The following is a 72,089-nucleotide window of genomic DNA, read 5'->3' as shown; positions in this document are numbered from 1 at the left end:
ATCTCTTGCCAACAGTCCATCTTCCAGGAAGTATAGCCCGTGGTCCCAGAATCCAAATCTCTCTCGTCAGCACCACCTTTGTAGCCAGTCATTCACCCGGAGTATTTTTCTTTCCCTTTCTATCCCTCTTCTGATTACTGGAAGGATGGATGAGAAAACTATCTGGGCCCCAAAGTTCTTGAGTTTCCTTCCCAAAGCGTCAAAGTCTGATGTGATTTCTTTGTAGCTTTGCTTGGTGGTATCATTTGTTCCCACATGGATGAGAAGAAAGGGATTCCTGTCAGTGGGCTTTATGAGTGCAGGCAACATTTCACTCACATCTCTAATCCGTCCTCCCAGGAGACAGCATACCTGGCGAGTCCACGGGTCTTCACAACATACTTGCGTTTCGATCCCACACAGCAAGGAGTCTCCCACTACTACTACTCTTCTCTTCTTGTAGCTGTAGGCCTTGGTTTCATCGCCTTTGCTTGACTGACCTTCAGCCTCTTGCTCACTCTCATGCCGGTTCCCCTGTAATTCTTCCTTTGCAGGCTGTCCTCCAGTCTCATCCTCAAGTATCTGGAAATCCCAAGTTCCACTGCCTTCACTGGTGCCGAGTGTCTTCTAGTACTTCTGCTCATAACTGTTACCCTTTTCCAAGGAGTATCCTCTAATTCATTTTTCCTCACCTCAGCAGTTTCTTCTTCTTCCTCAGCTTGCTGTTGCTCTTCTAGCTTCTGTTCTTCACCTTTGCTCCTGTAGTTCCACCATTCTGTCCAAGAACTCTTCATGTTCCCTTATTCCCTGGAGGGTCGACACTCACCAGTCCAGTCCTCTTACCTTTTCTTCCAGCAGCATGATCAACTTGCACTTGTTGCATGTGTAGGCCATGTTGTCCTCAGGCAAGAAAACAAACATGGCACACACCTTGCAGGTCACCACCACTGGAAAGTCTTGTCCTTCCATAGTCTCTTTTCCCTTTTTGTGTCTAGCTTCCTGGTTGTTCTAGAGTAGCCTGTGCCTGGTCCTCTACTCACTGCAGTCTAAAAACAGAGTCCCAATGGCATGGAAGTGTGTGTAACAAGACAAATTTTAAAAAAATGTTAGGGGCCTCCCTCTTGATCTCCCCCGCCGAACTCCCCTGGCCAACTCCTGTTTGCTCTGATCAGTCGCTCTCTGGGAACTAGCTTGCTTCTGTAGCCCCTAGACCAGCTGGAGCAGCTTCCTCTGCTCTGCTCAGCTGGGAGGCAGGAAACATACTGAAGCTTCCTGCCCATTCAGCTACTGGGAATACTCAGCCCCCCCCCAATTAACTGAAGCTCTCAGGGGCACCTGGTGAACTCACAGCCACTCAGCAGGAAATGGACAGCCCTCTGGGTTTCCTCAGCTTCCTCCAGCCCACTTACCTCTTTGCCTTTGTCTCCTTTGTCTCTTCTGCCACTGCAGCTCCCCTGACCAACTCCTGTTTGCTCCCCCTGTTCGCTCGCTCTGATCATTCTCTAGGAGCTTGCTTGCTTCTGTAGTCCCTAGACCAGCTGGAGCAGCTTCCTCTGCTCTGCTCAGCTGGGAGGCAAATATAACTTTGTTAATAAAATAATATTCAACCTTCTCTCTTTTTTTGAGCCATTCTGAAGTAGTCAGCATTAATGGTGATTTCCAATAAACTGTTAAACGTATTTGTGCAGTTGCTGTGTATTAATCAGAGAAAATATTACATTAGCACTGAAGAGGATTGTTGTCCATGCAGTTTCTAAATAGACTTATCGGAGAGAGAATCAGACCTAGGGAAGGACGAAAGTCCCTTACCTGTTCTCAAAGCTTGCTTCGCGGTGGGGGGGAGGCGCTTCGGTTCTCCCCCCGAAGTTCAGGCAAGGGGGGGGAGGCGCCCCGCCACGCCCGGCCAAAATTCAGGCCGGGGGGGGAGGCGCCCCATCCCTCGCCAGCGAAATTCAGGCCGGGTAGAAGCACCCCGTCTACCCGGCCTCGAAAAAAAAGTAACCCCCCCCACACACACACACCCATGATAGGCTACGTAACGATTTACCTAGCCTATCACGGCTAGATTTCCAAAGTCAGCCATGATAGGCTATGTAAATCGTCACGTAGCCTATCACGGGTGACTTTGGGGGAAAAAAAAAGCGCGTACGCAAATGGCGGCTCCCATGGGGACCGCCATTTGCGTTCCTTATTTTGACACGTCTAGTCTACGTAAAGATTTACGTAGACTACGGCGAAAATAAGGGCAACGCAAATAGCGTTCCCTTATTTTCGCCGTAGTCTACATAAATCTTTACGTAGACTAGACGTGCCAAAATAAGGAACACAAATGGCGGCGCCCATGGGCCGCCGCCATTTGCGTACGCGCTTTTTTTTCAAAGTCACCCGTGATAGGCTACGTGATGATTTACGTAGCCTATCACGGCTGACTTTGGAAATCTAGCCGTGATAGGCTACGTAAATCGTTACGTAGCCTATCATGGGTGTGTGTGTGTTTTTTTTAATTTACTTTTTTTTTGCAATGGCAGCGGCGGCAGCCAGTCGGGAGACCGGCCGCCGCCCCCACCCCTGCCAAACCGCCGCCAAACCGCCGCTGAACTGCCGCCGGGACCTGCCGCCAAGAGGGACATTTGGCCATGGTAAGTCCCATCCCGGGGGGGGGGCGCGGGGGGCCGGTGGAGAATTTCCCCACCAATTTTGGGGGGCCGAATGCATTGGCATTCGGCCTCCTGAAGATTCGGGGATAAATTCTCCACCATCCCTAATCAGACTTCCTTCCTTTCCCATGCAGATGTGCACTGAATGTTTTTTTAAAAAGAAATCTTTGTTTTTTTAAAGAAGTCTAAGATGAATATTAAAAAAATTCATCATGCCAACATACCATAGGTACTGTCACCTGTTTATTCACAGTTGACAATGCTTGATTGTGAAATGCATTACCACATGATGTATCACAAAGACAAGAAGGTACAGCAATGGAGTGTGACTTCATCCTTGGATAGTTGTCCATGTCCAATAGCTGCAACTGAAAACATAGGCTAATAAGCCTTTTTTTTTTTTGCTATGTTTCCAAACTGCCTGATAACAAGAGTGCTCTGGGTGGTGTACAAATTAAAAACATAAAATGAAATAGAAAGTAACAATAACCAGAGGGTACGTATGTTAATCTATTATAGAAAGAACAACAAAACATCTTGTGGAGCACTTATGCCACAATAGATTTGTTAGTCTTTAAGATGCAACAAGTCTCTTTGTTGTTTTTAAAGTAACAATAAAACAATGATAATCAAACAGGTCAAAAAAACAGGATATGATAAACCAAAAATAAAACCAGCAACAGGAGTGAGAACAAGATCTAAAAGCACTAAAAACAGTTCTTTAAATGCCTGAGAGAATAAAAAAAAAGTCTTCACCTGATGCCCGAAAGACCATAACATAGGTGTCAGGTGTGACTCTCTGGGGAGAGTGTTCCACAAATGGGAATTCACCACTGAAAACCCACCCAACTTGCTTCATTTGGTGGAACGCAGTTAGCAAAGGGCCTCTGATGAGGATCTTGGAATATGGATGGGTAAATATGGGAGGAGACGCTTCTTCAGGTAACCTTGCCCCAAACTATTATCTTAATCCCAAATAAATGAAAGAACTGAAACATCATGCCATTTCCCCTTTCCTCTCTCTCCAGTTTCTGTGGAACTCAGGTCACCTTCCAATGAACCTGTCAGTCCTCCCAAATGCTGAGAGGATGGCTGGGATGAAGAACAGGAGATAGAATGTGCAAAGAAGCTGGCACAAGTAACAGAAAACAATCCACAGAAACAGAGGGATACAAAAGCTGTGTGATATGGAGGACAGAGGGCTCCTTTACACCTGGCTTTTATACTGCAATTCAGATTGGTCCTTCATGGAAGTTTGCGGGCTCTTTACATGATGCAGTGACCCTGCTGTGACCCTCCTGCACTAAATGCCCTTTGTTCCGTTTTTAAATAGATCACAGATAATGAGCTATCAAATTACCCTGTTGTGTTCCGCTTGAGTTTCCTCCATCAAAAGAGTTAAAGCGGGAAGAAGAGGAGCGAGATCAATGAAAGAAAATGGAAGACTCAGATACGGGGAGGAGGATGAGGGAAGGGGAGTGGGGAAGGGGAGTGTGTGTAAAGGGAGTCAGTTGTGATCCTGCATTTAAAACGGAAGCAGAAAGCCCCATTTTAAATGCAGGATTTTAGGCTGGTGTAGAAATTCCCAGAGAGGGAAGAAAGCCAAAAGGAGGACAGGCATGCTGAGGATATAAGAGAAGAAGAGGCACATGTCGCTGCAACACACAATGAAGCTGATGGACATAAGAGGTGTGCTTAGTGGCTTCACACATTTATCTACACAAGTCAGATCATGTCTGGCCCAGACACCAGTACAAGAGTAGATTATAGATCATGTGTGATAAAAACTGCTGCATAAGAATACAAGTCCTATTGAATCAGACCAATTGTCCATCTAATCCAGCATTCTGTTACCCACAACGCCCAACCAGATGCCTCTGGGAAGGCCACAAGCAGGACATGAAGGCCATAGCCTTCTCCTGTGGTTGTTCCCCAGAAACAAGCACTGAGAAGCACGCTGACTCTGAAACCCATAGGCTACATAGAGCCATCATGACTGATTGCCACTGATATATTTTCCCTCTATTTTCATTCCATGCTTTCTTTGTAGTTCATATTGTACTATTTCCCCCCATGAACAGCAGTCTTGGTGTAGTCTCATTTTTTGTGACCTGGCTTCTAGTTACACAGTTTAAAAGTAATATTAACTCCATCTGTGTGCCCTTCAGAAATCTTCCAGTTGCAACTGTGACATTTTATGTAAGGGTGTTATACTTATGTTGTTTACAGTGTTGCTTATTGCTGCCTTTAATTTATTGCTATGATAGAAGCATGAACATGTACATTGTGGTGAAGAAAACACATTGATCTCTGGATTGTTTCTTGATCTGCTTCATAACTGATGCAGAATGTCTGAGAAATGTTTAGAGAATGATTCATGACTTATGTTCACTTAGCTCTGAAATTTATGTCCTCAACTGTAATATCTAAGTCATGCTGTGGCATCTGTGTGCTTCACTGATTACAGACTTCTTCCTTTCTGTAAAGTCCATTGTTCATTAATTTGTGTTTCCTTTCCTCAAGTATGCTGAGTTTTCAAATAATGTTGCCTAACATAACATGATTGGATTGCTGGTATTGCTTTCGTTTAGATAAAAATGCAAGATGGGGTTATTTCAAAATGGTATTTACAAAGCCCATCATTCTGTTCTACCCTTTACTAGTTTTTGCAGTTTTTCATTTTGCTGAAGACATAATGGAAGAACCATTGTTGTTTGAAGCATTTGTTGCGCACTAAAGTCTGCAGGAGGTAGAAGCAAGTTGACATGTCATTCTGTTTTCACAATGAGGACAGCTATGAAACCACAGATAACAGTGAAGAATTGCACTTACTGAACATTTTGAAACACGTAAGGCTTGATTCCTATTTGAGGTATGTGACAAAGGCAATTGGACATGTTTGTGACTCTGACCTTTTATCTCTTAGCTGTACTGTGATTTTCAGTATTACACTTGAATGTAAAATGCTAGGCTTCCTAATATGCTTTACTTAACTTTTAATTTCAATTTTGATACAATTTTACTTTAACAGTGCCTTATTTCACTTCGTCTCAGTAATTGCTTGGCATTAATAAGGCGCACTGCAATATTGTCAGAACTGGACAGTTTTATTTATAGAAAATAAAAGTACCTCACATATACACATACCTGACCTCAGTACAGTTTATTACAGAAAATGAGGACTCTATTCAAGAACAAGAGCATCAGTGCTCACTGATCTTTCATTTCAAAGCAGGTTTCTTCTCAAATTCATAAAACAAGATGTGAAAACTAAAAATGCAACACTGCCAGCATAATAAGGAATCTTTTTTCAGTTATGTAAATCTGGGTGGTTCTGCACTGAGCATTTACTCAGGAATAGTTGTGCTTTGTTCACTCATGTTTTTCAGAACATCTACATCAGCCTTCTCCAACCTGGTGCCCTTCAGATATTTTGGACTACGAGTCCCAGGATTCCTGACTATTGGCCATGCTGGCTGGTCAGGAACATCTGGGGTGCACCAGGTTAGGGAAGGCTGATCTATATGACATTGTCATCCAATTGTTGCTCTCTAGTATTTCCCTGCAGTTCTTTTGTCTTTTCTTATACCTCAACACCCCCCCCCCCAACTTTTGTGGAAATCATGGAACAGTAGCACAATCTACACATGTAGATCACTTACTTTTCTGTCTTTTTAAAGAGGCATCATTTTGAAATGTGCAGTGATATATTGGGGGGGTGAGCCTTTCATCACCATGCATCCACTTCAGCACAACTTCACTTCTACCTTTCCTGATGACACCATTTTATCAGCACATTAATTTTTGTAGTCAACCTTTGAATTTGTGCTAAAAATGGCTTTTTGCCAATTAACGTGTGTATATATATATATATATATATATATATATATATATATATTTAAACATTTGTACAATAGCACTTAAATGGCAAAGTGTGTTAGCACAAATTTTAAAAATTGATTAAGCGCGCACACGCGCACACACACACACACTGGCCATGTTTCCATGACAATGGAGGGAGAAGCTAATGGAGGAATACCAGATTTTTAAAAAGGAATCATCTTTGCTGTGAGCAGGGTTCCATGAGCAGATTCTCTGATCCAGTAAAAATTGCTTCACAGAACATACTTCCCGGTGGGGGTTGGAGTGAACGTCATCTGACTGGCAGGGGCTGCTCAACCAATTAGAGAGGCTTCCCCCCTCCTCCTCTTTCTCCTTTCCCCTGAAAGTCCAGATCCACCTGCATTTCAGGAGCAAGCTTCATTGAGCACAATGGGAGTACTTCCAAGTAGACACACATATGCTTACCTGGGAAAGAGGGGACAGGGGAGAACACAGAGATGGAAACCAGCCCCCATTTTAACCCACAGAACCTCACTGACCACAATGGGAGTTACTTCTGAGGAGACAGTAATAGGTTTGTTGTGGGAAAGAGATGGAAACCAGCCCCCATTTTAACACACAGGATCTCTATAAGTTTGTTGGTCTGATATGGAATTTTTACTAGCTCAGCAAACTTTAGCAATCCCACTTCATTGGGGTGGGTTGCCCACAATTGGGGGTTAACTTGAGCCCAAGCGGGGTGGTCAGTCCTGTCTGGGTCTGGGCTTTCCCCAGTGGTTAAAGCTGCGAGCAAAGGTGGAGTGTTGGCACCTGACAATTCAATTGAGATGCCATCTGGGGAACATCTTATAATTGCCTTTAATTTACACAACAAATCTTAGCCCAGTAGGTTTACAGGAGTGGTTAGAGACAATAAAATGCATGCTTTTCAGGCAGTGAACCAATTTTTTGTTTTGTTTTGTTTTGTTACTGGTACTTATTTGGAGTCCCCTGGACTGCAAGGAGGTCAAATCAGTCCATACTAAAGGAAATCAACCCTGAGTGCTCATTGGAAGGACAGATACTGAAGCTGAAGCTCAAATATTTGGGCCACCTAATGCGAAGAGAAAACTCTCTGGAAAAGACCCTGATGCTGGGAAAGACTGAAGGCAAAAGGAGAAGGGGATGGCAGAGGATGAGATGGCTAGATAGCATCACTGTTGCAATGAATATGAACTTGAGCACACTCTGGGAGAGAGCGCAGGACAGGAAGGCCTTGCGTGCTATGGTCCATGGGGTCACGAAGAGTCGGACATGACTGAATGACTGAACAACAACAACAACAACAACAACTGATTTGGAGACTGGGCAGGTTATAGGATTCTCTGAAATCCCTATAGCAAGAAGAGTAGTAGAAGAAGGAGGCAAAGAGAGAGCAGAGGAAGAGACAGTGGACGTAGTGGTGCCAGTGTCCACCAGGAAAAGCAGTTTTTTCCCCCTCACGGTTAGGTTGAGAAAAGGTTCAGAAACGATGACCGAGCCTCTGGCAGACCGTCACTGTGGAGCCATTTCTGGAACAGTGGAGGTGAATTGCCCCTGGGGCCAGAGGGAGGCATATGGGTTCAGCATCCCAGCAGGCGGTGGAGGCAGTGAACCGGTGCTTGGACTCCCACAGCAGACACCTGGCACTGCTCTTTCCGAATCCTCTTACGCTTCCAGTGTCTTGCAAGAGTGGCAAATGCCTGTTTTCCTCCCAGGCTGATTCTGTTTTTGGGAGGCAGATGGCGCAATTGTATGACCACAAGTTGGCATTATGATTTTAATTTAAATCTTTCTGTTTTCCTTCTCGCATTGGCTGTTCTCCCAAAACTGGTTGGCAGCAGTGAGGATCTGTTGTGCGGTCTGCCCCTTCCACTCCACGACTTTATCTTTTATCTGGCGGCTTAAGTCTTCCTTCAGTCCATTAACTTAGGAACTCAGGAGGAGGCACAGACGTTGGGATCTATGCCTGTGTATCTCTGAAAAGCTTCACAAAAAGACATTAAGGGCTTTTAGCTGGCCCTTGAATACAAGTTGAAATCTTACCCCAGCCAATGGTTGGTGGTACACACTCAGTAATGGCATTCAGAAATCTGTCTTGGTCTGCCCGGAGTGTGGCATGTAGAATTGTAAGGGACAATTAGGTTTTTTCCCCTTCCTCCATTGTTTCTGAGGGGGATTAAAGGCTGCCCCCTTTTTTCTGCAGATGGAGGGTTAGATTGAGCAGGGGTCCAGAGATCAAGAAGGTAAAGCGGGTACATAGATTTAGGAGGCTTGTATAGAGAAGAAGAAGGTTTAGTCTGAGAGACAGGCTGAGAGAGAGAGAATTGTTTTACCTGGGCTTCAAGTGTTTTAACGCTTTGTTTTGGCTAGCCGTTAAACTTTGATGTTGCCCTTTTTCTGACACGTCATCCCAGTCTAGGGGTGCATGAAAGTCCCTTACCTGTTCTCGAAGCTTTTTGCGGTGGGGGAGAGGCGCTTCGCTGCTCCCCCCGCGAAGTTCAGGCCGGGGGGGGGAGGCTTCCCGCCTCGCCCGGCCGAAATTCAGGCCGGAGGGGAGGCTTCCCGCCTCGCCTGGCCGAAATTCAGGCCGGGGAGGAGGCGCCTCTCCTCGCCTGGCCGCGAACTAAGAAGTTAAAAAAACAAAAACAAAACGCCCCCGTGATAGGCTACGTGACGATTAACGTAGCCTATCATGGCTAGATCTGCAAAGTCAGCCGTGATAGGCTATGTAAATCGTCACGCAGCATATCACAGGTGACTTTAAAAAAAAAAAAAAGCGCGTACTTTGCAAATCTAGCCGTGATAGGCTACGTTAATTGTCACGTAGCCTATCACGGGGGTGTTTTTTTTTTTTATTGGAATGGCGGCAGCGGCAGCCGGTCGAAAGACCGGCTGCTGCTCCCGCCCCAGACGAAGACCCACCGAACCGCCAGCCGGACCCGCCGCCGGGAGGGACATTCGCCAAAGGTAAGTCCCGTCCCGGGGGGCGGGGCGGGGGGGCAGAGAATTTCTCCCCGAAACTTGTTCGGGGGGCCGAACACGTTGGCGCTCGGCCCCCCGAAGTTTCGGGGAGAAATTCTCTGCCAACCCTACATCCCACAGGTACCAGTAATCCATCTGTCTCGGGTGAAAGGACTCAAGAAAACCTCTTAAATATTGCAATTTACTTTGATCAAAGGAGCCTTCATCAGGCTACTGCAATGCAGGCTTTTCATTAGGTATACCCATTCCACACATGACATAAATACACCGAGTGCTTTACACTTAACCCAGCTGGCAATTTCCTCGATTGGCTGTAGAGTTTCACCATCCTAGCAAGTGGAGAACCTGCAGGAAGTGATTTTGAACCAGACACCCCCATGGTGGTGGACCTTTTCAGCTTGTCACAGGCTGAGGAAAATACTTTCTCACAGCCTAGGACAATACTTCACTTTGTCTCAGACAACCAACAGAATTACAAATTTTCAAAAGCCTTTTACCAAAAAGGTGAGTTCAGATACACCCCTGAGAGGGATTTTCGAAGAGGAAACAACTCTTACCTCCCAGAAGCTGGTGTGGACAGCAGGGAGGCAACAACAGGAGATTTTTGAAAAGGATCTCTTGCCTCTTTGCATGCACTTGTTTCCCATTGCCACACTTCCCCAGTCCATTGCCGGTCTGGGAGTACCAGCCATCCTGCTGACTATGCCAAAACTGTGGGGGAAACTGTGGGGAAACAAAAGGGAATGAGAACCACGTACACCCGAAGGATGAGGCTGGCGGTCAATGTATCTGAAACCACATTTTATTACTCGAACATGTATACATGGGTAGCTCACAAAGGAACTACAATTTGGGAACAGGTTACATGGGTTTTTAAAGGAGAACAAAGTACACAGCAAAAATATGAAGAGAAAGACTTTAGCCAATTAAAAGCTTACGTATGTTCTCTATATCCAATCACATTAGGTTTGGGGGATGCTCACGTATGCATCAGTGCTCCCTAACCGTGAATACTCCCCTAAACACAGCTGGGGCACAATAATCTGCAAATTCCTCCTGCCAGGCAGTACCTTATCTCAGCGGGGAATGGGTTTTTGCCTACCCATCGCCCATGAGACAGGAGTTGGAGCCTGCTTTCTCTGTGTGCAGGAATGTTTATTCTACCCTCTTACCCAGTTCTTTGTGTCTTGTTTCTCTCAGCTACTCTGTTACAATATTCTCTGTATTTTTCCCTCTTGGAGACTTTGATTCAGGCCTGAGACTTTGGTTCAGGCCTTACACAGGCTTTTTCTCCCACAACCTCCCCATGTGCCTCTGACGCGTGTATCTGTTGCTATGGGACGTTGGCCCCTTTGATTGGCTATTACGTTCTGCCATGTACTTCTGGCCTATTTCCTCCTTTTCTACATTTGGGCTATCAAAAACATTTTCATCTTCATCCCTTTGGAATGATTTAACCTGAACTGGATGCTTCCCAGCTCCTGTTGGCTTTCCCCCAGGGTTTAGTTTAAAAGCTGCTCTGCCACCCTTTTATGTTTAGTGCCAGCAGTCTGGTTCCCTCCCTCTTGTACAGGCCCAGTTTGTCCCCAAACGTTCCCCAGTGCCTAACAAATCTAAGCCCCTCCTCCCTGCATCACTGTCTCATCCACACATCAAGGCACCTCAGCTTCTCCAGTCCAGCTCCCCTACACGTGCAACAGGTAGCATTTCCAAGAAAGCACCTTGGTGGTCCTGGATTTCAACCACCTACCTAGCAACGTAAATCAGGCTTGCAGGACCTCACAACTACATTTTCCCACATTGTTGGTACCAACACGGACCACAACTAGTGACTCTACCCCAGCTCTATCTACTAGGCTGTCTAGACGGTGCATGATATCCACAACCTTCACGCCAGACAGGCAATTCACCATGTGGTCTACACGTTCATCACAAACTCAGCTGTCTATGTGTCTACTGTTTGAATCTCCCACTACCACAAGCCCCCCTCCCCCCAGAGGCACATCCTCGGTGTGAGAGGATATTTGTTCATCTTCCGAGGAATGGGTCCCTTCTAAGGGATCATTTCCCTCTTCCTCAGAATGACGCCCTCCTTCTCCGTGACCCGCATTCTCTGTGACAGCAGAGGAGCTGTCACCCTGAGTGGGACACAGCTGATAGGTCCCTGAAGGTCTCATCCACCAACCTCTCTGCCTCTCTTAGCTTCTCCAGGTCAGCAACCTTGGCCTCAAGGGAATGAACCTGTTCCCTGAGAGCCAGGAGCTCATTACACCAAGCACATACCCACGACTTCCATCCAGCAGGTAGATAGCCATACATGTGGCACTCAGTGCAATACACTGGATAGCCCCTGCCCCCCCCCCCCGGTTGGGTTTCTACCTTCATAACTGGTGTTTTATTAAGGTGTGTTTTCCCTGGAAGACTTCGCTGTTTACTATGAGAAGGTGGGGAAATTATTTCCAGTTATTTATTTCCAGTTACTTACTGTGCATATGGAATAGGGAGGAAAGAGTCAACTTTCTCACACTGTCGCTAAACTCGCACAGTTGCTTCACTTGCTAAACTCGCACTTGCTAAACTTCACTTGCTAAACTCGCACAGTTGCTTCACTTGCTTATTTGCTAAGGCTTGGTCACTGGGGCTCCTCGCGCTTGGAGAGCCGGCTCCTGCACAAGCGTTCCTCCTTATATAGATAGGCCCAACTGCTGCTGCAGTGGATCTCACTGGTGGTCCATGTGGAACCACCAGGAGCGTGCCCTCGGATGACCTCAGTGACCGGGCAGGTTGGTAAAGGAGGAGGCGCTCTCTCACGTACCCTGGTCCCAAGTTGTTTAGGGCTTTGTACTAGAACCTTAAACCTGGCCCAGTAGCAAATAGGCAGCCAGTGCAGTTCCCTCAGCAAAGGAGTTGCATGCTGAAAAGGGGCAGCTCCCAACAAGAGCCGAGCTGCTCCACTCTGCACTAGCTCCAGCTTCCAGACCAGCCTCAAGGGCAGCCCCACATGGAGCGGAGCGCACTGCAGTAATCCAATCTTGAGATTACTAATGCCTGTACCATGGTGGCCAAGCTATCCCTGTCCAGGAGAGGCCCTAGCTGGTGAACCAGCCAAAGCTGGTAAAAGGCACTCCGAGCCACACCAGCCACTTGGGCCTCCAGCGACAATGATGGATCTAGGAGTACCCCCAGACTATGGACCTGATCTTTCAGAGGGAGTGCAACTCCATCCAGAACAGGCAATGAGTCTATCTCCCGGACCCAGGAACCACTCACCCACAGGGCTTCCGTCTTGCCAGGATTCAGCTTCAGTTTATTGGCCCACATCCAGCCCATTACTGAATCTAGGCACTGATCCAGGACTTGCACAGCCTCTCCTGATTCAGATGTCACAGGGAGACAGAGCTATGTGTCATCAGCATACTGATGGCATTTAGCTCCACATCTCCTAATGACTGCTCCCAGCTGCTGCAGATAGATGTTAAATGTCAATGAGGACAACATGGTACCCTGCAGCACCCCATAGCTCAATTGCCAAGGGGCCGAGGAAAAGTCACTCCCTGTTACTTTCTGAAATTGCCCCCACAAGTAGGACCAGAACCACTGTACCACAGTGCCTCTAATACCCATCCCACGGAGTCGATCCAGGAGGATACCATGGTCAATGGTATCAAAACCCAATGAGAGAGCGAGCAGAATTAATAAGTTTGCACTCCCCCTGTCCCTCTCTCAATAAAGGTCATCCATCAGGGTGACCAAGGCTGATTCAGTCCCATAACCAGATGAAAACCCAGACTGGAATGTATAATCAGTATCCTCCAAGAGTGCCTGCAGTTGCTCCCCACAACCCTCTCAAGTACCTTCCCTAAAAAAGTGGTATTTGCGGCTGGGTGGTAGTTGTCTAATACCATTGAGTGGGCTTCTTCAGGAGTGGCCAAACTACTGCCTCCTTAAGGACAGCAGGGACCACCTCTTCCTGTATGGAAGCATTTATCACTCCCTGGACCCACCCAGTCATACCCCCTTGGCTAGCTTTTATTAGCCAGGAGAAGCAGTGATTGAGAGAGCATGTGGTCTGTTGCATTGCTGCAAGCACCTTGTCCACATCATCAGGCTGCAGGAACTGGAATTGATCCCACAGAATTGGGCAGATTGTGGCATCAGACACCTTGACTGGAACTGCACTAACAACAGTATCAAGCTCACTGCAGAGACACACGATTTTGTCCTCAAAGTGCGATGCAAATAGGGCACAGCGGGTCCTTGATGGGGCTAGGACCCCATTTACTGGGGAAGGTGTTAACTGCCCCCAGACCACCTGGAAGAGCTCCGCTGGATGGCTACTTGAGGACACAATGGAGGCAGCAAAATAAGTCTTCTTTTTTTGGATTTTGTGCTCCAGAGTGTGCTCGGTCGTCTTCACTTTGAGTCTTGTGCCATTTGCTCTCTAACTAGGGATGGCGGAGAATTCCGCCACAGATTCCAGTGAGGCCAGATTCTAAAGAAATCTAAAGAATCTGCCCCCCTGGAATCCGTGGCGGAATTGGGGTGGTGGTGGCGGTTCTGGCGGCGGTGAATCCGGTGGCTGGCGGCAGCGGCAGTGGCTCTGGCGGCTGGTCTCCTGGCTGTCCGCAGCAGGTCTGCTGCCGCCGCCATTGCCATCCTTGCAGCCGTGATAGACTACGTAAGAATTTACATAGCCTATCACGGCTAACCTCAAAAAAACACCCCCCCCACAGCGTATGCAAATGGCGGTGGCTACAGCGGACGCCATTTATGTTCTCTATTTTTTGCCAATTTATCTTACGTAAACATTTACATAGGCTAGAATGGCGAAAAATAAAGGAACGCAAATAGCGTCCACTACGCTATTTGCGTTCCCCTTTTTTTCCTGCCGTTTTATCTTACGTAAATATTTACGTAAGATAAATCGGTGAAAAATAGGGAACGCAAATGGCGGCCGCTGTAGCCGCCGCCATTTGCGTACGCTGCTTTTTTGTGTTTTTTTGAGGTTAGCTGTGATAGGCTACGTAAATTCTTATGTAGCCTATCATGGCTGTCTGGCTGGACACAAATGGCGGCTGCTATGGCGGCGGCCATTTGTGTCCTCACCAGCCCATCCACAGCCGGAAATCCAGCTGCGGACGGCCCTGGCCGGCTGCTCCGCGGCCTGGCTGTGGAGCGGAGCTGGCCATCGAGGATTCCGGGGGGGAGGAGTGGATTGCCTCCCCCCCGTTGAGGATTCCGGGGGGAGGGACGGAGCGCCTCCCCCCCACCTTGAAAGATTCTGTGAAAAGGTGAGTTTCGTACATCCCTATCTCTAACCAACATCCAGCCATTTTCATTGACTGCATATCCTGAATATACAATTGTTTTCCAAACAACTAAGTGTTAAAACTGTAAAGAACCTGGATGTGGCATTACTTTCTAAACAGGCATGGGTTTCGATCATCTGGATGTCTTTCTCATTGTTGCTAGTAGTAGGTAGGTGTGAGTGGAGAATGAGAATGACTGGCTTTATTCACAGGAAGGCCTCTGGAATTGGAGAGGATGATGTGTGTGAAGAAGACAGCAATCAAGGTCTAATTTAAAGGAGAGATGGTCAAACAAAGGAGAGCATTAATATAAGGGCAGAAGATGTTGCAATAATAAAAGGAAGCGTTTTATGGTTGTTGAGGAAACCTTGGGAGATATTGAAGAGACATCCAATAGTTATCAATTTCCAAATGGCAACAATCAACCCAGGAACTGGACAAAATGGATTATAAACAAAATGCAACATTAAGCCTCTTTGATCCAGCAGTCCTCGAGCTTGTGGAAAAGTATAAAAACCCCTGGAACCCAGGAGAAGGGGGGCAAGAGTAGGCTTTGGATCTGATCATGCATGCATCAGTTTCTCTGTTCCACTACACATTACATGCAGCATAGCTGCATATGAGTAAGTATGGATGGGTAGATATTGGGAAGGGTGTCTACTGTATAGGGCATAGGTATATTTGACTGTAAAGTCAAATATTGGGGGCAGCATAGCCATCTTATGTCCACTGTCAATTTGGAAATAGAAGTTCAACTTCTGGTGTTTCAAATCCTTAACTTTCTAAATGTTGTGTGAGTATCTTAACTCTGCATCTATAAGATTTCATGTAGGGTCTCATGGTTTCACAGCCTGATCAACTGCGAAATCATGAGTTTTTATAATGAGTATGTCACACTCTCTTTACTTGCACTGCCTCTGCCAGCTTTGACCTGAAGGGAACCTCATTACCAGCTCATGCCCCTAAGACTACCACTCCATGGCTGGCCAAAGCAGAGTATTAAGGGGAGCATGAAGGTTCAAATAGGATGTGAAGACCTGCTGCATGACTACTCTAGCCTTAAGGAGAATGGCATCACATTCAACCATGCACTGTTCAACTTCAACACCAGAAAAAATTGGCTCCCGTTCCCTTCATCAAGAACTTCACTTCCTGCAACAGGCCCCAGCCAGCCACATAATGCCAGTGATGAAGGAGAGCATCATCCAAAGTTCATGGTCTGAGCATCACAGCTTCCATCTGGTTCAAAATAACAGATATTTTGAACACAAGGATGTTTCTCCTAAGTCTCCATGAACCTAAATCAAATCTATGGCACTACAGAACCATTGCCAGCAAGCTCTACCACAGGGCTATTGCTATTAAAAACCAATGTAAACATCTTATCTTCAATAATCTAATACACCTGAACAGAAGGTTGAGATACACTTTTTTATTTTTATTTTAAGACATAGGGCTGGATCAAGATCATCACTTCACAAGCAGAAGGAAGATGGATGGTGCGTGGGGGAGGGGAGAAGAGAAGAAGTGGAAGTCCCATTCTGCCAGTGGTATTCTTCCACTGGTGGAACAATGATTCTGGATCCAGCCCATAGGTGGCCATACTATAACCGAGCCCATAACCAGCCCATTCTATAACCAAGGTTATAGTAGTTGAACCTTGAACCTAAGCAAAAATTATATAACAATCAGTGCTTTTTTTCTGGAGAAAAAGATACCAGAACTCTTGGATTATGCTTCCTCGGGAGTAGATGGTGATTAAATTGTAATGAAGAGCATTAAAACAGTGGAAAAGATATATATATATATATTAGTGTGTGTGTGTGTGTGTTAAACAGCAACCCCCAAGAATGGTAACTCCTGTGTTGGTCACAGTCCTCAAAGCAGCCCACATGAGAAACCTAAGAGACCTGTGCTCCATGGTGGCAAGGTCAGCAGGAGGGTGGCCAAAGCAAATCCATCAGCTGGTGATGCTGACACAATGCCCATTAGAGGGGAAGCCCAATATACTGAGGTTTATAAAGGCCAGTTTTTTAACACTGGGAGAGAGTGCTGAGGACAAGTGAAGCTCCTTCCTGGCTATTTTGGGGAGTGGTGGATGTTAGTGGGAATGGCATACCTAGCTCTGTCTTGAGAGTGACTTCACAATTCTAGCACAAGAGATCTTACAAATGGTTTTCAAAGCAACAGAACGGTTGTGGCATAATGAAGTGCACCTCTCCATTCCAAACATCGTATTAACCATGTGTGTGACTATTATAATACAGGAATATATGAATAGAAGAACTGTTTTACTGGACCAGACTAAAGGCCCATTCTGATCTTCAACAAAAGCCCACAAGCGACAAGCCACATGTGAAGGCATCTGCTCTCGCCTCTTGTTTGCTCCCAGCCTTAAGGGGGAGGGATACCCTTTGCTGAGCAAAACACAGCTGTCAAACAGTAAGAAAATAACATTTCTGAATGGGAAAGCGGAAGCCCTATGTACCAGAGGAGTACCAGTTCTGGATCAGATGGCTGTGCTTATACTGAGGTCTTGCTATCATACCAATGTGCGAGCATGATGGGGAGGTTAGCAAAGTTACTGAAGCTGGGAAACAATGTTGAGATGTTTAAAGCTGGAGTGAATGACACGGGGAGAGTGATCTCAAGCAACTCGTGAATGACAACTTCACTCCCAACATCTGACTGAGGGGCGCTGAAGAGTCAGCTCCAGATAAATGTTGCCTGTCCACAGAAATATACTGACTTCCTTCAGTCTAAAGGCATCTTCAGCTGTGAGTACGGTTGACAAATCTGTCAATTTTGGTTTCTCATTTTTCCAGTCTTACCTCTGATTTGTCCCAAACTTTGAGAATTTTTCCCACCTTAAATTCAGTTTGTCCTGAACTTTGAGGATTTTTTTCCAATTTCCACAATAATTTCTGCACATATTGGTGCACATTTCTCCTAATACATGCATTTTGACATGCAATTTTGCCTATTATACACATTTTTGCAAGCACATTTTCTACTATGGTGCAAATTTGGACATTATTTTCACTAATATACTCATTTTTGCATAATATACTCACTTTCCCCTAGTGTGTGTGTGTGTGTGTGTGTGCGTGCGCGTGCGTGTGTGTGTGCATGTGCGTGTGCATGTGGGTGTGGGTGGGTGTATATATGTATACATGTATATATGCATTTTAAGAGATGGCCTCCATTGCAAAATTCAGAGGAGAGTCATTTTTTGAAGATAACAGTTTTGGTTCATGTATTGGTTCAAAAGTGTGAAATTAGGTAAGTTCTCATTACAATGTGGACCAAATGAATTTCTTCTCCATCTCTGACCATGAGCCATCATGATGAGTCACTTTTCTTGATAACCCAGAGCCTGTTATCACTTTTCTGATAACAGAGAGCCTCTGATCCTGTCGTAAGAAGACTGTGGGGGCAATGCCTGGCATGCCTCAGAACCACACTCACACAAATGCACCCTGAAGGAGCTCCATGGAAGCACAGCAGCTGTACCTTGAATCACCGTAACTTACAATGAAAGCAGGCTCTTACGAAATGCCAAGTCATATGGGGAAAAAGAGGTGGGGCACGTTTAAGTCCATATATTATGCATTATTAGCCAGCCAACAACTTTCAGATTATAAGGGAGACGTCATGCAGCACTAAAGATTAGTTTGGGAAACTCTTTACCCATTGTTAGGGTGACCACTTATGATTTGCCAAAAAGGAGGAAATGCATTGCTGACAAAAAGGGCAAAAAAAGAAACAGAGTTGCCCGTGCTAATTTATATACAGAGATGCACATTTAGAAATTACTATTATAATTTAAATAGAAATACAGTACATTTCACCATGGTACCACAGATTGTGACCTGGTGATGTGTGTTCCTACCTGTTCACTCTGCTGTCCAACTGTGGATGGGCAACAGTTCTTATCATTCTGTATCTTTAAACTGGAATTGGACAGAACAGCCCTTCAAATAGGGACTATTCTCTGAAAGCCCATCAAACAGAGGACTGTCCTCTATAGACGGGGACATATGGCGACCCTATGCTACAACCCTCCCCACTGTGGTGAGCAAGGCTAAAAGGAAACCCTAAATCTGAAACAGATTCCTTCCATAAAGAAAATTTATAGAAAAGCAGGAGACTGCTGCTGTTCTAGCCCATATAATGACATTCTCTGGGAAGTGGCTTGTATATACATAGAACTATTCTTTTTTCTTTGTAGTTTGGAGTCTTACAGCACAACTTGTTGGAAATGATTTAACAATCCCTTTTTCTTGCCCAGTGCTTGCCCAGAGGGGATCTCCATGACAACAGGAGGAGAAGTGAATTGAGGATCACCCCGATTTTGGCTGTCTAGCCATGGGGGGGGGAGTGGGAGAGGAGGCTGCTGTACGACACATAAGATGTGTCGTACGCGCAGCTCCGCTCTCCCTGCCCTGGAACACCCCCAGCCCCACCCCTTTCCAGCCGCTCCACGCTTCTCTTGCGAGCATGGAGGACGGGGCTTCTCTGCACTGCCTCTGAGGCAGCGCGGAAGTGGGAGAAGGTCGGTTCCCAGAAAATAGCATATCCTATGGCTGACTAGCCGCTGTCTAGCGGCCATAGGATTGCTCCCTCTGTGCTTTAAAATGTGCAATGAGGGGACAAGCCTCACTGACCACAAAGGGAGTTACTCCTGAGTAGACACTAATTGGTTTGTGCTGGAAAAACACCCCTTGATGAGGGTCATGGTGACAGGCGCACCCCTGGGCAGGGCCAGCGTACCCAAAGTAAATATGGGGTTGGGGCACACAGCAACTATAGCGTGGAGCACCCGACTCAAAGAAAAGAATTGGACTTAAAGTAGTCTCAGGAAATCTGGGTTTTCTGCAAAAAGCTCTGGAGTGACTGCGGGATGGTCACAACGTCATGTGCTCCAAACAACCTCCAAATGGAGCCAACCTGCAGCAAATTGACTGTGGAAACACACAAACACACACACTTCCAGTGACGGTAGCACTGGCAATGAAATTATTACCTTATATTAGGGAAGACAAAATAGAGCTGCAAGCTTATCTTAGGCCCTTGTGTTTAAAAGCTGAAAGTACAGGATGCTTTTTTAAATGACGCTACCATCAAATTGCGTTTGATCACAGTAGAACCAACATAACCCAAGTGAAGAATTACTCAAGATTCTCTTCAGAAGACTTGTGCTCAGCCATCATCATTTTATTTATTTATTCATTCATTCATTATTTCATTTCATTTCATTTCATTTCTATACCACAATAGTTGAAGCTCTCTGGACAGTTCACAAAAATTAAAACCAAAATGCACAATGTATCATCAGGTATGGAAAGACTTTTGGCTTCATCACACGAGGCTAAAATCCCGCATCCTTACCGAGGCTTCTGCTTCCGGGTTCTTTGCAGGATTAAGCTTGGCTCCTTTTCAAAGGCTGACATGTGCTGTTTTTAATTCTTGGCAAGTTCTATATGTTTCATTTTACAGTCTCTAAATGGCTCTGCTGTTATAGCACAATTATGGAAGTACACAGCCAGTAAAGCACTTCATCATGTTTCCTAGAGAAAAATTGCACTTTCTTCCCATTTTACAAAGGTGGGATAAAGTACATAAGTACAGGAGGGGACCTGGAGGTTGACGATGTTGTGTAAAGGACCCATGAGTAACCAATCTTGATTGCATGATATAAGCACGTGGAAAAACTCTTTGCAGACTGCTCCTAAGACCTTGCAGCTTCCATTGTGTGAAGAATTCCTGTTTACAGCACAGAAAGTACTTATGTCCCCATTCTGAAACTAGTCATCGATATTAGCATTTCAAAAAGGGGCTATCTGTACATTATTCAACCCCCCCACCTGTATTACCTAGTACAGCAGCAGATCTTGAAATGTTTTTCACACTTCTACTTTTTTAACATGGCCAGTAAATTGGAATAGAGAATGTGGGTGGAAGGAAAATCGCCAGTTTTCAAGTTTTGTGAAACTTCAGCCTTACTTACTGCTTTTCCTAATTCCCTTTTTGCAGATCTAGAACAGGTTGATTCTGATCTTGCACAACCTTAGGATGATAACACCTGTCAAATCTTTTTTACAGCAGCGGGCCAGGAAAACATCAGGAAATGAAATCTGTTCCAATATGTGTGTGTGTGTGTGTGTGTGTGTGTGTGCGCGTCCAGGGAGTGCGTGGGCCAGGAAAAAAGCAGGAAACAAAATCCATTCCCAAATAAATACTGATTTGGAAAGGACTGTGACACAATATCACATCCTGTTTCACAAAGACCTTGTGTGACTCACCTTGCAAAGCAGGAAGCGCCTGAGCTAAGGTGTGTGGATATATGTATGTATGTATGTATGTATGTATGTATAAAATGCTTCACCGAAGCAAGGAATTTCAAGGGAAAGGAACTGCTTAAAACAAAAGAAAAACATTCCTGTAGTCCTGGAATAGCCTGCGGCTCAGATGTCTTGGGCCCCAAAAGTACCGGATTTGGAAACTATGGACATCCCTAGAAACAGTATGGAGCTTTCACGTAATGAATCGTATCATAACTAGGACAACAGAAAGTCCTTTTGGGACAAGACCACACACACACACACACACACACTATTCTGAATGTTTTAAACCTGTTTTGTAAATTGTTTTTATATTATGTTTTATATTGTATGGTTAAGATTTTAATCTTTTGTAAACCACTTAGAGAGCTATGGCTATTGTTTGGTATAGAAATGTACATCATCATTTCAGGAACAAGAAACAAAGTAGCTTACAAAAATGGCAAAAAAAGAATAATAAAAACTGTATAGAGTCCTGCAGTACATGAGAACAATAATTATAACGTGTAAATAGACAACTCATATAAATCAATAAATCATATAAAATAAATATAATGACAACAGCACATAATAACCCAACAACTATGTATGGTTGTGCCCCAAAAGGGATTTACCATTCTGTTACTTATGATACAATGCCTTTTTTTGAAAGCTATACTGCCTGGTCAACAGGTCTTAAAATACCTTGGAGGGGGATGTCCCCAAATTGTATGCCTCCCATCCCTTTTCTTCACCAATCTCTGTCTTTGTTTTAAAAAATGTGTAGCCACAACTGGACATGGTGGCTCTGGTCAGTACAGGAATGCTGACAACTTCAAACGGTGTCAGCACAATTCCACAGACCAGTTGTAGTAACCATACAAAGCATTTTCTTGTCAGTGGAGTAACTTATAAGATTGTTCGAAGTAGGGCTGTGCACGGAGCTCCCAATTTGCTTTCAATGCTGATTTAGAACTTGTGAACTTCTGAATCAGCCCCACTTTGTTTCGGACCAATTCAGACCCAACCCGCTTCACTTCGGATTTAGATCCAAAGCGAGATTCAGATATCCAAATTATTTGGATTTTATGTTTTCCTATTGACTTGCATTGGAAAACAAAAATGGCCATACCTTTTTCAGTTTTTATAATAAATACCTGTCAGCTAGGGATGGGTGGATTCCCTACCTGCTTCTCCGCTGCGGAATCTGCCCTTGGGGGAAGCGATCCATCCCTCCCCCCAGAATCCTCACCTGCTGGCTCTGCTCCGCAGTGATTCCGCAGCTTCAGTATCTGTCTGACAGATATCTTCTGCTGTCAGCTTCAGTATCTGTCCTTCCAATGAGCACTCCGGGTTGATTTCCTTTAGGATTGACTGATTTGACCTCCTTGCAGTCCAGGGGACTCGTAAGAGTCTTCTCCAGCACCACAGTTCGAAGGCATCAATTCTTCGGCGCTCAGCCTTCCTTATAGTCCAGCTCTCACAGCCATACGTTGCTACTGGGAAAACCATAGCTTTGATTATGCGGACCTTTGTCGGCAAGGTGATGTCTCTGCTTCTTACTCTGCTGTCTTGGTTTGCCATAGCTTTCCTCCCAAGGAGCAAGCATCTTTTAATTTCCTATTCAGATTTACAGTGGATGACCTCAGGCTCTCTTTGGCTGAATGAAATACAGATTACCTGGGAAAACAGGCTGGCAGCCAGACTGGCAGAGTAGTTTTTGTGCTAAATGTGCTTTTTTCAACACAAACTCTCAAAACAAAGAGCTATAACTTTTCATTGGTTGCACAGAAGTACACGAAATCTGGACACCTGGCAGCCCCAATGCACGTGACACTGAACCTGCCAAAAGTCAGACAGTTTGTCCCAGTAGTTGTTGTGCTAGGCACAGGTAAAATGTGCTCTTCTCAGAAATGCAAACCAAAGATAATAAAGGAATAATCAGAGAAGTTAGGTGTGTAAGAGGTGATTAGGAGGAGGTCACACTATCCCTAATCTCTCCATGTGCGAGGAGCCCCAGTGACAAAGCATCTCAGCCCCAGGGACAAAGCATCAGAAAACAAGTGAGTTAAGCAACTGTGTGGGTTTAGCCACAGGGTGAGGAAGACAGGCGATGAACTCTTCCCTCCCTACTCATAGTGCTGTTGTTCAGTCGTTAAGTCGTGTCCGACTCTTCGTGACTCCATGGACCATAGCACGCCAGGCCTTCCTGTCCTGCGCTCTCTCCCGGAGTGTGCTCAAGTTCATATTCATTACATCGGTGATGCTATCTAGCCATCTCCTCTGCTGTCCCCTTCTCCTTTTGCCTTCAGTCTTTCCCAGCATCAGGGTCTTTTCCAGTGACTTTTCTCTTCTCATTAGGTGACCAAAATATTTCAGCTTCAGCTTCAGTATCTGTCCTTCCAATGAACAGTCAGGGTTGATTTCCTTTAGGATGAACTGATTTGACCTCCTTGCAGTGCAGCGGACTCATAAGAGTCTTCTCCAGCACCACAGTTCGAACGCATCAATTCTTCGGCGCTCACAGCCATACATTACTACTGGGAAAACCATAGCTTTGATTATACAAACCTTTGTTGGCAAGGTGATGTCTCTGCTTCTTACTATGCTGTCTAGGTTTGCCACAGCTTTCTCCCAAGGAGCAAGCATCTTTTAATTTCATGGCTACAGTCACCGTCTGCGGTGATCTTGGAGCCCAAGAAAGTAAAATCTGTCACTGCTTCCATTTCTTCCCCTTCCATATGCCAGGAAATGGCATCATTTCCTGGCATATGGAAATCATTTTTGAGATTGCACCCCAGTACTGCTTTTCCCACACTTTTATTGACTATGAGTGCTACTCCATTTCTTCTAAGGGATTCTTGCCCACAGTAGTAGATAAAATGGTCACCTGAATTAAATTCGCCCATGCTTGTCCATTTTAGTTCGCTGATTCCCAAGATGTCGATGTTCAATCTTGCCATTTCATGTTTGACCACGTCCAGCTTACCTTGTTTCATTGATCTTACATTCCAGGTTCTGAAACAATATTGTTCTTTACAGCATCGGACTTTCTTTTCACCACCAGACACATCCACAGCTGAGTGTCCTTTCGGCTTTGGCCCAGCGGCTTCACTCTTTCTGGCACTACTTGGAAATTCCCTATGTTCTTCCCCAGTAGTATATTGGACACCTTCCGACCTGAGGGGCTCATCTTCCGGCGTCATCTCTTTTAGCCTTGTGATACTTCCATGGGGTTTTCTTGGCAAGAATAATGGAGTGGGTTGCCATTTCCTTCTCCAGTGGACCACATTTTGTCAGAACTCTCCACCATGACCTGTCTCTCTTGGGTGGCCCTGCACGGCATAGCTTCTGGCTTCACTGAGTTACGCAAGCCCCTTCGCCACAACAAGGCAGTGATCCATGAAGGGGCTCATAGTATGTAACTGTAAATAAATAACTGTAAATAATTTCCCCATCTTCTCGTAGTAAACAACTAAGTTTTCCAGGGAAAACACACCCAAAGAAACAGTTATGAAGGTAGAAAGCCAGCAGCGGGGCGGGGGCTATCCAGTGTATTGCACTGAGTGCCACATGTACGACTGCCTGCCTGCTGGATGGAAATCATGGGTGTGTGCTTAATGTAATGAGCTTCTGGCTCTCATGGAACAAGTGTGTTCTGTTGAGGCCAAGGTTGCTGACCTGGACAAGCTAAGAGAGGTTGGTGGATGAGACCTTCAGGGACCTATCAGCTGTGTCCCACTCCCAGGGTGACAGTTCCTCTGCTGTCATGGACAATGCGGGTCTTGGGGAAGGATGGCATCATTCCAAGGAACAGGGAAATAATCCCTTAGACGGGATCCATTCCTTGGAAGACGAACAAATATCCTCTTACACTGAGGATGTGCCTCTGGATATAAACTCTACAGGAAGCACAGGGAAGGGCGTACTGGGGGAAGTGTTGCCCTGTCCTTCCTGTAGAGTTTAGAGGGCATAGTGTTGAGCAGACTAGAACAAATAAAAGGGGTAGGCCATTCCACAGAAATGCTGTTGGTGACAATACCTGGTTCCAAAATAAATGTAGTGTTAGGAACATGCTATCGTCCCCCAGACCATAATGCTCAGAGTGATCTTGAGATGTGGAGGCCTCCAAACAAGGAAGTATTGTAATAATGGGAGGCTTCAATTACCCCCACATTGACTGGGTAAATGCATGTTCCAGCCATGAGAAAGAGGTTAAATTTCTCAATGCCCTAAACTATTGTGCCCTAGAACAGTTGGCCATGGAACCGACCAGAGGGGAGGAGACCTTGGATTTAATCCTAAGTAGTGTCACCCAGGTGGGGCCGTGGTGGCTTAGTGGTTAAGACGCTGAACTGCAGACCGGAAGGTTGGCAGGACAGCAGTTCGAGACCCGAGTGCTGCATGGCGGAGTGAGCTCCCGTCTTCAGTCCCAGCTCCTGCCAACCTAGCAGCTCGAAAGCAAGAAATTGCAAGTAGATAAATAGGTACCGCTTCGGCAGGAAAGGTAACAGCATTCCGTACACCTCTGTGTTCAGTCATGCCAGCCACATGACCACGGAAGCATCTTCGGACAGCGCTGGCTCTTCGGCTTAGAAATAGAGATGAGCACCACACCCTAGAGTCGGACACGACTGGTTGGGGACACCTTTACCTTTTAGTGTCACCCAGAACCTAGTATGAGATGTAAAAGTTGTTGAACCAATTGGAAATAGTGACCACAGTGCCATCTGATTTCATATATATATTTAAGTGGAAACTTGCCCAGGAAGTCCAACACAATCACATTTGACTTCAAAAGAGGAAACTTCTCTAAAATGAGGGAACTGGTGAAAAGGAAGTTCAAAGGGGGAGTCAAGAGGATTAAATCCCTTCAGAATGCTTGGAGATTACTCAAAACCACAAAAATAGAAGCCCAGTTAAACTGTATACCACAGGTTAGGAAAGGTAGCACCAAGTCCAAGAGGTCGCCAGCATGGATAATGAGCCATGTTAAGGGAGCTATTAGAGAAAAGAGAGCTTCCTCCAGAAAATGGAAGTCTTGCCCAAGTGAGGAAAATAAAAGGGAGCAGAAGCTTGCACAAAGGCGATGCAAGCAGACAATAAGAGATGCAAAAAAGCATTCTGAAGTGCATATTGCTAACAACATCAAGGACAACAATAAAGAATTCCTTAACTATATCAGAAGCAGAAAGCCAGCCAAGGAGGCAGTTGGACTGAAGGAAGTCAAGAGATTGCCAAGAAGCTGAATGAATTCTTTTCATCCGTCTTCACTGCAGAAGAGATAGGACAGACACCTGTGCCCGAACTGATGTTTTCAGGAAGGGAGTCGGAGGAACTGAGGCAAACAGTGGCGACAAAAGATGTTCTCAACCTTATTGATAAATCGAAAGCAAATCACCAGCCCCAGATGGTATACATCCTAGAGTTCTCAAAGAACTGAAATATGAAATTGCTGATCTTCTAACCAAAATATGCAACATGTCCCTAAGATCAGCCTCTTTACCAGAGGACTAGAAGATGGCCAATGTAACACCAGTTTTCAAGAAGGGATCCAGGGGTGATCTGGGAGATTACAGGCCGGTTAGCTTAACATCTGTTCTGCGTAAATTGGTTGAAGGCATTATTAAAGATAAAATTAGTAAGTATATAGAAGGACAAGCCCTGCTGAAAAAGAAACAACATGGCTTCCACAGAGGTAAGTCCTGTCTCACTAACCTTTTAGAATTCTTTGAGAGTATCATAAACATGTAGACAGGGGTAATCCAGCAGACATTGTTTACTTGGACTTCCAAAAGGCTTTTGACAAAGTCCCTCACCAAAGACTCCTGAGCAAACTTAGCAGCCATAGAATAAGAGGACAGGTCCTCTTATGGATCAGTAACTGGTTAAACAACAGAAAGCAGAGAGTAGGAATAAATGGTAAATTCTCCCAATGGAGGGAAGTAAATATTCGGGTCCTGCAGGGATCTGTATTAGGACCAATACTTTTCAACTTGTTTATAAATGATCTGGAATTAGGAGTGAGCAGTGAAGTGGTCAAGTTTGTGGATTACACCAAATTATTTAGGGTGGTTAAAACAAACAGGGATTGTGAAGGGCTCCAAAAGGGCCTCTCCAAACTGGGAGAATGAGCATCCAAATGGCAAATGCGGTTCAGAGTAAAGTGTAAAATGATGCACATTGGAACAAAAAATCCGAAGTTCAAATAAAACCTGATGGGATCTGAGCTAGCAGTGACTGACCAGGAAAGAGATCTTGGGGTTGTGGTGGACAGCTCAGTGAAGATTTAACCCAGTGTGCAGCTGCTATAAAAAAGGCAAACTTCATGTTAGGCATAATTAGAAAAGGAATTGGGAATAAAACTTCCAATATCAAACTGCCCTTATACAAATCTATGGTGTGACCACACTTGGAATACTGTGTATGGTTCTGGTCACCACACCTAGGAAAAGATATTGTAGAGCTGGAAAAAGTGCAGGAATCTCGTCTGATCTCAGAAGCTAAACAGGGTCAGCCCTGGTTAGTACTTGGATGGGAGACTGCCTGGGATGGTCTTGTAGGACCCTTCCAACTCTATGAGTCTATGAGGAAAGTGCAACTAAAAGGATCAAGGGGCTGGAGGATCTCAGGAGTGTAAGAGAAGACATGATAGAGGTCTACAAAATTATGCATGGTGTGGAGAATGTGGATAGGGAGACATTTTCTCCCTCTCTCAAAATACTAGAACCCAGGGTCATCCCATGAAGCTGATTAGTGGGAGATTCCGGACATATAAAAGGAAGTACTTCTTCACACAGTTGAATAGTTAAACTATGGAATTTGCTACCACAGGATGTAGGGATGGCCACCAACTTGGATGGCTTTAAAAAGGGTTTAGACAAATTCCTGGAGGAAAAGGCTATCAATGGCTACTAGTCTTGATGGCTATGTGCTCCCTCCAGTACCAGAGGCAGTGAGCCTATATACACCAGTTGCTGGGGAACATGGGTAGGAGGGTGCTCTTGCATTCATGTCCTGCTTGTGGGTTCCTGATCGACAGCTGGTTGGCCACTGTGTGAACAGAATGCTGGACTAGATGGACCCTTGGTCTGATCCAGCATGGCTCTTCTTATGTTCTTATATTCTGATGTACTAATATGGGAAGGGTATTGCTTGCGGGCTTCCTAGAGACATCCAGATGGCCACTGTAGTAATAAGAAGTTGGACTAGATAGATGGTTGGCCTGATCCAGCAGGGCTCTTCTTACTTAATACCCTGAGCCTGTACAACTATGTTCAAAGGCACCCATTGCCATGCAACCCAATTGCATGGATACCAACCATCACATAACAACTTTTCCCAGGCACTGCCCACCATTGATTGCTGAGTGGTTTTCGATGTGCAACTATGTGTTGTTTGTTGAAATTAGTTTTGACATTTGTACTTTTTTGGCTCTTTTCTATATTCAGACTCCAATTCAAAGGCACAAGAGGTTCTGGACGTGTCTAGTTATGACTGACTGTTCAAAGATGGTTTTAGTTATATGTGGCTTGTGTATATTGTCTGTGTGTTTTTATGTAAATGGCTTTTAAACTTTGTATTTTGTATTTTAATATTTTAACTTTTGTAAACTGCCCAGAGAGCTTTGGCTATGGGGTGGTATAGAAATGTAATTCTTCTTCTTCTTATTATTCATCATCATCATCGAGTAGTAGAGGCCAGATATGTGGAACCATTTCCACGGAGAGGAGAGCTGTGCATGCAGGACTGCCAACCTCCATTTCAACACACAGTTCCTCATCCAGCTGGACATCCATGCACTGAAGCCTGCTACTTTGTATCTAATGTCCTTGGGCTTCTCTGGAGTTCAGTGCCTTATCCCCTCAACAGCCGTGGACCGGAGGACACTTGGCCACAACAGTAGGTCCTTTGTCACAAACAGCTTCCTTTCAAGCTTGGGTAATAGGGAAAGATGATTTCAACTCACATACAAGGAAAAACACCAACCACCTCCGTCAATAATATATGAACTGCTATTCTTTTTTCTGGAAGAGTGGCTTTATTTTATTGCAATGTTGATTGAAGTCGGTATGTGTGTGAATTCAAAGGCACACTTTAAAGTAATAGCAGAGGGAGTGTCATCGTCTGAGATTTTGCCAGCCATGCAATCTGCACTCCATGAAACTCCGCTGTGAAGACAAGCAACTTTGCACTGTTCTGTACAGGAATTCTTCTATTTGAACCAGTAGTCTAGAGTAACTGTTGCCTTCATCTTGGGTGTATGAAGCCGTGTTGCAAGGATGTATTTTTAGGAACGTGGTTGCCTTTTATATCTTTCCTTGAAGCAAAGAAGATGTTATACTCCAAACCAGAGAGGATGAAAAAATATTTTTATTTTGCAATAAATCCAGGACTTCTTATCATTTTTAATGACTTTGGTAGCAAGTTCTGTGTTGTCATATATTTAACACAATCTGTTAGCCAACAGTTTGAGGTTTGACTCCCCAGTAATCCTGCTGCCTCTTTGGAATCTTGATCATTCATGCCCAATTGGACTCACATCATGTTAATTATATTTTTCCTTGTATTGCTGAGAACAGTAAAAGTTTAAGATTTTTTAGTGTAAAATATAGACTGGCTCCAAAAGGAGGATTGGTTGTATCAAATTTAATGAAGTATTATGAAGCTTTTCAAATAGCTCAAGTTGTGAAACTTATAAAGTTGGATAATGCTCCTGATTGGGTTCAGGTAGAAGGAGCTGAAAAAAATAAGTACTCTGCTTCTTGTCTATATTCACCTAAGCTCCCAAGAAATAAAGGGATAATATGTAATTCTTTTACTAGTGAATTGGTCCAAATATGGTGTAAATATGTGAAATGCTTAGCTCCCCTCATGTCCCCATTATGCCCCATTCTGGAACATCCCAAATTTAATTTTCAAGATAAATATGTGCAATATAACTCATGGAAAGAAACTGGGGTTTATAGACTTAGAGACGTATTTATAAGAGGAAAACCGATTTCAATAAGAAAATTAAAAGATAAAACTTCTCAAATAAGAACTAGCTGGTTTCAATTATTGCAAATTAATAAATAAGGTTGTTCATGCTGTGGCCAAACACATTCTTCCCAGCCTTTGTGAGGTGCAACCTGTCCCTTGCCAACGGTCCATCTTCCAGGAAGTATAGCCCATGGACCCAGAATCCAAATCTCTCTTGTTGGCACCACCTTCGTAGCCAATCAATAAAGGTATGCTAAACAATGGCAATTGCTGCAATCCTATACCCTGTTGCCTGGGAGCAAGCCCCATGGAACTCAGTGAGACCTACTTTTGAATAGACATGTATAGGATCACACTCTTCATTTATGAATCAGTGATAGGAAAGTCTCCAGGCATTTTTGTCTCCTGAAGTGCCATCAGCAGCTGGGACTTCTATTCTAGAAAACATTTGGGAGATAGGACCAGCATTTTCTTTCACTATAAGCTTAAAAGAGAACCACTTTAAACCTTATTTTGATGCAAATTCCAGCCTTTTTTCTTCTTTTTTTTAGGTTGCTATGAATGTTCTTCTATTAAAGGGAGATATATGAACTGGACTCACCCACATTTCGGTCTTTGGAGGAATGACCATGTTTTTCAAGGCCACCACTTCTACCACTTCAGGTATGGGGTTGGATCATTTTCAAAGGAAACGTTTGTCCCTAAAGCACACAAGTAACAGTGGCAACACTAACTTCAGCACTTGGCATAGCCCCAGGAGTGATCACAAATTCTTGGCTAAGATGCAAGCCACCAAAATTCTGAATTACTTGAGCAGCACCATCATTTGGTAGTCTTCTGCCATTGGCTATGTTTACAGTGACGTTGCAAAGCTGAAGGGTGTTTTGTTGTTGTTGTCGTCACTCCTTTGGTTATTTTGTGCCATACCTGAGTGTGGAGGAATGATACTTGTGCTCCAGTGTCTATCAAAAATGTACATGGTCCATGTTCTACACACACTTCCTGTCAGTCCATTCACCAGAAATTCAAGCAAGGGGCCTGTAGTCCCATAAGCAGCAGAAGACCTCACCTTAGGTGCCCAAATTAGTTTCCTTGAGGCTTCTGACCTTAACATGGGGATATGCTCTCCTTATAAATTGCTGGAAAAGAGGATATTTGAAACGAGGACCTGATTTGCACAAAAACTGCATATGCAAATTTATGTGTTTAGGTAACACAGCTAGGAATAACTATCTAGGAACAGTTATTCTAATTTGAATAGAAATGGCGTACATCTTGGAACAGCAAGGAAGGCTGTGACCAGGTGCCCTTCTGCCTGCCTGCCTATTCAGTCTGCTGTCCAGGCGCTAATTGTAGAGGGGCAACTTCACACCCCTGCTGCTCTCACTTCTTAGGGTTCTTGATCTTTAAGCCAGACTTGAACTGTACAGCCTTTCAAATAGAGGATGCTTCCAAACAGATGGCTGTCCTCTGTGAAGTAGCATACATGGCTGCTCTGCCTGGAGTACCATGTTCAGTTCTGGGCATTGCAGTTTGAGGAAGATACTGGCAATCCGGAGAGTGTCCAGAGGAGGTCAACAATGGCAGTGAGCTGCCTGGAGACGTACGAGGAAAGGCTGAAGGAGTTGGATGGTATGTTTAGCCTGGAGAAGAGACGATTAAGAGGCGAGGATAATGACCTTCTTCAGATAGGGCTGATATGTAGATGAGGGGGTACCCTTATTTCTTCAGAGGGTAGTAGGACCTGAACCAAGGGGTTCAAATAACAAGGGGAAAGATTTAGATTAAACATTTGGTATATTTTTCTGATGGTATGAGCTCTGGATTCTCCTCTGTCTGAGGCTTTGAAGCAGAGGCTGGATAGCCACCTATCAGGGATGCTGTAGCGGTGGATTCCCTACTTTGGCAGGTGGTTGGACTAGATGACCTTTGAGTTCCCTTTTGACTATGATTCTGTGATTGGCTGGGACTGCCCATGTGACTATTCCCAGGAAGAAGATACTGTTTTTAAAAAGGTCAGAGAACAAGCAGTGATTAGGAAAGCAGCAGATCAGATGGCAGGAAATAGGCACAACAAAGGTGAATATTCTCATCATGGAGGTGGGGTGAGGAAATGCTTTGACCTCCCCCACTGGCCCCAAAGCACTGCCCTCTGAAAAATCCAAGAGGTGTACCTAATATCCGTGGCTTTTCAGGCCACTTTCTGGCTATCAAATTCACTGAAATTAATAGGCCCTAGGTTTTCGGGGCTGGAGGGTGCAGCCAAATTTCCCTGTAAGGTGAGAGGTATTGAGGATAGGGATGTCAGAGAATTCCGCCACGGATCTCAGTGAGGCCGAATGCCAGTGCATTCGGCCCCCCAAACTCCGTGGTGGAACGGCCTACCACCCCCCGCGGATCCCCCCCGGGACAAGACTCACCTGGGGCGGATCTTCCGACCGGCTGCCGCCGCCGCCATTTCCAGCCAGGCTTGTGTAAAAAACCAAAAAAAACCAAAACGTGATAGGCTACGTAAAGATTTACGTAGCCTATCATGGCGAGGTTTAAAAAAAAGAAAGAAAAAAAAGATGTGATAAGCTACGTAAATCTTTACGTAGCCTATCATGGTTGGGTGGGTTAAAAAACAAACAAACCCGCGTACGCAAATTGCGTTCCTTCTTTTTACCATCTTAATCTACGTAAATATTTACGTAGATTATGACAGTGAAAATCAAGGGGAACACAAATAGCGTAGCGGGCGCTATTTGCGTCCCCTTTTGATTCGCCGTTTTAGCCTACGTAAAGATTTATGTAGGCTAAAATGGTGAATCAAAAAGGGATGCAAAGAAGGTACGCAAATGGCGGCGGCCATAGCCTCTGCCATTTGCGTACGTGGTTGGTTGTTGTTGTTGTTGTTGTTTTTACCCAGAGCCCTCCGTGGCCGGAAATCCGGCTGCGGACGGCTCTGGCCTGGCCGGGCCGGGCCTGGCTGGCTGCTCCGTGGAGCTGCCACGGAGCACAGCCAGCTGTTCGAGGATTCCGGGGGGAGGAATGGAGCGCCTCCCCCCCAGCCAGGATTCCGGGGGGAGGGACGGAATGCCTCCCCCCCACCATCAACATAATCCACGAAAGGTAAGTCACTTTCGTACATCCCTAACTGAGGAAACCTTCCTGACAATTGCAGAGCAGATGTGATCCTTAAATACCACCACAGGACATTCTGCTCTGTTCCTGTGCTGGCTGCAGCCGGCAGTAGGACCCCATGGGAGTCTGGCCCCCTCAGGGACAGCTCAGTATTCGAGCCCTCCGGCAGCAATGTCCACCTGGTTCCCTCCCTGCCCTCCCCCCAACATCAGTGCCCTCATGAGCAGTGATGGTGAACTTTCCAGAAGGGACAGGCAGCAGCAGGTTGCTCACCGGTTTAAATTTCCCCCACTGTTCTGGCATAGTGTCACTGGGGCATTGTGGGGAATTTCAAATGGTGGGTGGCTTCCCTGACCTGCCCACTGCTAATGGTGGGTGGTGTTCCGGACCAGCCACACTGCAGCAAGAGGACTGGGTGGCTGGATGGGCCCCACGTGCCTCAGTGCTGTTGGGACCAAGGCAAGGGGGACTCGCAGCCTCCTCTGCAGTGCTCAGTTTGCATTCAACACAGCTGCCTCCCTTGTACAGAGAAGGAGATGCATGCGCACGGCGTGCCACCGATTTGCCCACTAAGCGATGCAACTGGGCAACGTTCATCAGATTAGGCGCAGGCTGTTCTGCGGCGAGTCCTTGGCTTCCTTAGTTCCCTTTGCCCCAAGATTTCTTGCTACGAGCACCACAAGCACCACTGAGTCTTGCTTTTGACTGCTGAGAATTTACAATAAAATGTGAATAGAAATGGAAAATGAAAAAAAAGTTCCATTAAGTAGCTCTGAGCTGAAGGAGCAACTGTGCAGCACCTTCCAGTTGCTTTGGTTGGAACAATGATAATTGCTTCGTAATATGCAGGTTTCATGGATCTTTTGAGTCCCTTCTGTCCAATTTGCTGGACCACATCTGTCACATTTCCAGAACTCCAAACTATGTATCAGCCTTCCCTAACCTGATGCCCTCCGGATGTGTTGGACTATATCTCCCAGCATCCCCCAGTCAGCTTTTATATACAAACCACTTGAATTTCAGGCCCTGGGCCACACAAAGCATCAGGCCCCTTGCATGCTTCCACAAACCACCCTAAGAGCACAAGGAAGAGACCAGAGACTGTCTGTGCAGACTGAAATAGTGCTTCCACTGCTATGGGAAGTTCTTCCTATGCTCTGAGTAACACTGGAGTCTTTCATAAATAATGTGTTCCCCTTGTAAAACTGTGGTTTGGAGCCACAGGTTAAACATCACACTGGGACTAAATGTAATGTAGCGTAGCGGGGCAGGTTTGGAGCCATCTTCATCAAACTCAGTGTAAACATACTTTCACGGTCTGCTCTGATCGTGTGAACATAAGTAACCCTGGATGAGGCAAATGCAGCTGGATGATGGTGTAACGAGTTGGAGGCTCGTGGCTCCGATTTTGGTGGGTTCTGAAGCCATCCTGAGTTTCAGTCAGAGCCAGCCAGAACTTCAGTGGAGCTCTCCAAGATGCTGAACCTGCTTTGGGGATGGTGTTCAGTACCTTGGATAGCTCCCTTAGAATGGATTCACTGCCCACAGAAATTGGAGCCACCAGCCTCCACTGGTTGTAACAGCATTCCAGGTGCCAGGAAAGAGGATAGCAGGAGAGAGGGAAAAACATAGATGAGGAGGCGACAGAGAGAGAGAGAGGAAGACAGGGAAAGAGAAGAGGAGCGAAGAGAGAGAAAAAGTGGGGAAGAGAGGGATATGGGGGCAGGGAGCAAGGAGCAGAGAGAGATGCAGACCTCTCTCCCATTGCCACAGCTGCTGGAGAGGCAGCCACAGCAGGTGCCACAAGGAGGCTTTGGAGGGGCTCAGGTGGGCCCTCCAGTAAGTCTCACAATGGCCGGCTCCAGTACGTGAGCTGAGCTGGGGGAGTGTCCTTCACGACTAATGATTAATTGTGAGAAGGAGTCAAATTGCAATTTGCTGCATTTCATAGTCACAGAAAACAAACATTTTATTTTTTGATCAGAAGAATGAACTTTATTAGTTTAGTAAATTTGGCTGCAAATAAAAAAAGAGAGGCAGAACCTCATGACTTTTTAAAAAATAACTGGAAAGAGTTACATAGAAGGAGACATTTTGAAAATACGTATTAGAAATAATTCGCTTATGCATTTTGTGTGTGTATGTCCTGCAGTGGTCTACAATTTTAACGGAGGGATACCCAAATCTAAATGACAGCCTGATTTAGCAAAGGATCCACGTTATTGCTTTAATGCAAGGAGATGACTTGCATGATCAGTTGATTCTGGAGACTCATTTTATTTCTGTCAGACATTCGCAAGTCGCCCTGCAGTCTTTCATTATAGGATGGCCACATCCCACCTGTTTCTTTAAGTCTGGGCAGTTGTTGTAAACATCATGTTGCTTGCATGGATTAGCTAAGAATGAAATAAAACAAAACACCCATGTTGCATACTTTAACAATGAAAACAAACAAACAAACAAACAAAGAAGATGCTGCTCTCAAACAGAAGAGCCTTGCTGCATGAGACGAAAGAAGGGAGCTCCACCGTTTCCAGCATCCTCTGTCCCACAGTGGCAACTGGCGGATGCCCACAACTGGGGCATGAAAACAACAGCTCCATAGTTTCTGATTTAAATCAATATTCTTTTCTGACCATTCTGAAAATTTACCACACCTCTACATTTTAATCTTTAGGCACAGTTATGCTTTTAAAATCAGAGGATTTGTCACTTTGAACAGTGATTTGGATTGCCACATTCCTTGAATTGAACAATCCAAGATTCCCCATCCCCCTGGCCCAGGCTCTGGTGGCCCTAACAAAGTATTTTTGAATCATAAGAAAGAGAGTGTCTGCACTTAATGTCTGCAGCACAGTGAACTCCAAGAGGCCTTGGAAGTGCCTGTGAAGAACTGAGCATGTACCGTAGCTGTGTTGCCCTGAAACCTCCAAAACGCACTAGGTAGGGATGTACAAATTGTGTAAAATCCATTCTGTCTGTGTTTTGTGGGTTGTCAGGTGCCTTTTGTTCCATAGTCCACAAATTGACAGGAATATTATTTTTTTTTTTTCCAAATTTGAGCAAATTTGCAAGATCAAAAATGCATTCCCCCCCCCCCAATGCCTATGGGGGAGATGAAAATTTTTGGCCAGGTTTTGTTTATTTTGCATATGTTTCTACAATGAAATTTGCACAAAATTCAGGAAAGCTAGAAAAATGGTCAGCATGTCCGTGGAATCCACCCAACACCCAATCTATGGGTCAGATTTATGAAAATATGAATTCATTTAGTTCCAGTGTGGATTTCTCTCACATCCCTAGCACTGAGTTTCAAGTTGCTTTTATTTGTCTCTTTTTCAAAGACCAGATGAGCAATGACACTCTCCTGGCCCTCACACAGTGGTGTCTAAGGACTGCGTAGGAATGTGGTGAGCAGGATTTTGAGCAGGATCGCAGGGTGGCCCTGATCGTATGACCTGTGTGCTGGTTCATATATTCAGTGGCTGAGCGTCCTCTCTGCTGCAATGTGAACCTTCTGGAGGCCTTGAATGCCCCCAGGGATTGTGAGTTGCCCATGATAGCCCAGGGAATTTATAGCTGAGCAGGGATTTCTGTTCAGTTCTTCCAGGGTTGAGGCGAACTCTTGTCTACTAGATGGCACTGCGATTGTGTTCAGAAGGACAAAGCTATGACTTCTTGGTTTGGATTACTTGCATAATACACACCCCTCTCAAAGGGCACTCAGCATTTCCCCACATACCTCAGACCTTTTCGCTTCGCAATAGTTTATCATTCTCAAACTTACTGCACAATCCGTTGTCGCAAGCATCTGGGCAATCCCCGCATGGTGGTCCTATGGAATACGGGGTGTACTTCCGGCTTCGAATGTTCCCCCTGAAATGTTAAATGAAAATATGTCAGGCACAACCAGCAGGATATTTGCATCCTTGGGTATATGTCAAAGGGCAAGGATCATTTGTTGAGATATGCCATTATTAAATTCCTGCAGTTGCCTGCTCTTTCACACTAAATTGCCTGCTCTTTCACACTAAATTGCCCACACTTTCGCACTAAATTCCTGCAATTGCCTGCTCTTTCGCACTACTTAGAACGTATTTTGAGATGAAGAGCAGCGGCCCGTCAACCAGACAGGGGACCTTTTGTGTCCATACTGGGATGAGGAAGAGGAGACCAGATGACTAGAGGAGTGCCTGGTGGCTGCCTGCTCCAACAGAGGTTTGTTGACCATTGGCCATGTGGACGGTAAGGAACCTTTACTACTTGGCTGAGGTGAGTCATGTCCAGGTTGGACCTGAAGGAACTCTGACTCCCTTTGGCCCTCTCCTGGCCTATGAATGGAGGATGAGATTCTCTCAAATCCCTCAATTCTTGCCAGCTTCTCTACCCACCATGTCCTTGAATATTTGCTGTACTTGGGGCTCATGTTCCTTTCTAGGGAGCTAGATTTCTTGCTGCTTAACTGAGCTGGGAAAGAATTGTTTAGTGGGTCACCAGACATATTGGTGGCTGTGGTTTTTTTTTAAACTTCCTCTCACCATGTCTTCTCTGGGTGTGCCCCCCTTCCAATGTTGGTTCTGCTTTGCTTCTTTCTGTCACAAAATGCACCCTTGCTTGGAGGAAGAATTGAGGCTTATAGGTTGAGTGAGTTTTGCAGCACTCATCAAAACCCCTTTCGGGAGCATATTCAAGATGCACTGAAGCAGCCCAAGCAGTTAAGCAATTGGGGAAGGTGCTCGGATGTGTACCCAGAAGAAGAGAGTGAAGGTGGCAGGATCAGCCTGCATTAGCTTTGATCTTACAGCATTCACCTCCCAATTTCTCATCTGGAGCAAACATACAACCATTTTATTCCATTGAAGTTGTTGTGCCTGCTTTGTCCAAACATGGAATGATGGGCCTAATTTCTTTCCAACTGCTAGTGTGGCCCAAAGCTATATGCCAAATATGGTTGTGAACGGCTCAAGTGAAAGGACTTGGTGCTTGCTCAATTTTCCTCCCGCTGGAAGTGCCGTATGAAAATCATTGAGATATTGTGCCATAATTCCAGCACTCCATCAGTGGAATAAAGGAGAATGGTGGGACAAGCAGCACTGAATTTGCACCAGGAAGACGTAAACCTGGACATGTGTAGATGGAAGAATTGCATGCATTTCCACAAGAACCTTCTGCTTAAGAACAGCCTCCAAACCTCTGCTAGCTATTTCTCCACCCAGTGGTATTTCCCTGCTACTTCTAAAAAAGGAAATTAATGAGTAGGAGAGGTGGTGACCCATGTGGAAGGCAGCAATGTGTGTGAGTGTGGGGGATACCGATCTGAATAGGAAACTAAATAATTGGCCATTTATGTGGTGCACATGAGTAAATGGATTTTGTTCCTTAAACAAGTTTACAAGAGTCCAATCCTTCTTTAGCTGTGGAGGTGTTGTGAAGAAGTGGAAAGCCATTACTGAAAGGAATGACACCACCACAGCTCCTCAATGTTGTACTAGGCTTACATTATGTTGAAGGGAAGACCTTTATGTAGTGGTTTGGAGGTCAGGATTGCACTTTATTGTGCACAGAGCCAGAGGTCAGTGCTATGTCCACATCCCTCACACCCACACTCTCCCTCCCAGTGGGAAAGACCCTGGGCCCTCATCATGCCTGCAGCCCCCAGCCACAGGGGATCACTTCAAGGAGGGGAAAGTCCCATGTGGCTGTGGCTGAGTGAGATTCTCGTGTGCAGCAGGAAAGGATGTGCATAACTTTTCATGCACTATCCTCACATGGACAGAACGCATGCGTGGCACAAACATCTCAATTTTTAAAATCTTTCTGAGCTGCCTATCTAACAGTAAATGCAATACAAAAATTGATGTTGCTGTTCAAACCTAGAAAATTCATGTGGGCTGGCAACCCTAAACTGAAATGTTCATGACTCAAGAGTGAAAACAATGGCATTGTGAAGAAGTAATACATTCCTGAGTTAATACATACCCTGGGCAGTACTGGCAAACTTGGTAGTACTTGTAAGTTGCCTGATGAGGGCAGTAGGCAATAGCGCACCCCAGTTCATGAGACCTATACCAAACCACCTGCAGATACACAAATGAAGATGAATGTGAGCACAGTATAAATTAGAATGCAGACCAATTACATCATTAGGGTGAATTAGAAAGTGTATTTCCACATGGGATGGCTGCTTATGAATCACTGAAAAAGATGGCATGCATCACTAAATAAAGAAGACCAGAAGACACCGATTTGCACAAAATTTGGAGATGCTAATTTATACGTATAGATATAAGTTACAGAATAGTTAACTATAATTCAAGTAGAAATGCAGTACATTCATGCAGTACAGAGGGAAACAGCGACCAAGTGGCCTGTGTGCCTGCCTGCTCAGTCTGCTGTCCAGGTGCTAAGTTTTGATGGGCACCTTCACGCCCCTGCTGCTCTCCCTCCTTAGGGTTCTTTATCTTTAAACCAGAATTGGACAGGACAGCCCTTCAAAGAGAGGAGACCTTCAAAGAGAGAACTGCTCTGCATAAAGAAGCACACATGGTCACTCTGTCTCCACAAGACTGTATTCATTTCCTTTCCTTTCTAACATTTTCTACACTGCCCAATAACTAAAGCTGTCTGGGTGGTTTACAAAGATTATGGGTTCTAATGGAATCGACGCACAGTTCTTTTTCATGTTGTTTCTCAGAATCACCTCCTTTCTCTTTTAAAGACTTTTTAAAGTCCTTCTGTTGTCTTTCTGTTGCAGAGTTCTGGGGGAACAACCGTTTGCTTGCCCTCCCAACACGTGGCCCTTTCTCTCAGTGTGTTCCCATTTCTGCTGCCTTTGCAGGGGGAATGTGCTGGAAGGATGGTTGAGGCTGTGTGTTCCTCCTCTTCTCTGATGGAGTGCACATGCAGCCACTGGTTGGCAACTTTCCCTTCAGGATCCCCTCCCTTCTGGTAGGGATGTACGAAAGTCACTTACCTTTTCACGAAATTTGATTCGAGGTGGGAGGGAGGCGCTCCGTCCCTCCCCCCAAAATTCTGGCCGGAGGGGGAGGTGCTCCGTCCCTCCCCCCCCGAATCCTGGCCGGCCGGGTCCGCAAATGACAGTGGCCGTAGCCGCCGCCGTTTGCGTCCCTGCAGTCAGCTGTGATAGGCTACGTAAATGTTTATGTAGCCTATCACGGCTGAGTAAAAAACCCCCCAAAACCCCGCACGTACGCAAATGGCGGCACCCGTGGGCGCCACCATTTGCGTTCCTTATTTTGGCATGTCTAGTCTACGTAAACATTTACGTAGACTACGGCGAAAATAAGGGGAACCCAAATAGCGTAGCATCTACGCTATTTGCGTTCCCCTTATTTTCGCCGTAGTCTATGTAAATGTTTATGTAGACTAGACGTGCCAAAATAAGGAACACAAATGGCGGCGCCCATGGCGCCGCCATTTGCGTACGTGCGTTTGTTTGTTTTTTACTCAGCTGTGATAGGCTACGTAAAGATTTACATAGCCTATCACATTTTTTTAAAAAATCTAGCCGTGATAGGCTACGTAGGGGTGGACGAAAGTCACTTACCTGTCGTCGAAGCTTGTTCGCGGTGGGGGGGAGGCGCTTCGCTGCTCCCCCCGCAAAGTTCAGGCCGGGGGGGAGGCTTCCCGCCTCGCCCGGCCGAAATTCAGGCCGGGGAGGAGGCTTCCTGCCTCGCCCGGCCGCGAACTCCAAAGTTTTTTTTTTTAAAAAAACACGCCCCCGTGATAGGCTACGTGACGATTAACGTAGCCTATCATGGCTAGATCTGCAAAGTCAGCCATGGTAGGCTACGTTAATCGTCACGTAGCCTATCACGGGTGACTTAAAAAAAAAAAAAAAAGCGCGTACGCTAATGGCGGCCCCCATAGGGAGCCGCCATTCGCCTTCCTTATTTGGTCGCTGTAGTCTACGTAAAGATTTACATAGACTACGGCGAAAATAAGGGCAACGCAAATAGCGTTGCCCTTATTTTCACTGTAGTCTACGTAAATCTTTACGTAGACTACAGTGACCAAATAAGGAACGGGAATGGCGGCTCCCTATGGGGGCCGCCATTATCCGTACGCGCTTTTTTTTTTTTAAGTCACCCGTGATAGGCTACGTGACGATTTACGTAGCCTATCATGGCTGACTTTGCAAATCTAGCCGTGATAGGCTACGTTAATCGTCACGTAGCCTATCACGGGGGCGTTTTTTTTTTCTTTTATTGGAATGGCGGCGGCGGCAGCCGGTCAGAAGACCGGCTGCCGCTTCCACCCCGCACGAACACCCGCCGAACCGCCGGCTGGACCCGCCGCCGGGAGGGACATTCGGCAAAGGTAAGTCCCGTCCCGGGGGGGGTGCGGGGTGCGGGGGGGTGCGGAGGATTTCTCCCCGAAACTTGTTCGGGGGGCCGAACACGTTGGCACTTGGCCCCCCGAAGTTTCAGGGAGAAATTCTCCGCCATCCCTAACTACGTAAATCTTTACGTAGCCTATCACTTTTTTCGTTTTTTTGGTTTTTTAACTGGAAATGGTGGTGGCGGCAGCCGGTCGGAAGACCGGCCACCGCAGCCACCGCCGCCGAACCGCTGCCGAACCGCTGCCGGAGCTGCCGCCGCCAGGAAGATCCGCCCAAGGTAAGTCCTGTCCTGGGGGGCGGCGGGGGGGGCAGACCGTTTCGCCACCGATTTCGGGGGGGCGAATGCGCTGGCATTCGGCCTCCCCGAGATTCGTGGCGAAATTCTCTGACATCCCTACCTTCTGGATTCTCACTGATAAAGGCGTTGACATGGCAGCACATGCCATTTCTTTGTTGCTAGGGAGTGGTGAATGTGGATCTGACTTCAGCTGGCATTAGGATGGGACAAGGGCCTGAGGTGGGACAGGGACCTAGATGTGGTCCCACTTCAGGCCTCTCTCCTCTTTCCTCACTCAGGATCTCTGGACTGGGAGGGGGCAGGCCACCCCAGGTGCACAAGTGGGATGGGTCCTGCTGCTGCCAGGCTGCATGGGGCAGCCGGTTGGGGATGGCGGGAGGATTGCCCATGGGAAGCCGGTTGGCCACTGTGTGAACAGAATGTGGGATTAGATGGACCCTTGGTCTGATCCAGCAGGGCTCTTCTTATGTTCCTGTGTTCCTGCCGGGCTCCTGCTGTCTATGACTGGGTGTTGGGGCTGTTTGCCGGGGGAAGTCAAATGCCCCATGATCTGCATGACTGCTCTCTGCTCCTGCAGCCTAGTGATTAGGATGTGCTTGGTGTGTGTTTGAGCTCCTACTCTTTTGCCCCTAACACGGCTACCCTCCCCACAGGCATGCAAAGGGTGAGTAGGGCTTTTGCTCTTTCCCCTGGAGTGGCTTGAACTCACATGTGTGGCTTCCCAGCCTCACGCCCTACGGAGCGAGGCCCTGGGGGCTGCTGCCGTGATGCTGCAGTGGTGCTTCTGTGTCCGCCTTTGTTCTGTGTGCTAAACCCTCATCCTTGACTGCTTGTCCCAAAGTGCCTTTCCCTCTTGAGGTGGACCTTGAGCCCTTGCCCCAGGATGACCACAGGTGCTCTTTGCAGGCCTGCTGAGGGAGCACGTGGGTGTTGCATTGTCTGTGGTCTCCTGCCTTCCCTTTGGGTGCTATGCGGTGAGTTCACTGGCCCTCTCCATGTGCGGGCAGCGCAGACCTGGCCTGGTACAGGCCGTCAGAGGTAATCATTAGAGGTAATCAGAGGTAATAACCCTGCTTCGCTAGTTTGCCCTTTCAAAGCACTGCTAGGTTCCAAACACATTTCAAAACAGTTGGTTAAGCATCAGTAAAAAGTACAGTTTTGACAAACTGTGGTGAATGTTATTGTACCTGAGTGTAATGGCCAATCATGACGTTTTGTGCAGTTGGTCCATAATTAAACCTAAAGTATTTTCTTTCATCAAACCAATTCTGAATGGCATAAGACCATGTGTAAGGGGCGCTTGAAAAGAAGAGATTTTCTCCACACTCTACACCATCTGTAAGGAGAGGGAGAATTATTGACAAAAATGTGAAAGCTCGGCTACTTCTACAATTGAGTGAAACTGCTTCAGGAGCAGGAGCATTCATACCTGCGAGGATCTGGCCCTTTCTAGAGTATCCACAGACCACAGTTATCTTACCCCTAACGTTAAGATCTCATCTGGAGATGGAAATGCTACCTCTGTATTTACATGTTGGGATTTTGGAACTATTTGCTCTCTGATTGGAAGTGCTGTATAAATTAAGGCCGTTGAATTTTGAAACAGTTTACCTAGCCAAGTCAAGGAATTAACTTTCCACTCCTCTCCAAAGGTCAGACAGAATATTCATCTGGTGATTTCCTCTTTTTGGCAACCACAGTCATCAACTTTGGAAATGACAGAGAGAAAGGTTGGACAGGATATCCCATGATGCAATGGGATTGTTATGTACTTCCCAGTTCCTGCCATGGTGAGTATGATCCATGACTCTCCCAGTACAGAGAAAGGGACTCCGCCAGTTCTCTTCTCTTAGCACTGCCTGAATCCCGTTTTGTGCAGGACCCAATGGGGTGGGACATTGCACACGTCACTAAGGAACTCAGCCACCGGCTGCTCCTCCCATTGCCAGCCAGGCCCCTGGATGTGTGTGGCACCCTGTGCATGTGGCACAGGGATTCCCTCCAGGGGACTCTATGCGCAAAGCCTTCTCCTGCTCAGACATCCACACCTAGCACAGGGACACTGGGGGGCAGGGCTGGGGAAGCCACATGACATCAGGGACAAGAGCCCGCCACACAGCCCCACTGTCGCTTTCAGTGCAATGGCTGCTCTTCACATTTAGTTATTCATTTCTATCCAGCCATTCCGCCTGACAAAAAGCCCCTAAGGCTGCTGACAGAAAGTGAGAATTAATACATAGTAAATATGTGAATCAGGCCCACCCCCAAATAAAGAAGCGCTGCATATTTGTGGGACTTCCTTGACTTGCAGAAGTATATTAGTTTGCAGATTACAAACATTTGTAACCCTCCTTCTCCCCCCACCCCCCAAAAAAACCCAGTCTGATGAAGAGGGGCATTTCTAAGCACTTGAAAGATTCAGGGCCTAGGCCCATGGGATGCAAATCCACATAATGCTGCCATATTCACACTGATATTTATATGCTTATTTAGAAATAATTACTGGGATTTATTTACATTTTACAGAAGGCAAAGCCAGGCAATTAATTCCTCACTCAAATCGCCTCAAATAAAATAAATCCTTCCATTCATTTGCACCCTGACCCAGATCACCCCAAATCTGTTGTTCCTCTTTAATTAACATTAATTTGCAACAGTGAGAAAAATGCAAAAAAGAGAGTGGCTGGTAGTTTTTTTTCCCCCTTCATGACACCCCCCTCGCTTTCACACACTAAAAATGACAATTTTTGCACCAAAATGGAGTGTGAAGAATTTGACAGGAGAGCTAATTACTAATTTTAAGTAATTTAAATTTGTTCATGTGGTTGAAGCCTGGAGTAACATCTTCACCCACTGGGGCAGATGTACCTAATTATGATCTTGTATTGTTGTTATGGTCCTGTACTGTGGTGTGTATTTTTGGTTCTGCAGATGTGAATTTTACCAAGTTTCTCTGTGGCTACCATGCTACTTATCCACTTGGTAAGCTCTGTCACTCTGGCAATGATTCTATTCTTTTCCATTTGTCTTAGCGCAGTCATAATTCTTTTCTTTCAATGTTATGGGGACTCTCCGTGGCATATGTTGCACTGGCTGCACCGTTTCATCCACTTTGAAATTAAGGTCCCTGGGAGACATCCAAGTCCTTCAAAGACATCATGGTAATTTTTTAGGATTTGTGCTTTTCATATGCCACCTTGTGCTTGTCCCAGAGCCAAGGTTCTATTGGTTTCTAGTCTGATTGTGTGGATGTCTTGTGAAGTATGCAATGTTATTAGTTTCATTCCTGATAGGAGGGGCACATAGACTTATATGCAAAAAGTGCTGTGAATCACCCATATACCCCAGTTTCACAGTGCTATTTTGCATATAAGTCTATGGGCAAGCTCCGTCGATTGCCATGTTTTTTAAAAGCAGGGGCTCGACTGCAGCCTGGAGGGCCAGTGAGCGGGGGGAGAGCTCGGCTGGCACCCAGAGAACCTGAGCTGGGATGGGTTCTCACATCCCTAAATGCTGAGCATTTGCCAGGATCATGCAATTTGCCACAGTATCCACAGCTCTCTCTCTGAAATCCTCTGGCCTCAGTACTGTTCTTGCATGATAGCATATGCATGTTCGAATGTTTTTTTGGGCTGACATAATACATGCTGTCTGCTTCTGAAGGGTGCATTTCTTGCATTTCCACTAGAGTTTGTTCACTAGCTTTGCATATGTCTATGGCTTAGGGGTGTACAAAACCCCGCTTACCTGGCTCCTCCAGGTTCCGCAGGCGGGGGGAGGCAATCCGTTCCTCCCCCTGGAATCCTCGATGGGGGGGAGGCGATCCGTTTCTCCCCCCTGGAATCTTGCTCGGCTGGCTCCAGTCCGCAGCCAGGCCGCGGAGCCGACGGCCGGGCCAACCCGCAGCGGGGCCTCCAGCCGCTGCCGGGCTGCTGCGGATGCAAATGGCGTCCTGTGTAGGGGACACCATTTGCATCCCTACGCCGGCCCGTGATAGGCTACGTGAATATTTACGTAGCCTATCACGGCTAAAGCAGGGACGCAAATGGCATTCCCTAAGCCATTTGCATTCCCGCTTTAGCCGTGATAGGCTAGGTAAGTATTTATGTAGCCTATCACAGCCATTCCAAAGATGCGAATGGTGGCTGCAGATGTGGCCACCATTTGAGGAGCACCAGAACGGCTGACCAAGGTAGGCTCCGTTCTGGGCCCATTTTGCGGGGTGGAGGGGCAGGGGCTTCGTTCCGCCATGGATTTCGGGGGGCTGAATGTGCTGGCATTCGGCCTCACCGAGATCCGTGGCAGAATTCTCCGCCATGCCTACTATGGCTTCCCGCAGAGTCAAGGCAGGCTTTCTGAGCATTTTCATTTGCGTTCCCTTGTCCTTAATACCTATAACCAGTCTGTCTCTAGTCAATTCTTCTTTTAAAATGCTATATGCACATGAATTGGCCATTTTGCACAATTTAGCAACATATTGATCTACTATCTCCTCAGGTTCTTGTGCTAATTTGTTAAAGAGATAGCGTTCATATATAACATTTCTAGTAGGCTCAAAATGCTTTTGAAGGGCTTCTAGTAATATGGATGGATCTTGTCTGTCTGCTGCTGGAATATCAAGGTGCTGTTGGAGCAAATAACATTTTCCCCCATCACTAATAGCAGTGTTGCAAGCCTAATCCTTTTATCTTTACCATCCAGTCCTGTTGCAATCCAATTATTAAAAATATCACCTGCCATGTCCATGGGCCCTGGAACTGGAAGCATGTTGGCTGCCGTTGTCGAACGAAATGTCTTCTTCTTCTGCCATCAGCGTGCTTGCTGCCTTTATAAACAGTGTACTTGCTGGACTCCTTGAGGACTCCTTGAGCCTTCTTTGTCATCAGAACAAGATATTCAGTTCTGACTCTATAGTGCTTTCCTAACCCATGAAAGACGTGCTGTGACTGAAACTTTCTTGACAATGAAACAAGATCTTTAGTGCTTGCTTAGGCTCCCTCTCTTGACCTCTATACTGGAGTTCAGCTTCTAGCCTCCTAGGAATTTAGGAAATAGGGTTAGGGCCTCATGGGCCCAGACCTAACAATGCCTCTGACCTGTTTACTTTCAGGAATTATGGAATTATGGAATTTGAGGGTGTCAGCGGAAGGAGATGGAGAAGAAGAAGATGCAGGGGAATAAAGGGAATTGCCTGCTCAGGCCACAACAGCTTATAGTCAGGGTACATCCAGACAAGGCTTTTATCATTCCATTGCCCTGCCTTATTCATGGGAGTTATGGGGGGTCCAGATGTTGTCATATTCCACTCACAACCCTCCCATGCTTTCCCACCGCTTCTACAATCTTCTTTCCTACAGTAGAAATCCATTAAGGGGAACGAGATGGAATAGCTGCATAATGCCTTCTGATTGGTAGCACTAGGAGCACTCCGTCTGGAAGCGCCCTGTATCCTAAAGGTTGGAATTTGTCAGTTTTAGGAAGGAGGAGAGGGAAAGGGACACCCTTTCCCCTTCCCACTCTCCACAAGCCTCCCCCTGATATACAGCAATAAAGGGCTGAAGTTCATGACTTTAGGCTGCAATCTTATACCCACTTACCTGGGAACAAGCTCCTCTGAACGCAGTTAGACTTACTTCTGAATAGACATTATAGGATCACATTATTAGTGTTATATAGTAAAGTAGGGAAAGGTTTCAGGAAATCTGGAGGAGAGAAAGTGTCCTTTCTCTTCCTCCCCCTCTCCTGAAACTCCCTTCCACCCTCACTGAGTTCTTAACCCTGCTACAAGATCCCTATTCTAAGCTGGCTGGAGTACAAGAACTGTTAGGGGTTGGAGATACATCACAACATTTTATTGTGCTGGGGTCTTACTTGTTCCCTCTAAGACAGAATTTCTGTCTATCAGTTTGGAAGTGAACTGGGGCTGGCCAGCCCACGATGGATGTTTGTGAGCATATTCGTTTGTAAATTAAAAGAAAAAAAATGTTTTTAATCAATGGCAAGGATCTATGGTCAGTGCCAAACAGGACCTACAGATTGTCTCCCATACTATCAGAACCTAAAGTCATCCCATGAAGCTGAATGGTGGGAGATTCAGGATAGATAGAAGGAAATACTTCTTCACGGTTTAACTATGGAATTTGCTGACACAAGATGTAGTGATGGCCACAAACTATGATGGCTTTAAAAGGGGATTAGACAAATCATGGAGGATAAAGCCATCAATGGCTACTAGCCATAATGGCTATATATTACCTCCAGTATCTTTATGTCAGTTGCTCGGAAACATGAGCAGGAGAGCTCTTGCATTTATGTCCAGCTGTGGGCTTCACGTAGGCACCTGTTTGGCTGCTGTGTGAATAGAATGCTGGACTAGATAGCCTTTGGTCTGAACCGGCATGGCTCTTATGTTCTTAGGAGCAGTTGTGCCAATGTTGAGAGTGTCAGTTGAGAGAGAGGAGAGACAGAAAGAAAATGGACGGTGGGCAGGACCCACTTCAACCCCTAACTATTCTTATCCAGGCCTCCAGCCAGCCTAGAATAGGAATCCTGGAGGGGGAGATTACGGTCAGGTAGATACATGTTATAGTGTTAAAATCCTTTCCCTCCTCACACTATATAGAGGGGGTAGGAGGAAAGGAAAAAGAACAAATGTCCCCTTTCCCACTCTTCAGAAACTTTCCCCTGCTATCTAGTGAATAACAGGCCCCAATTTGGGGTGGATAGCCACCCTCAAACCTTCGCCCTTCAGCACTTTTATAGTACAATGAGGTAAAGTTCCAGGAGGGTGGAAAGAGAAAAGTGTACATGTACTTTTTCCTTTCTTGCTCCTCATCCTCCCCCCACCCATGAGTTTCAACTGATGATAAAAGGCTCTTATCTCAGCTTGCTGGAATCCAGAATATAACACGTCAGTAATCACATGTTATTTCGTATAGTTGCTTATACCAGGTAACGGTAGGTACAATTTGCCACAGATAACACTTATTTAGCCTACTGCATATTTGGCACTGAAAATGCAAATGGAAGAATGGAAGGGTTTTTTTTAAAGCAATTTCAGAGAGCAGTTTTAAGGCACAACGCTTTGTTTAGACAGAAAAAAGTAGGGATGGTGGAGAATTCTGCCACGGATTTCAGTGAGGCTGAATGCACTGGCATTCAGCCCCCTGAAATCCGTGGCAGAATGGCTGCCCCCCGCCCCCCCGGATTCCCCCCGGGACGGGGCTTACCTGGGGCGAATGTTCCAGACGGCGGCTGGTCTTTTGACCAGCTGCCGCGGCTGCCATTTCAATCCTGGTCTTTGCCGTGATAGGATACATAAGTATTTACGTAGCCTATCACGGCAAGCCAATTAAAAAAAACAAAAACAAAACAGCGTACGCAAATGGTGGCGGCTATGGCGGCCGACATTTGCGTTCCCTATTTTTCGCTGTTTTAGTCTACATAAATATTTACATAGGCTATTACAGCAAAAAAAAAAAGGGAATGCAAATAGCGTAGTGGGCGCTATTTGCGTTCCTCCCCCCCACCATTTTAGCCTACGTAAATATTTACGTAAGCTATTACGGTGGGAAAAAAAGGAATGCGAATAGCGCCCACTACGCTATTTGCATTCCCCTTTTTTTCGCCGTAATAGCCTATGTAAATATTTACATAGCCGCCATTTATGTACGCCATTTTTTAAAAAATTGGCTTGCCATGATGGGCTACGTAAATACTTACATAGCCTGTCACAGCAGCCTGGTTGGACGCAAATGGCGGCCGCTACGGCGGCCACCATTTGCGTCCGCACCAGCCAGTCCATGGCCGGAACTCTGGCTGAGGACGGCCCTGGCTGACTGCTCTGCAGATCTGCTGCGGAGTGGAGCCAGCCGGCAGGATTCCGGGGGGGAGGACCGGATCGCCTCCCTCCCCGTCGAGGATTCCGGGGGGAGGGACGGAGTGCCCCCCCACCGCGAACGGAATCCGAGAAAAGGTAAGTGACTTTCGTACATCCCTAGAAAAATGTCCTACTACTCCCAGCAAGCCCCAGCTAGCCATGCTGGTTAGGGAATGCTGGGAGTTGCAGGATTCTTTTCTGTATAATCAAGCATAGGATTGCACCCTTAGGCTTGGATCGAAAGAGAAGCATGATAAGCTGTGTGTGTTCAGAGCAGCTTCTGGGGCTCCAGATCTCCCCCCTCTCTTTCCCTCCCCCTCCCCCTTGAAATTCAGGAGCAGCTACCAGTATATGCATCTATTGTGTTAGGTGTGGTATTAAGATGAAAAACATTCAGCCATGAAGGACAACTGACAGGATTGGGATGAACCAGTCATACTTTACTGTTGGATTTTGGACTAAATTGAAACAAAACAATAACCTCAATACCTCATTAAATTTTTGACAATATTTCCATTTGCACTAAATTTTTGGTTTCTTTCAACAAAGCTCTGGTTTATAATAAATTTGAATTTATGCTTGTGAAGACAAGTCCTTAACTCACCTATTGTTCTCTCTTCTTTTGAAGTGTGCTCCAAAGTGCATTGGTTGGCCGAGCGCTGTGCATTTTGTGCAATCTTATTGCTCCATGTCTACAGGACATAGAAGAACGTTAGTAAATTGTGAGATGGTGGAATTGTGAGCAGATCAATGACTGTTGGATAGATGTTAATTATATTTTAAGTAGAATCTTTGATTTGAATTGGCCTCCTTTGGTAGCTTTATTTGTATTTACTAAGAAATGCATAAATTTATTGGTGGTGGCGGTGGCGGCTTTATAGCTATACATTGAAAAGTTGTTTCACAGCTATCTCCTGAAACCAGGGGCCAATCAACATGGCCTATTTAATGCAGTGGTAGAGCACATTGGGATCATTTGTGAGAGATGCTGCTGTCGCCAATCTGCTGCCATCCTGCAGCATCCATCCCCAAAATGCGCATTTTCGGAAAGTCCTTTTTCTCCATTGTTTTTCTTAGATGAGATTCTGGAGCAGTTCCACAGCAGTGTGCTCTGTCCCTGCACATTAAATCCTGGGCTTGCCTCTGTAAACTGGCTGTGACCTGCAAGTGATGTGGTCAAGGGCTGGGGCTACCTCTTTCCCCCCATTTGCAGTAGGGCTGCTTTCACAATAAGTAGCCTCCTTTTCCCATTCATAATAGCAGTAGCTCTGTTTCATTCACAGTAGTGGAGTAGCCTGTTTATACATAGTGCACACAAAAAAATACACAGAGCTGAAGGAGACAGGGCAGCCAGTAGAAGGAGTCTGCAGCCACACTATTTCGCAGTCACATTACTGCAATACACCTACAACTTCGCAGTGGCATGATACACCTACAATGAAGGAATACCCAGAAGAGAGGGCGGCCAGCCTCGGTATTTCACAGCAACAGCACACCTACAACTTCACAGTCGTGCAATATAGCTACAACTTCACAGTTGCAGGATACACCAACAACTAAGGAATATACACATGGGAAGGAGAAAGGGCAGCCAGCATGGCAACGGAGCATGGAAAGGGCTGGGAACAAGCCTCCCACATCATGGAAATGCATTGGGTCGCCCCTTCAGAGTAACACAGCAGTTTGCATTTTCCATTCAAGGATAGCAGCCACTGATTCATTTATGTCTCCCCTTCAGAATAGTCCACTGCATGTGTGGTTTTCCTGTGTGTTTGTGGGGAGGAGGAGGAGGCTTAGTTCGGGTCAGGGGGCAGCATCAGCAGTAGCCACCACTGCTGACTCCAGACCACTAGCAGAGGGAGGCAATTCCAGCCCCTTCCCTCCATGCAGGATCTAGGTGCCTCTTGTCAGTCTGCCCACTGGTCTGTCCCTGGGGTTCAGTATTGCTGGTTCATTTTGGTGGATGTGAGGGGGAGAGATGTAGGGTAAACTACCTGGCATTACTCATCCCTTCCGTTAAACTTCCCTGAGCAATGAAGTATGGAGAGAGGCGGGAGCAAGCCTCTCCCGCTGGCTGAGCAGCATCTATGCACTAGCAGGACTCTGCCCATCCAACCACAAAATAAGGTGAATTAAAGTGCAGTTTGATTTGTGAAAAGTGGATTTTAAGGTTGTGTTTACTCTGCATTTTTTGCTTCATGTGCCTGGGATGGACCAAAAGTGATTTCATGACAGTCCAGATAATACTGGAAGCGCCTCTCATTCTTTTTCTATGTAGACTCCCCCTAGGTTCAATAAACTATGGGCATTAGCAGAATTGAGCTTATTTTTTTATTATAAATATAACCCAAATTTCTTTTTATAGCTGAATCAGATGTGTTCTCCTTACTGTCCTTGACTATAGATCTATTTTTGTCACCTAAATTGTTTTTTAAATGGTTTATTTAGCAATAATCTGCTGTTCATTTTGTAACACAACATATTGAAATGGAAATTAAATAGTTGATGAATACTTACAAGCCAGCTCATTTAGTATTTGGAAACAATCAGCTGGTAGGGCTAACAACAAGTGCCAATGACTCACTCTGAAGGAAAATCATTGTCACGTGGCAAATATATTTCATTTACAGTTGTTGTACCTGATTCAGGCAAGCCTTTTTGCCAATCTGACAAGTATTTGTTAATTTAGTATTTATCTCATTATTATCGTTGAGGAGGTCAAGATGGCATGAATGGTTCTCCTGTTCCCCTTTTGACTCTCACAGCAGCAACTAGGGCTGTGCACTGCTTCGGTCTGAAGCCCAAATAACGAGGTGAAGCAGGCTGATTCAGAGGTGCCTTGGCATGACACGAGGCAGATCAGAAGAGCACCAAGGTGCCCTGAAGTGAAGCGGGCCACGTACGAGGCACCTCGGTCTGCCTCATATATTCAGAGCTCTTCTGATGCATTCTGAGCAGCCCAGATAGCCTGTCTCCAAAATATATCAATGTGTGAAAGATCAGGGAGGGGGAGGAGGAGGAGCAGGGAGGGAACTTGGGTGAATGGCCAAATTAGGGCAGAACCAGCAGTGCCCAATCAGTGACAGTGGTGGAGGGGATGAGAATGCTGCATGCATCTTGGCAAAAGCCTATGTTTATTCATTGCCCCAGAGCAAGGGGGTTGGTTGGGTCAGAGCTGCGTTTGTTTCTTAAGTTTGGTTAGATCTGTGGGGTGTGTGTGTGTGTGTGTGTGCAGCTTCTTATACTTTCCTACCCAGTCCTTCTCATTCAACTCTACTTTCTTTTCTAGATTATTAATTGAAAAACAAACATTTTTACTGTATTAATTAGCTTCTTCTTGGCTTGTTCTTTTGCTCCCCCCCCCCTTAATTATTGTTCATTGTGAGAGCGAGAGCTAGTTGATTTGTTGGGTTCCTGAGAGAGCTGCGTGTGTTTGTTAAGTTTGGTTAGATCTGGGGGGGGCGGGGTGTCTGAAATTTGGCAGGTGTGGCATGGCTAATTTTTAAAAATTAAAATATAAAATAAATATAAAATATTCATTTTATGTGTGCTAGAAAAAAAAAGCACATTACTACAAAAACAAATTACTTTGCCAGCCTGCTGCCAGGTAATGTGTGTATTCAGCCGAAAAGAGCCTGAAGTCATCGACTGTGATTCTTCTGAATAGGAAGCACTAGGGGAAAGGGGTTGTTTGCACTTCAGACTTACAGCAGAGATTAGGGATAGTGACCTCCTCCACTTCAACACACCTAACTTATTATCCCTTCTGAGTTTGGTTTGAGTTTCTGAGAACAGCACATTTCACCTGTGCCTAGCACAAAAACTCCTGGGGCAAACTGTTGGAGATTTGGCAGGTGGGATCTCCTCTGGAGCAGGGTGAGAGTTCCCCAAATGTCACACACTTTTGTGAAACCAGTGAAAAGTTACAGCACTTTGCTTTGAGAGTTTTTGTGGAATAAATAAAAATTCACTTGCACCTAGCACAAAAACCCCAGGGCCAAATTGCCTGAAATTTGGCACATGCCCCCCCCCAGGGGGGCTGAGAGTTCCCCCAAATTCATGTATGTATCATGAAAACTGAGAAAGTTGTGGTCATTTGTGTTTTCTCATGCAAGTCAATGGGAAAGCATCAAGAACGAGCGATTCGGATGTCCAAATCTCACTTTGGATTCAGATCTGAGTCAAAGCGGATGGGGTCCAAATCAGTCTGAAGTGAAGCAGGGCTGCTTTGGAAGGCCTGAATCAGCATCCGAAGCAAAGTGAGTGTGTGGGGGTGTCCGTGCACAGCCCTAGCAGCAACGCTCAAAGGGAGGTTAGGCTAAGAGATTGCGATCTCTTAGCCTCTGTTGGTCAGAACTGTGTTCTTCTTAAGCAAGAGCTTGTGAAAGGAGTTACTGTGTGTGTTTATGCTAAACTTAACCAATTGGCATAAAATTCAAATTCAAATGTGCTGGCATAGTTTATAGGCCTGCATAGATTCCATTTCTCTTTTCAGAATATAACTTACCATCTTCAGCATGTTGCTGGCAGTGGGTTCCACTATTCTCCGTAGGTTATTGTGCTTGTCAGTGATCTCCGTTTGTTGGTCAGGGTTGCTGGTCATCAAACCAGGAAGTTTAGGAGAGGCCTTCAAACAAAGTGCATTATGCTACTCTTACATTTCAATGTATGTTTTATAAGCTTGTACTGGCAGATTTGTACAGATAGTCAAGGAAAGATATTATTCATTGAATAATAGATTAAATGCATGCTAGCAAAGATCACTTTCCAGAGGAAAAGTGTACCCACCGTGAACCCTCTTCCACACATCTAAGCCCAGTTGTAGAGTCTGAATCAGTCTTCTCAAATATCCCATTTTATACAAACTCATAAATGTCTTACCTCACCCTCTGATTGGTGCAACATTGCAGCCAGGCACAAATATAAACTGAGCAGGATCATTGCTGAAAAGCAAAGAAGAACAGGTCTTATTTATCACCTGTGAGTATTGTTAGGATGCTTCCAAACTAAGCTTTTATTGTACAACGTATTACTCTGCCTAATCATGACATTGTATGGGGGTCCAGATGGTGACATCCTCTACTTGTAACCCCTCCTGTGTTTTCCTACTGTTTCTTCCAACTTTTTTCTATCCACAAAAAAACCAACAGGCAGAATAATTGCACAATGCCCTTGGTTGGTAGCACTAGAAGCTGTCCATATAGAAGCACCATTCATCACATCACTGAAACATGTGACTGATGGCAATGGGTGCTTCCTTTCTGTATACATGTGCATGCATAATGTGACTGGGCTAACCTTTTCCAAAGAATTCACAGTACATTAGATGGTTAGATAATTCTGTCCCCTAGAACAGTGGGCCCAAAATGCCATCCTAACACTTTATTCCTAATAGAAAACCCTGTTTGGTCTTTTTATGTGCAAATCAAGATATAGGTGATTATTTCCCCCTGTTGTGACTTTTCTTTGTCAGCTTGTTTAGGCTATTCACAGATAGTGAATAACTGGCTCAGACTGGTGGCTATACTTTCTTAGCCGTGGGCTTTCACTTGGCATTGCTCCTTTGGTAGTCTCACACTAGCAAAATTGCTGGCAGGGTGTTTGAAACTGATCTTTTTTCCTGATAAAGTAACCTCAAGAGCTGTTAATGCTTTCCTGGCTAACTGCATTTACAATATAATTTTTATTATGGCCCTGTTACTGAAGAATGTGTCATGTATCATGTAGAATTATCATATAGAGTTTATACTGCATCACACTCACACAAGGCTAGTGTGTGCATACAATACATCCCTATGTCTGTCTGTCTGTCTACACACATACTTTTTATCAGACTGAAGTGTGGTTACTCAGCTTGAATGTATAATGTTACTCCTGGTTTACCCAGTCTACTTGGCCCAGGGAGTCAGGGCCTGGAGGTGCAGAAATCTGTTCTTATTTTCAAAGTGGGACATGCAAATTTAAAAGGTGCCCATTCTCTTCCTGGATTCTGTCTGATGACTCTATAGTACATGGGTTTCTTCCAGGGCCCAGAGAGCCTTGGAACCATGCTGTCAGAACTTCATTAAATGGCTCAAATAAAGGATTTGTGGGATATTAAAGGGGCACAGGAGTCCCCCTTTAAGAAAGGTGAGTTGCAAAAAAACCAAGCCCCAGGTTCCACCATTATAAGCCTCAAAATTCTACTGCTTATAAAAATGATACCTCTTAAGCTAATAGTGTGAAACTAGTCATCCATGATCCACCCAATGAGGCCTACAATTGTGCAAATCATCTGATGGATACAATAGAAATTGCCACAGGTACAGCAAGTTAAACCATGCTGAAAATCGACATATTTGTGCATTTCACTCTGAGCTGTGGTTCGGCATATCATATATTTCTTTCGAATTCTGGTGAAAATTACTAATGTACTTTATTCAGGTTTGTTAAAGAGATGTGCCTTTCATTGGTTTGGTGAATTTCTGAGCGGTGATTCAAAAATCATTAAGGTTTTTCTGCCCCATAAAAGCTTATGGTAGCAACTACAAAGTTATGTTGGGCATGCTCATTTTCACTCTGAAGGCAGAATGCTGCTAGTACTCCAGTGTTTTGAGAGGAATTCCAGTGTTCCTGTCAGTATTCTGACAGTGGGAGAGAGGACAGGAGGAAACTACTACAAGACATAGCGACAGTAGTGCAGTGGGAAATTCAGAAGTGCAGGGTTCCTTTGTGACAGTCACAGCCATGCCCCCTCACAGCCACGCCCCCTTCTAAGATTACACAACCTTGTAAGATATACAACCTTCAACCAGGATCTAAAAACAGTGCAGCTGAGATTAAGGCAATGGTATTTCAATTGGATGTCTGAGGAAAAATGCAGGGGCGTTAAAATCTTTTTCACTCACTCACTCACTCAAACACAAACATTTTAGGTTTTCAAAATATGATACTGTATGGAAGCTTCACCTTCACTCGGCAGCAGGGAAGGGGAGGAGATGGCTGGAAGATCCTGGCCCACAGTGGTAGGCTGGGAGAGGGAGGGACCTATCTCAGACCTGGCTCTTAAAAAAGTCCCAGGTCGTTGTCCCTGTGAGACCCCTAACCACTACACACCTGCGTAGTGATGGCCACCAATTTGGATGGCTTTAAAAGGGGGTTAGACAAATTCCTGGAAGAGAAGGCTATCAGTAGTTACTAGTCCTGATGCCTCTATGCTTTCTCCAGTATCAGAGGCAGTATGCCTATGTACACCAGTTGCTGGAGAACATGGGCGGGAGTGTGCTGTTGCACTCATGTCCTGCTTTGGGTTTCCGGTCGACAGCTGGTTGACCACTGGGTAAACAGAATGCTGGACTAGATGGACCCTTGGTCTGATCCAGCAGGGCTCTTCTCATGTTCTTAAACTGTCAACTGTTTTTGGTTACTGACTAGGGAACATCCCCCTCCAAGGCATCTTAAGGCCTGCTGTGCTGACGCCAACTACACATGAGCTAATATTTGAGTACTAACCTTTTTCTAAGGTGACAGGCAGTATAGCTTTCAAATAATGCATATATCATAAGTAACAGCTTCGGGGCATAGCCATACATAGTTGTCAGGTTATTATGTACTGTTGTCATTATATTAATTTTATATGTTTTATTGATTTATATGAGTTGTCTATTTACAAATTTTATTTATTGTTTTCATGTACTGCAGGATTCTATACTGCTTTTATTATTATTTCTTGCCATTTTTGTAAGCTACTTTCCATCTTTTCCTGAAGTAAAGATTATGATGATGATGATAGCAGTGATCATGTACATTTTTATACTAATAGCCAAAGCTCTCTAGGTGGTTTATAAAAGATCAAAGTTTTAAAACTACAATATAAAATGTAGTATAAAAACAATTTACAAAACAAGTTTAAAGCACTCAGAATAGTGTGTGTGTGTGTGTGTGTGGTCTTGTCCCAAAAGGACTTTCTGTTGTCCTAGTTATGATACAATTCATTACATGAAAGCTCCATGCAGTATCTAGGGATGTCTGTAGTTTCCAAATCCGGTACTTTTGGGGCCCAAGACATCCAAGCCGCAGGCTATTCTGGGAGTACAGGAACGTTTTGTTTTTGTTTTTCTTCCATTGACATTTGTGCAAATTGCAGCTGCAATTTACGTAATTTACACAAATTGCGGCTGCAATTTGCTTAATTTGAATAAATTATGGTCACAATTTGCACTAATTAAGCAAATTAGATCCATGATTTATGCAAATGTCAATTTAAGAAAAAACCAAAAACCCGACTTGATCTGTATCAACTCGGACCAGCTTGTGGGTAAGCGAGCCAAAGTCCAGGGGGCAAACTTCACCCCCCGGATGGATTCCTCTTATATCCCTAGCGGTATCTGAGGTAAAGTCTAATGCTGCACCTAACCTACAGATTCAGAGTGCAATCTTATGGCCCTTAGACAATGTCTTGCATTGTCTTACAATGCTGAGGATTTCCCCCTCCAAGGCCATAGATAGGACCTTGGAGGGGGAAGATCCAAGCATGAATCTCCCCCGCCCCTCCCAGCCACGAGAAGCTCTGTCATTCCTCCACCATGCTGGCATCTTGCTAGCAGGGTATGAGATACTCAGAGCACTCCGACATTGGACTGCTCTGTCCTATGGGCATCTAGCTGATAGGATAGCTGGTACTTTAAATGGATATTTATTGATTAGCTCAGCAATCCTTTCATTTTAGGCAGTCCTTTTATTTCAAGTAAAGAGCCAAGATTTTTAAGTTGCCCAGCCCTCACATTGCATGGGTGTACGTGTTCATAACTTGCTAGTATCATGTCTGATTTGTCACCAGCAATAAAGGTTGGCAACTCAGTGAGTTAAGATTGCTTTTAGAAATGCTGGCTTGCCCTCCTTTAGATATATACACCCAGTATGGCATAGTGGTTAGAGTGCTGGACTAGCACCCTGGGGACCCCAGGTTCAGATCTCCCCTCAGCTGGAAAACTGGCTGGGTGACCTTGGGCCAGCCATTTTCTCTCACCCTAACTTCCCCCATAGGGTTGCTGGAATGCTGTCTAAGTACAGAATGACAGGACATGCATGCACGTCAAAACTACTGTAGATAAAGTACTCTATGACCCCCCCTCTCACGCACCCCCCCCCTGATATGGTAAGACTATGATTCTAGCATTTGGGGGCAACAATGGGAATATAAGTGATGCCTTATGTTACTTCATTCCCCTCAAACTGGCAAGAGTCTTTGACATTCAAGATCTTATTTAGTCTGTCTTCAGATTTTTTTCCCCTACCCTGGTGTTCAATTTTTTAAGACTTCATTCTTTCAGAGGCATAGCCCATTTCCTCATGCTATGATACAGCTTTCACACATTTGCATATTCTATAACACATTTAAGCTAATATAGGATTTTAGCCAGAAAACATCTAAGGCACCTGTTTATTATGTTCTTCAGTTAGACACGTTTATAACCTTCTTCATAACAGGGAGTATTTAAAACAGTGGAGGCTGGTGGCTCTAATTGTGGTGAGGCTGTGACTTATAGAATCGCAGAATCATAGAATAGTAGGGTTGGAAGGGGCCTACAAGGCCATCGAGTCCAACCCCCTGCTCAATGCAGGAATCCAAGTCAGAGCATCCCTGACAGATGGCTGTCCAGCCTCGTCTTGAAGGCCTCCACTGTGGGAGAGCCCACCACCTCCCTAGGGAATTGGTTCCATTGTCATATTGCTCTAACAGTCAGGAAGTTTCTCCTGATGTTCAGCCAGAATCTGGCTTCCTGTAGCTTGAGCCCATTATTCCGTGTCCTGCACTCTGGGATGATCGAGAAGAGATCCTGGCCTTCCTCTCTGTGACAACCTTTCAAGGACGTGAAGAGCGCTAGCATATCTCCCCTCAGTCTTCTCTTCTCAAGGCGAAACATGCCCAGTTCTTTCAGTCTCTCTTCATAGGGCTTTGTTTCCAGTCCCCTGATCATCTTTGTTGCCCTACTCTGAACCCTGTCCAGCTTGTCTGCATCCTTCTTAAAGTGTGACTTTAAAGACTTAAAGACTTTATTCTGGTTTCTGTGAAAACCAAGCAGAACTCTAAAGGAGCTATCCAAGGTGCTGAAACTATTTGGGGCATAGGGGGTTCAGCGCCCTGCATAGCTCCTTTAGATTTCTGGCTGGTTCTGACTGAAACGCAGAATAGAGTTACATCTCCACCAGAACTGGAGGCACCAGCCTCCACTGATTTAAAATGATTTTTAGAGGTAAGAAGTGTGAATCTTACCTTTATTTTTCCAGGCAGTTCAGAAGAATTCTCTGCACCCTTAAGCAGTTCCTTTCCCTTAAAATTAGTGGATTTCCTTGCTTCAGTGAAGGATGTTATACATATATATATACACACACCTTAGCTCAGGTGCTTCCTGCTTTGCAAGGTGAGTCACACATGGGCTTTGTGAAATAGGATGTGATATTGTGTCACAGTCCTTTCCAAATACATATTTATTTGGGAATGGATTTTGTTTCCTGCTTTTTTCCTGGCCCACACACTCCCTGGACATATATATATTTTGGAACAGATTTCATTTCCTGATATTTTCCTGGCCCACTGCTGTAAAAAAGATTTGACAGGTGTTATCATCCTAAGGTTGTGCAGGATCACAATCAACCTGTTCTAGATCTGCAAAAAGGGTATAATTTAGGAAAAGCAATAAGTAAGGCTGAAGTTTCATAAAACTGGACCAGAGGCGATTTTCCTTCCACCCACATTCTCTATTCCAATTTACTAGGCATATTTAAAAAAAGTAGAAGTGCAAAACAATATTTCAAGATCTGCTGCTATACTTGGTGATACAGGCTGGTTTCTTAATAATGTACAGATAGCCCCTTTGTAAAATGCTAATATTGATGACTAAATCGGAATGTGGACATATGTGTCTTCTGTGCTGTAAACAGGAATTCTTCACACAATGGAAGCTGCAAGGTCTTAGGAGCAGGCTGCAAAGGGTTTCTCCACATAGGGCTTATATTGTGTGATCAAGATTGGTTACCCACGGAAGTTTGCAGCTCCTTTACATGACATGGTCAATCTCCAGGGCCCCTCCTGCGTTTATGAGCTTTATCTCACCTTTGTAAAATGCAGAGAAAGTCCGATTTTTCTCCAGGAAGTATGATTAAATACTTTACTGACTGTATACTTATGTAAGGGTGCTATAACAACAGCGCCATCTAATGGCTGTAAAATGAAACATATAGAAGTTGCCGAGAAATAAAAACAGCACGTGTCAGCCTGTGTAAAGGAGCCAATCTTAATCCCACAAAGAACCCAGAAGCAGAAGCCCCAGCAAGGATGTGGGATTTTAGCCTCATGTGGTGAAGCCAAAAGTCTTTCCATACATGATGATGGCTGAGCTCAAGTCTTCCAAAGAGAATCATTGACATTCTGCACTTGGCTTATGTTGGATCTACTGTCATCAAACACAGTTTGATGGTAGTGTCATTTATAAAACCATCCTTTACTTTCAACTTTTAAACACAAAGGCTAAGAAAAGCTCTGTTTTGCAGCTCTATTTTGTCTTTTCTGATATAAGATAATAATTTCACTGCCAGTGCTAATACGACTTGGTGAGCATTGTACAAGCAAAAGGGATGGTAAAATCCCCTCTGACAAGTTGCTGTGTAAGACACCATACCACAAAGTTCATAGAATCATAGAATAGTGGGGTTGGAAGGGGCCTATAAGACCATCGAGTCCAACCCCCTGTTCACTGCCAGAATCCAAGTCAAAGCATCCCTGACAGATGGCTGTCCAGAATCATCTTGAATGCCTCCAGTGTGGGAGAGCCCACCATCTCCCTAGGTAACTGGTTCCATTGTTGTATTGCTCTAACAGGAAGTTTTTCCGGATGTTGAGCTGGAATCTGGCTTCCTGTAACTTGAGCCCATTATTCCGTGTCCTGCGCTCTGGGATGATGGAGAAGATGTACTGTATTTCTTGTGAAATAATGATGATGATGATGATGATGTCTAAATGTACATCTATACATATAAATTAGCACGTGCAAATCTGTTTCCTCTTTTACCTTCTTTTTTAGCAATGCATTTCCTCTTCATGGCAAGTCATAAGTGGCCACCCTAACAATGGGATAAGAGTTTCCCAAATTAATATTTAGTGCTGCATGAGTTCTGACTTGTCATTTGAAAATTGTTGGCTGGCTGATGCATGATACATGGACTTAAACGTGCCCCACCTCTTCTTCCCCATATGACTTGGCATTTCGTAAGAGCCTGCTTTCATTGTAAGTTAGGGTGATTCAAGGGACAGCTGCTGTGCTTCCATGGAGCTCCTTCAGGGTGCATTTGTGTGAGTGTGGTTCTGGGGCATGCCAGGCATTGCTCCGGTGGTCTTTTTACAACAGGCCCAGGCTCCAGGCTCTGGATTATCAAGAAAGTGACTCATCATGATAGCTCATAGCTAGAGATGGAGGAGAAATTAATTTGGTTCACATTGTAAGGAGAACTTTCCTAAGTTCACACTTTTGAACCAATATATGAACCAAAAACTTTGCAATGGAGGTCTCCAATTAAAATGCACTATGTATACCCCAATCCTCTTTGGAATTCGGGATTTTGACTGAAGCGGTGTACAGTATGTATTTATGTGTGTGTGTGTGTGTGTGTGTATATATATGTGTATATATATATATATATATATAGAGAGAGAGAGAGAGAGAGAGAGAGACTGTGCACCACTTCTGTCCAAATCCCAAATTCTAAAGCAGATTGTGGTGATTCAGGCACCTTTGGTCCGAATCCGAAGTGGGTCCAGAGTGGTCTGAAGTGGGTCGGAGAGATCCGAATGTAACAACTTACTAGAGAAGGGAGGGGGAGATGAAGAGTTGGGAGGAAGGAACTGAGCCTTGGAAAGTGAGATCTCTAGGTGCTGATAGGGCTGAGCTTTTAACCCAGCCATTTGTTTCCTTGCTTTGTACTGCTTGTTTTTTGGCTCCTTCTCAATTACGATTCCTTCTCTTCCCATTTTTCAGCTGTCTATATTCTTATAAAAAACCAAAGAATACAACCCCCACTCCCACCCCCTCTCTGTTCTGTTAGACTTTAGTGTTATTTCCCTTCCCCTCACCCCTTAGCTTGTAGGTAGATTTTTCTTTCTGTATCTGCTTTCCTTTTGGTCGTGTGTGTGTGTGTGTGTGTGAGTGCATGCGCTGTGTGAGTGCACCACACACATTACTGTGCACAAGCAAACAGTCCAATATACGCTGTGGGGCAAAGTACTCCACAATACACATAATATGAAGCATCGTCACTTTTGCTGATTTACCAAGACACTTTGCCTGTCGCTTGTTTTCTCTTGTGTACTTCAAATGACCATAAGAAGAATATGATCAGGCTAGGTTATATGTATTTTTTTAATGTTTGCTTCATCTTACCCTTCCTGAGGAAAAGGGCTGCCAAAATGATCAGGGGGCTGGAAGAACTCCTCTATAAAAGGCCTCAGTGATTGGGCTATTTAATTTAGAAGAAAGGCAAAGAAGGGGGGGGGGAGTTTATAAAATCATATGAAATAGAGAAAATGCAGCAGTGCAATTAATAAATAAGCCCCACTGAGTTCAGTCAGTGTGGCTTTTTCAGGAAATGTGTACTGCAATTTGTGGCCAAAGAGAGGTTTGACTTTTATTTCTTCCCTAATGAGAGCCTCAGGTCAGTGGCAGACTCAGGACAGACAAAAGGAAAGTACTGTTGCACTACACCAGAGATTAGGGATAGTGACCTCCTAATTGTCACCTTGCACACTCCGGGAGAGAGCGCAGGACAGGAAGGCCTGGCATGCTATGGTCCATGGGGTCACGAAGAGTCGGACATGACTGAACGACTGAACAACAACAATTGTCACCTTAAACACCTTCTGATCAGGATCTCTAATCCCCAGGTTTTTTTTACCTTTTGTTTTAGTTTTGGAGAAAAGGAAACTACTGGACCAAACTGTCTGAAATTTGGCAGGTTCAGTCACTTCCATTGGGGCTGCTAGGTGTCCAGCTTTCATGCCCTTCTGTGAAAGCACTGAAGAATTACAGCTCTTTGCTTTGCTAGTTTTCCTTGAAAATAGAAAGTTTATCTGCACCCAGCACAAAAACTACTGTGCTAAACATTTTGAAATTTGGCATGTTTAATCAACTCCATTGGGGCTGCCAGGTCTTCAATTTTCATACATTTATCATAAAGAATGAAAACATTACAGTCATTTCTGTTTTCCAATGCAAGTCAATGGGAAAACGTAACATCCAAATTTGGACATTGGAATCTCAATTCGGATCCGAATCTGAAGTGATTCAGATTGGGTCTGAAGCAGTCCGAGGTGAGTTCAGGCTGATACAGAAGATCCAAATTGGCCTCTAAAGCAAATCCGGGGGTCTATTCATAGTCCTAAGTATACATACACACACCGACACCCACATGCATATATGTATGTATGTATGTATATATATGGAAAGTGAGTATATTATGCAAAATAGAATATATTAGTGAAAATCATGTCCAAATTTGCACTATACTAGAAAATGTGCTTCCAAAAATGTGTATAATAGGCAAAATTGCATGTCAAAAAGCATGTATTAGGAGAAATGTGCATGAATATGTGCAGAAATTATCATGGCAACTGAAAAAAAAATCTTCAGAAATGTTATTTTCTTACTGTTTGGCAGCTGTGTTTTGCTCAGCAAAGGGTATGCCTCCCCTTTAAGGCTGGGAACAAACGAGAGGAGGGAGCAGATGCCTTCACATGTGGCTTGTGGGCTTTTGTTGAAGACCAGAATGGGCCTTTAGTCTAGTCCAGTAAAGCAGTTCTTCTATTTGAATATTCCTGTATTATAATAATAGTCACACACATGGATAATACGATGTTTGGAATGGAGAGGTGCATTTCATTATGCCACAACCGTTCTGTTGCTTTGAATACCATTTGTAAGATCTCTTGTGCTAGAATAGTGAAGTCACTCTCAAGACAGAGCTAGGTATGCCATTCCCACTAACATCCACCACTCCCCAAAATAGCCAGGAAGGAGCTTCACTTGTCCTCAGCACTCTCTCCCAGTGTTAAAAAACTGGCCTTTATAAACCTCAGTATATTGGGCTTCCCCTCTAATGGGCATTGTGTCAGCATCACCAGCTGATGGATTTGCTTTGGCCACCCTCCTGCTGACCTTGCCACCATGGAGCACAGGTCTCTTAGGTTTCTCATGTGGGCTGCTTTGAGGACTGTGACCAACACAGGAGTTACCATTCTTGGGTTTGCTGTTTAATCCCAAACTTGAAGACACAACATTCACATGAAGAAATACTTACCCCCATGGTCTGTACTATGCAGAGGAATTAAACGATATGTAATTCCTGCTTAGGTTCAAGGTTCAACTACTATAACTTATGGGTTGGATCCAGAATCATCTTTCCACCAGTGGAAGAATAGTGCTTCCTCTCCTCTCTCCTGCATCCCCCTCTCCACAATGCACCCTCCATCTTCTCTAGAGACCTCTAGCATCTTTCTCCTGGTGGAATGATGCTGCTGGATCCATTCACAACAGATGATGGATGATGATGAAAATCCCTTCCAAAATGGGCAAGCTGAAGACTGAATTTGAAGCAGATTGCTGGGATGCGGTGAAATTGGGATGGGATGGGATGGGGAGCTCTGGAGGAGTGGGCTCACAAAGAAGTCTTCAAATTCACATTTCAGCTTGCCCATTTTGGAAGGGATTCTCCTGCTTCTTCTCCTTCTCCTCAGTTCCTCTTGTTGTTTCTCAGAACTCTTCTGGGAGATGTTGTCTGCAATTCCAAATCCACTTACAGGGGAGGAAGCCCCATTGGGTTCAATGGGGCTTACTTCTGAGTAGAGATGCATAGAATTGCAGTGTTCCCTATTTCTAGCTCCATGACCACCTGAGCTCTGGAGGACTGGGGGTTTTAGGTTCTTCAGGGAAATCTGAACAATTCTTCAGAAGCAATTCTTCAGATTTCCCTGATTGCCAATGGCTGGTGATGTGATATTTTATTTTATTTCCTTTTTTCCCTGGCTGCTGTTCTGTTGTTAATTGCATTTCTGTTTGCAAAGAAGTCTTCAAATTCAGATTTCAGCTTGCCCGTTTGGAAGGGATTCTCCTTCTCATCATCATCATCAGTAGTAGCAGCAGCAGCAGCAGTAGTAGTCAATGTTCCTCTTTTTATTTCTCAGAGCTCCTCTGGGAGATGTTCACTTACAGGGGAGGAAACCCCATTGAACCCAATGGGGCTTACTTCTGAGTAGAGATGCATAAGATTGCAATGTTCCCTTTTATAGCTCCCCCCACCTCAATTTTGTTGCATCCCAGCAATCTGCTGTGGAGTTAATGCTCCCCATTTTCCCACATTTTTCCACATGTGCAATTTTGCATACTGCTTCCACACCCCTTTCTCCCTTTCTCCTTGCCCCTGATTGTAATGATAAGGCAAGATCCTTACTTTACATAACAACAAACTGCAGAACTTCAAAGAAGCACAATGTTGCAATAGCCATCTAAGAGAGCAATGGAGAAGCAAAAGAGTGCTTTAGGGCAAGTTACTACAGCTAGCCTTTAACCCTTTCACTGCAGGGGAGTAAGATTTATTTCTGAGTAAACATGCACAGAGGGGCAGGGGGAAATGTTAACGATTGAAAGCAGGCTACCTAAAGTGACTGAGTGTCCCCACTACTGTGGTAATATGAGGGGTTCTTTGATGTTCTCTGATTTCTCAATTATTATGTAAAATCCCATATCCCCTTTATTGTTTTATCGCAGTAACATTCTTCCCAGTTTATGGGAGCATTCATAATGTAGTAGCAGAGGGGAGCCTGGCCAGGGACAGGAAACAAGCCTCACTCATTGGTCTCATCTTTTTTTTTCTTTTTCTTTTTTACTGTATATCCACCCACCCATACCCCACTTGTAAATAAATCCCCCCCCCCCAGGCAGCTGTGGTTGGTGAAACTGGAGCACTTACTTTGGGTTAATGATGCAGCAGCAATGCGCTATTTCGATGTTGCGCTTTTAAGGGGATTTTTTTTGTAAAGGTAGAGGGTGCTGAACAGAGCACTTCTATACTTTTGGGGGGATGGCCACCAGAGGTTAGTGGTAGGCAAGGTGAAGTAAATACTGTGAGGTAGCAGAACTTTGAACATCCAGCTGCAAAATGGTGGAAACATTGGGGAAACACAGGGAGGGGAAACATTGGGGGAACACCCCTTGACTGGGGTCAGTGAGATCATGGCCAGGTGAAAGACATCCCTGGGCAGGGCTATCATGCTGATGCAAACATGGAGGGTTGGTGCATGCTGCAACAGAAGTGCAGACAAACTGAATTAGGGAAAACAATTGGACTAAACGTAGTCGCAGAAAAAATGTTTTTTCCGTGAAAATCTCCAGGAAGGCTGTGAGATGGCCATGATGTCATGTGCCCCGAATGACCTCCAAACGCAACCATGTCACAGTAAATAATTCATGGAGACACCCCCATTGTGTACAAAATGTCTGCTATTTTGAACCAGATGGAAGCTGTGATGCTCAGACCATGAACTTTGGATGATGCTGTCCTTCATCACTGATCTTATGTGGCTGGCTGGGGTCTGTTATGGGGAGTGAAGCTCTTGATGAAGGGAATGACAGCCATTTCTTCTGGTGTCAAAGTTGAACTGTAGTGCCATGGTTGAATGTGGTGCCATTCACCTTGAGGCTAATCAGAGTGGTCATGGGCCAGGTCTTCATGACCTAGTTAAACCTTCATGCCCCCCTTAGTACTCTGCACTGACCAGCCATGGAGTGGTAGGTAGTCTTAGGGGCAGGATCTGTTAATGAAGTTCCCTTTAGGTCACAGATGGTAGAGGCAGTGTGAGTAAGGAGAGGGCAGGAAGGATTGGTCTGTGACCTCAGTGATCAAGTGCAGGGGGAACAGAGCTTACTCAGACCAGTCTGTCAAGGATATCAGGCCTGGAAGAAGGGGACAGGAGCACCCTGGAACTGTGGCTGTACATCCAGCCAGGGTTAGTTGGCTTGTGTGTGTGTAACTCAGCATGGCATCCCATAGGCATGGCATCCCATGTGGTGATGATGAGCTGGGAGCAGTGACTTAATTGCTTCTATTTCAATGAAGCTCATCAGACGTTGTGATCATTTTACTGGAAAAGCCTACACTGTAAAGTTAGGGGAGGTAAAAGTTATTGCTTGAAGGAGATCCACGTATACAGTTAATAATGCTCTTGTTATCCCAAAGATTGTGTCTCATCCCTTTATGCACCATAGTATAAGCAAATTGGGGCAAAAATAACAATAATTAAACATACCAGTTTCACATATACATAGAGGAGGCCTGAATTGGCAATGACTAACCAGGAAAGAGATCATGTGTTCTGGATAGCTTAATGGAAATGTCAACTCAGTGTGTATTGGCGGTGAAAAAAGCAAATTCTATAGTACATATTATTAGGAAAGGGATTAACTATAAGATAGTGAGTACAGTAATGCCTTTGTATAAATCTATTGTGCTTCAACACTTGGAACACTATATTCTCTCTGATCATCCCATCTCACAAAGGCTATTGAAGGACTAGAAAAGGTGGAGAAAAGGGCAACCACAGTGATGAAGGGGTTGGACCCCTTCTGCATGAGGAAAAGTCAAAGCACTTGGGGCTTTTAGATTAGGCAATGAATGGAGGACATGACAGAACTTTGTAAAATTATGCATGGTATGGAGCAAGTGGACATACACACACACACACACACACACACACACACTTATAATACTAAAACTTGGGGCTAACTAATGAGACTGATTAATAGATTCAGGACACATAAGAGAAAGTACATCATCATTAATGCAAGATAGACTTAATGGGGTTTGCTGGCACAAGATGTGGAGGTGGCTGCTGGCTTCACACATCCATGGCGGATGGGTCTATCAGTGGCTACTCAGGATGAGAGCTAAATGGAGGCACCATGTTTGGAGGCAGCAGCTTTTCCTGGGAGGAAGCAGAACAGGAAGGCTATTGGTTGTGGGCTTCCTGGAGACATCTAGTTGGCCACTGTGAGAAATAAGAAGTTGGACTAGATGGACCATTGGCCTGATCCAGTAGGGCTCCTCTTATGTAACAGCCTGTACCTCTAGCAACCATGTACAGAGGCACCCATTGCCATACAGCCCAATTGCACAGATTCCAACAAGCACATAACAACTTTCCCCCCAGGCACTGCCCACCATTTTACTTCTAATCACAGTAGAAGGTATCAGAAGTTGATTTCATTGAATTCTCGGTTATTGTGGACTATGTATGTGTTAGCAGCAGCAGCAGTGAGTGTCTGTGCAGCTTCCAAGAACAGCTTGAAAAGCACGATTCCCTGGCAGATGGTGTCCCACTGCTGACCAAACTGAACTTCTCTGGCTCGGAATGGTGTTTGTTGCTTTGCCAGTCTCTTGAGCATCAGATATATGGCATTCCACCATTCCCCACATCCTGAATCAAGCTCTGCCCTCTGCAGATAGGAGCTCCAGCAAGTTCTCCCTAGTGGCCCAGTACAGGGAGAGCACCATCCCCCCTGTGAAGGTTGGTGTGTGCAGGCAGCTTATAATGGAGGCAGGATATAAATGTCATTCAGAAATGGTGCTCTGAGGCCTTTACAAGCATGGAGGGCCTTAGAGTAGTGCTAGTGCACACTGCAATACAGTCACACAACACACACATGCAACAAAGAATACAGATAGTCACAGAGTCTAAAATTTGTCAAGCTCCAGCCACCTGGAAGGGGCTTTTTTGGCTGCAAATTTCATCAAATTCTGCCCTCAAATAAAAATGTTATAGGTGTTTGTTGATTTTCCCATTGTAGCCAATGGGGAAGACACACGAGGCTTTGGAAAACAAAAGGCTCCACCTTCAATCTGAACCATAGTACAGTGTCTTTCTGAGGGTCCCTATCCAGGCCAATGAGATGTGTGCTGAGGCAGGTTTTTTCCCTTGTGCACCGCCCTAAAAGATGCACTGATGCCTGCTTTAGATTGATCAAGACATCAGTGTTTTGCCACACCAGTCAATGGTTGGATAACAGTTGACCACGATGGGAGACCATTTGTCACAAACAGCTTTTCTTTAAGCTTAACAATAGGGAAAGAGGATTTCAGCAAGCGGATAAGGGGAAATAGCAGCAGCTTCTGTCAATAATAAGTTGAACTGCTATTATTTTCCTGGACGGGTGAATATTCTCACAGTAAAAAGGCTACGTTATGTTGCAATCTTGGTTAGTCTGCGAATTTAAAGGCACACTTTAAAGTTGTAACAGAGAAAGTGTCATCATCTGGGTGTTTGCCAGCCATACTCTGCAGGCTGCAGTCCATAAAGCTCCACTGTGAAGAAAAGCAACTTCTGATTGTTTGTTTGTGTGTGTGTGTGTTTGTTTGTTTGTTTATTAAATTTATTAATTGCCCATCTGGCTGGTCATCCAGCCACTCTGGGCGATATACAAGTATATAATAAAATAGTTTAAAACAATAAAATTCTACAATAAAAACTTTTCTAAAATACCCTAACCCACCCCAAATGCCTGCCTGGACAACCACGTTTTTAATGCACGATGGAAGCTTATTAAAGAGGGGGCATGACGGAGTTCCCTAGGGAGGGAGTTCCACAGAGAGGGGGCCACCACAGAAAAGGCCCTCTCCCTCGTCCCCACCAGTCCAGGTGTCCTGGCTGATGGGACAGAGAGAAGGCCATCCGAGGCTGATCTTGTTAAGCGGCCTGTCTGGTGTTGCTGGAGGCACTCCTTAAGATAGGCTGGGCCGGAACTATATAAGGTTTTAAAGGTCAAAACCAACACCTTGAATTTGGCCTGGAAAACAACTGGTAAACAGTGCAACTCCTTCAGCACTGGAGTGATGTGATCTCGCTGGCGGCTGCCTTTGATCAGGTGAGGCGCAGCGTTCTGTACCAGCTGCAGCTTCTGAACCGTCTTCAAGGGCAACTCCACATAGAGCGCATTACAGTAGTCTAAACGAGAGGAGACCAGGGCATGTACTACCGATGGGAGCAGATGGTCGGGAAGGAAGGGGCGCAGCCACCGTATCAGATGGAGTTGATACAGTGCTGTCCGGCTCATAGCTGACACCTGAGCCTCCATGGACAGCTGGGAGTCCAAAATGACCCCCAGGCTGCGGACCTGGTCTTTCAAGGGTAGCCGTACCCCATTCAACACCAGGTCAACATCCCCCAGCCTCCTCTTGTCTCCCACCAAAAGTACCTTGGTCTTGTCAGGGTTCAGCTTCAGCTTATTCCTCCCCATCCAGCCACTCACCATCTCCAGACATTTGGACAGGGATTCTACGGCCAACCTTGGTGAAGATTTGAATGAGAGGTAGAACTGCGTGTCATCCACATATTGATGACACCGCACCCCAAACCTCCTGATGATAGCCCCCAGCGGCTTCACATAGATGTTAAATAGCATGGGGGAGAGGATGGAACCCTGTGGCCCCCACAAGTGAGTGGCCACGGGTCCGAAACCTCTTCTCCCAGTGCTACCCTCTGGTACCTGCCAGAGAGGAAGGTCCGGAACCACTGCAATACAGTGTCTCCAACCCCTGCAGGTGGTCCAGGAGGATACCATGGTCAATGGTATCAAAAGCCGCTGAGAGGTCGAGAACAAGGAAGGAGCATTCGCCCCTATCCAGAGCTCTCCTCATATCATCCACCAAGGCGACCAAGGCCATTTCTGTCCCATGCCCAAGCCTGAAGCCCGACTGAAATGGGTCTAGATAATTGGCTTCTTCCAAGTGTGCCTTCAACTGCATCGCCACCACCCGCTCAATCACCTTGCCCCAAAATGGCAGATTTGAGACTGGGCGAAAGTTGTTCAGAACTTGGGGATCCAGGGAGGGCTTCTTTAAGAGTGGTCTTATCACTGCCTCCTTGAGGGCTGATGGCATAACTCCCTCCTCAAGGGAGGCGTTCACCACCACCCTGATCCTCTCACCCACTCTCTCTCTGCAGCCCATAATGAACCAAGATGGGCAAAGATCAAGTAAGCAGTTGGTCGGCCTTACAGATGAAAGCACTTTGTCCACTTCATCAGGAGGAAGAAGCTGGAACTGTTCACTTATTAATGTGTCAATTCCTGTTAAGGACCATCTGATGCGCCAAAGACTATTTATTTGTATCTGTAGCCTCCTGCAGGTTTGTCTGCAAGAAGATTGACTGAAATCTACTTCCCTATGGCAGTGTAGAGAGGTCTATCTGTTCCCCTCCTCCTCCCCACCCCCCGTCTGCATAATGCAGAACATGGGTGAAAGCATTTCTTCAT

At 45.3% G+C, this 72,089-nt stretch overlaps 1 protein-coding gene across 1 annotated transcript; it reads right to left on the bottom strand.

Moving 5' to 3' along the window:
* Window positions 1-35,149: 35,149 nt before the first annotated feature.
* Window positions 35,150-60,097, bottom strand: LOC146358902 (cysteine-rich venom protein helothermine). The gene is made up of 8 exons (XM_084822767.1): window positions 60,014-60,097; window positions 54,640-54,701; window positions 54,266-54,385; window positions 50,363-50,450; window positions 43,067-43,215; window positions 39,199-39,296; window positions 37,007-37,095; window positions 35,150-35,615 (listed from the first exon to the last, which is right to left on the bottom strand). The coding sequence occupies exons 2-8, from the start codon at window positions 54,697-54,699 to the stop codon at window positions 35,491-35,493; spliced, it is 729 nt and encodes a 242-aa protein (XP_084678893.1). The 5' UTR covers window positions 54,700-54,701; window positions 60,014-60,097; the 3' UTR covers window positions 35,150-35,490.
* Window positions 60,098-72,089: the final 11,992 nt, after the last annotated feature.

The sequence above is a fragment of the Heloderma suspectum genome, chromosome 1 (assembly GCF_057233095.1).
Source record: "Heloderma suspectum isolate Gila_16-S chromosome 1, 16-S_ref, whole genome shotgun sequence".
Taxonomy (NCBI): domain Eukaryota; kingdom Metazoa; phylum Chordata; class Lepidosauria; order Squamata; family Helodermatidae; genus Heloderma; species Heloderma suspectum.
The sequence above is the reverse complement of the archived record's forward strand: the minus strand, read 5'-3'. Positions and strand labels throughout refer to the sequence as shown.

Bases quoted from the DNA above. Each gene is read 5' to 3' on its own strand.
- LOC146358902 (XM_084822767.1), bottom strand. From the start codon at position 54,699: ATGATCCTGCTCAGTTTATATTTGTGCCTGGCTGCAATGTTGCACCAA. The intron at 54,386-54,639 runs GTAAGACATTTA...CTTTGTTTGAAG, and splicing joins TGCACCAATCAGAGGGTGAG to GCCTCTCCTAAACTTCCTGG. The intron at 35,616-37,006 runs GTAAGTTTGAGA...TTTCATTCTTAG, and splicing joins TTGCGACAACGGATTGTGCA to CTAATCCATGCAAGCAACAT.